At 44.4% G+C, this 72,089-nt stretch overlaps 2 protein-coding genes across 2 annotated transcripts; both read right to left on the reverse strand.

Annotated features, from left to right (window-relative positions):
- Positions 1–29,557: 29,557 nt before the first annotated feature.
- On the reverse strand, positions 29,558–33,020 carry LOC123100552 (mechanosensitive ion channel protein 6-like). Its single transcript, XM_044522463.1, has 5 exons — positions 31,201–33,020; positions 30,665–30,788; positions 30,280–30,573; positions 29,985–30,187; positions 29,558–29,840 (listed from the first exon to the last, which is right to left on the reverse strand). The coding sequence occupies exons 1-5, from the start codon at positions 33,018–33,020 to the stop codon at positions 29,558–29,560; spliced, it is 2,724 nt and encodes a 907-aa protein (XP_044378398.1).
- Positions 33,021–66,468: 33,448 nt separating this feature from the next.
- On the reverse strand, positions 66,469–70,267 carry LOC123098969 (mechanosensitive ion channel protein 6). Its single transcript, XM_044521070.1, has 5 exons — positions 68,366–70,267; positions 67,863–67,986; positions 67,479–67,772; positions 67,150–67,352; positions 66,469–67,017 (listed from the first exon to the last, which is right to left on the reverse strand). Exons 1-5 carry the CDS (start codon positions 70,195–70,197, stop codon positions 66,735–66,737), a joined length of 2,736 nt encoding a protein of 911 aa, XP_044377005.1. The 5' UTR covers positions 70,198–70,267; the 3' UTR covers positions 66,469–66,734.
- Between the last annotated feature and the right edge of the window lie 1,822 nt (positions 70,268–72,089).

A 72,089-nucleotide genomic window follows, 5' to 3' on the forward strand; every position in this document is an offset into this window, starting at 1 on the left:
GCCACAACATCACTTGGGGGCTTGGTCGAACCCAAACCATAGCAACATCTCTTGATCAAATTTGGGGCCTGGCAGCCCGTGAAAAGCCTCGACTACAACGGTTTTATTTGCCTTTTGCTAAGTTTATTTTTCTTTTTCTAATATTTGTGATGTTTTCAAATCAGTGTTTATCAACCCGGTTAGGCTGTCAACTACAAGTTGTCAGTACATGACCAAGTTATAATCCGGAGACTATCAGCCCGGTCTGGTTTTGACTCATAGTCACCAGTATGGAATAAACCGGTGTTTATCACAACCCGGAACGGTTTTGTTGTAAACCGGCATTATATAACATGAGATACTTTTACTCCGGATTAAGGTTATTACCCTCATTACAAGGTTGGTCAGCCAACACTATGCCTACAGGTCGCAGGTATCATATATTTCCATATTTGGTTATCTTAAACAACCTTGGTTATAAACCTTGGTCATATATATAGTTGGGTATCATGACCCGCTCGGTGGTAAACCGCCAGGGCACTTTAAGCTTTTTATCTGCAGGAACAACTGGAATAAATAGCTATGGATTATGAACATCATATGTCAAGCATGGCGGATTAACACGCATCAGTTGCAGATAAATATGCACGAAGGCATAACAGACCAAGTGTTTAACTAGCCTATTACAAGGCGTTTCAGTGCCCAAAGGAATAATTGTTTCTCAATAAACATTGCAGTATGGAAGATTAAACCGGCCCCCGGGTTATGATCGCTGAGCAGCTTGATCTGACGGCTGCGGATCATCTTGCACCGATTCATCTTCTTCGCCTCTACCCAGCGGCTGGAAGTCAACAGTTGTCCAGTCGATCCCAGTTAAAGCTTGGAAAACAGCTTCGTCGCTTATAAGGGTGGACGGTTCAATGTCAGGGGCATAAGTGTGCTTACGGATTGGAGGGATCAGGTTTTGAGCCTCAGGAGTTGGTGCACCAACCCGCTTGTTATTGGTATCATAGCTCGCCTGATAAAATGAAAGATCAGCCTCTTCAGCAAGTTGACAAGCCAGTGGACGTACTTCCCGGTTTATGGCGCGGAGATCTTCAGTGCCAAACTCTGATCCGTCTTCTTTTAAGCTTGGGTAGCCTTTAGCCACGTCCGTCGGATCAAGATCAGGCACCCATGCTTTTGCCCGGGTTAGTGCGGTCAGAGCGCCAGCCCTTGCAGCAGACCGCTTCAGCTCTTCTATCCGGGCAGGCAGCATAGATAGCCTGGCTAAGGTATCCTTAATCAACGTCGGGGGCGGCTTATTGTGAGAAGCGGTGCAGATAATCCGTTGTGCGCCGGTATACAGTTGCTCTATCAGCGTGTAGGCAGCTTTCAACTTCTTCTTCACATCAGAGCCCAGATGGCTAATGCGCGTTCCTGTATCATTACAAACATCAGTAAACCGGCAACGCATGGGAGGATATGTTGAAAGCATAAAGGAAGGATGCTTACCAAACACAGCAGCGGTCATAGCATGCACTTGCCGCTTTACACCAGTCACCTCGTCAACCACCGGTTTAAGAGCAGCTTCTGCGTTTTCAGCCCTTTTTATCAAAGCGGCTTTTTCAGTCTCCCAATCCGCCCGCTTTTTGTTGAAGCCCTCTTGCAGTTTCTCCATAGCGCCTAGAGCGCGGTTCAACTCTTCCTTCGCTTTGGAGGCTTCAGCTTGCTGGGTTTTGATGTTCTCTTGCAGATCAGCGGTTTGGCGTTCCCTCTTGCTCAGCTCCGCCTGTAAAGGGACATATGTATCATGAGTTGACATTACATATTTGAAGTACCAAGCCCATAACAAGTTATGCCCTTGATACTTGGGGGCTAATGCATGTTTGCTCTTGATCAGAAATTTCTACAAGTCCCAAGCACAATACAAGTATTAATCTTGGCACTTGGGGGCTAATGTGTGTTTTCTCAAAAAGCTGTTGGTATGGGAGTTCTTCTATAGTCCCGGTTCATGTTTATAAATTTAAACCGGCCCTTGGGGGCTATACCGCTGAAAGAGCAGTATGGCAAATTTTAAAGAAACCGGTTCATCTTAACGAGGTAATCCGGTCCATGGAGGCTAAATATGCAAAGATAAGTTATGACAAAAGTCCCGGTTTAGATCGGTATCATAAACCATCACTTGGGGGCTACTAGGAATTGATAAACTACAATTGGACAAAAGAGAAAAATGGTAGTTACCTCATATCGCTCCTTCATCAAGTTTACCAAACTAGCTTCATAATCACGGCTGGTGTACAGACGGTTCAAGAAGCCAGAGTGAATGTCTTGAGCATTGAGATGGGCGTAGCTTGATAAATCGGCCTTCCATTTGCCTTTTCCGATAGCAGAGAGATCATCCTTGGCACTATGCTTTGACAAAGCTACAGGATTGCTAGGAGTGGTGTGGCCAGTGCCAGTAATCATAATATCATCATCTTCTTCATCAGCAGCCCTCACCCGAGTTGGCGGTTTATCAGTGTCCTTAACTGGACTGACCGGTTTGTCATCAGTTCGGACATGGCTGGCTGGCCGGTCTGCATGGCTGGTAGTGTCAATTTTCACTTGTTCAGCAAGGAAGTCATGGTCTTGAGGTGGTGCATCGTGAAGCATGGTGTCAACATCGGTTTCTTCTGCCTCAGGAGTTGTTTCCGGTTCAGCAGCCACATTATCATCAGCCGGTTTGTTTAACCGAGCTTTCTTGCTAGGTATTGGCTTGGCACTGAGAAAAGATAGACACAAGGATCAGTATAGTATGTAAAATACATCAAGAGTAAAGACATGTGCATAGCTCACCCAGGAACTATTTTGAGGGGTGGAAGCTGTGTGGCCGATGACTCGCCAGAGGATGAGTGATAAGTACCCTGATAATTTGAATCAGACGAGTTAAGAGGCTGGCGAAAATAACCTATTTTTGGGCATGAAGTATCAATGGGATAAGAGACCTCTGATCGACGTTTTCGAACCGGACTGTTCGGTAAACCGGCGGAGGTAACTACCTGGCCACTGTGCCGGGTTGTACGGCGAGCTTCATGCTGCTGCGTCTTCAAAATAAAGTTTGGGTCCAAGTAAGCAAGAGGGTGAGGAAATTTTACTTTCCGGTTTGCTTGACGGATTTTTGGTGTTGGCAGAGGATCTGAATCGGAGGAAAGAATGGTTACCTCTACGTCCTCAGCGTGACTACCTTCAGCGTCGTCCTGATAATAATCATTATCAATGAGATGTACGAAAAATGAACCAAGAGAGTCAAGTTCTACCTCTGGTTCTGGATTACGCACATCGTCATCAGCGGGTAGATCAAAGGATGCGGTGGTCCTTCTTTTGGCAGGTTTCTTAACAACCTTGGTCTTCGGACGAACTGGCTTGACCGGTTTGTCTTGCGGCTTCGCCGGTTTATCTTGTGATGGTTTCTTATTCCAGAACGGATCATCACCCTGTCAGAAAATAATCATACTTTCAGAAAATATTTGGACAGAAGCAAATTCAGATACAAAGGATTATATGATTCTTACAGCTGGTGGTTTGTTGAAGGTGCAGAAAGGGAGTAGTCCGGTTTGGGCACATACGGCCTCTGGTTCGTTCAGTATTTTCTTTACAGCCTCAGTGACTTTTCGTTTGTAAGCTGAATGTCAATGTGCCGTTGAGCATCCTTCAAACTCCCCGTGTACTCACACATCAAACCGGGGCGTCGGCTTAAGGGTAGAATGCTCCAGCTTATCCAACAACAAGCAAGATCAACTCCTGTCAAACCGTTCGCCATGAAGAATCTAAGCTTTGATAGTTGGGGAGCCTAGTTGGCCCGTTCTCTTGCTGTCAACCTCTGAGGAAACGGGTGTGTGTTGCTCAAGCGTTCAGGGCGGTAACCCGGCAGGGGGTTTTCGTCGGATGGAGAGGTATCCATGCAGTAAAACCAAGTTTGGTTCCACTCTTTGGGGTGACTGTGGAGTTTAGGATGGGGGAAGGTGACTTCTTTCCTTTTCTGAACCGCCATTCCGCCCAGTTCCATATTGGGTCCATCTGAGAACTCGGTGCGCCGGTTTAAGTGAAAGAAATCCCTAAACAGTTCGGCTGTAGGTTCCTCTTGCTGATAAACTTCACAGAATACTTGGAAGTGGCAGATGTTGGTAATAGAGTTCAGACCGATGTCTTGAGGGCGCAGCTGAAAATTGGCTAGCACATCTCGGAATTTTTTTGAACCGGGAGGGCTAAAACCTTGTCCGAGATGATCAGCAAACATGACTACCTCTCCATCCTTGGGTGTAGGAGGATTTTTCGGGCCAGGGACCCTCCAGTGGATGACATCTTTTTGGCTAAAGCGCCTGTTTTAACAAGGTTGTTTAACTGCTCCTCGGTTACTCGAGAGGGAGCCCAATTGCACTCATAGACTTGTTTAGCCATGACAAGGAAAATCTGGAAAATGATTATTACCGGCTTAAGATTTACAGTGGACAACTATACAGCGGTATGAGGATGCAAGCATATTGGTAAACCGGATTTGGTTATTCATAAACCGGAGTCTGACAATGGAACGGTATAATGCATTGGCGGTTCAACAGGGGACTAATGGTATCTACCGGGTCATCATTTTTTTTGTGAAGTTAAACCGGCCAATCTGGTATTCAAAGTGTGTAAGTGAAGGAAGAAACAAGTTTCACATCTTGCTATGGTAATTTCAGATCTACCGCGCGTAGGAAAACAAAATATATTCTGGCCTAAATTCCAGCGTACTAAAAGTTCACCAAGTTAAGATGAGTTGGATATCAAACAGGTGCTGAAACTACTACCGCGTGAGATTTATGTGGCTTAAACTACTACCGCGCGAGATCTATGTGGTTTTTGGATCTAATCCATGGATATAAATAAGGAAAAAAAAGGCGGCGACAAACACTGATGAACGACAGAAACCCTAAGTGCAGATCTATGGTAAGAGAAAGGGGACACTTACGGATGATGTTGAGCAGCGGCGACGCGCGGAGGAGCTCTGGTACGTACAGGTCGATGCAGCGGCCAAGGTTGGTGCAGCAGTCGAAGGTTGACGGCGGCGGCCGAGGTCGAAGGGTCGGGCGTTGCGAGGATGACGATGAAGCGAAGAGGCACGAGGGGGGAAATGGAAAGACCCCCTGGCCCTATTTATAAGGGAGGTAAACGACAGATGCGAAAATCGAGGAGCCGGATTTTTGGATATGAGGTGATGCAGTCGCCTCGATTGTCGGAGGCTCGTTAATGACAGGTGATATCACAGCGGTTTACCATGATCCTAGAAAATGATGTCATGGCGGTTTACAAGATTGTGTGAAGATGTTGAAGAAGAAATTTTCTTAAGTATTGAGGATTGACATGAACCAGTTCAAATCAATCTGGGGCCTAATGTTGGGGATATTACCACTGGGCGTAAACCGGCCAGGAGGGGCCGGGTTAACTTCATAAGTAGTTCATCTGTATCTGAAGTCCATGAAGACAGACGGTGACGCTTCATGAAGGCCCAGGGCCCAAAGCCGGTTTAAGGCCTGTAGACACAAACCGGCATTGAGATGTAAACTTGTGTTGTAAGATAGAAGTAGCAGAGACCGAGCCAGACACGATTATGAGCCGGCCTTGGAGTCTGTAAACCGACGGGCGTCAACCCATGTATATAAGGGGACGACCCGGCGGCGGTTCAGGGACAACAGACAACAACTCGAGACTCAGGCAAAGCGTATTCGCTCCCTGGTCATCGAAACCCCATCAATTCCATCACAACTAGACGTAGGCTTTTACCTTCATCGTAAGGGGCCAAACTAGTATAAAACTCTCTTGCGTCCCTTGTCCGCTTTAACCCCTTTAAGCTAACCCGTAGCGATGGCTCCACGACTAAGTCCTTTCTCTAGGACATCTGTTGTGACAAAACCACGACACATAGCATTAAACTTTTGGATCCAAATCAGCCCCTTACGGAATAGCGCGTAACCAAGGGTTTAAGCTTCTGTCACTCTCGCAACCCATCATCTAATAACTACTCCACAATGCATTCCCTTAGGCCCAAGTATGGTGAAGTGTCATGTAGTCGATGCTCACATGACACCACTAAGGGAATCACAACATACATACCATCAAAATATCAAACACATATCAAGTTCACATGATTACTTGCAACAAGATTTCTCCCGTGACCTCAAGAACAAAAGTAACCACTCACAAATGATAATCATGCTCAAGACCAGAGGGGTATTAAATAGCATAATGGATATGAACATATAATCTTCCACCAAATAACCATATAGTAATCAACTACAAGATGTAATCAACACTACTAGTCACCCACAAGCACCAATCTACAGTTTTGGTACAAAGATTGAACACAAGAATGAAATAGGATTTGAGAGGAGATGGTGCTGTTGAAGATGTTGATGGAGATTGCCGTCCCCAAGATGAGAGAGTTGTTGGTGATGATGATGACGATGATTTCACCCTCTGGGAACGAAGTTCCCCCAGCGGAATCGCTCCACCGGCGGGCAAAAGTGCTCCTGCCCAAGTTCCACCTCGAGACGGCGGCACTTCACCCCGAAAAGTCCTCTCCTAATTTTTTTTCTCGGTCAAAGTGACTTATATACCAGAGGATGGGCACCGGAGGTGGGCCAAGGAGGGCACAACCTACCAGGGCACGCCGGGGCTCCTTGGCGTGCCTAGGTGGGTTGTGCCCACCTGGTGGCCCCCCTCTAGTACTTATTGGCTCCAATAATTCTTATATATTCCATAAAAATTCCCTGTGAAGTTTCAGTTCATTTGGAGATGTGCAGAATAGGTGGCTTGACGTAGCTTTCCAGGTCCAGAATTCCAGCTGCCGGTATTCTCCCTCTTTGAGTGAACCTTGCATATTATGAGAGAAAAGGCATTAGAATTACTCCAAAAGGCATTATTATGCATAAAAACAACATAAATAGCAGTAGGAGAACATGATGCAAAATGAACGTATCAACTCCCCCAAGCTTAGACCTCGCTTGTTCTCAAGTGAAAACCAAAATCGAAAAACATGTGCACATGCTTAGAGAGAGAGGTGTCGATAAAAACAAAATACGGACATAGAAGCATCATGTATATTATTATAACAACAACAAACTTTAACATAGAACTTTTATCATATAACTTCTCATGAATAAGTAACAATTCATCACAAGATCGAAGTATAAAGCATAAACTCTATTGGAAACTAACAAACTATGTTCTCAGTCAACTTTGCAACTACAATGCATCATCTTTTCAGAAAGGGTCGCGTATCGGAGCCTTTTATGCAAGTCCACATACTCAACCATCATATAGTCTTCTATGATTGCTAACACTCACCGCATACAAATGAGCAAAATGTTTCAACCGGACACATAGGAAGATAGGGGCTTATAGTTTTGCCTCCCAACGCATTCACCTCAAGGGTGATGTCAACAATAATAACTCATGCTACCCATATCCAACTGGATATATGTGCCTAGATCTTTCCTCACCACATGATGCTTGCCAAAAGAGAAAATAAAAAGGAATAGAGAGAAATATTTTGACCCTTGCATAAAAGTAAATACATAAAAGTAAAAAAGACAGGCCCTTCGCAGAGGGAAGCAGAGGTTGCCATGCACTTTTTGTTTGTATGCTCAATATCTTAGTGCAAAAGAACGTCACGTTATATTGCCCCTTATGATAGCAACCTTTATTATGCAGTCTGTCGCTTTTATTCTTTGCCATCACAAGTTCGTACAACGCTTAATTTTCTCTTACACTAAATGATCCAACACTTTTAGAAGCATCTTTTATTGCCTTATTGCACCGATGACAACTTACTTGAAGGATCTTACTCAATCCATAGGTAGGTATGGTGGACTCTCGAAATAAGATTTGGTTTAAGGGTTTTTGGATGCACAAGTAGTATCTCTACTTAGTGCGGAGTTTTTGGCTAGCAAAGATGGGGAGCAAGCACCACATGTTAAAGGATCTATGACAATATGACTTCTATGTGAATATGAACAAACATAAATCATTACGTTGTCTTCCTTGTCCAACGTCAACAATTTTGGCATATATATTTTGATGGGGGCTCACAATCACAAAAGATGTCCAAGATAGTATATTTGCATGTGAATCTTCTCTTCCCTTATTAATTCTTTCATGAATTGCATCATTGACCAATGCTATGTTTGTAAATCTCCAATAAAATTTTCTACTTATACTCTTCCTTATGTGATGTCACTACTTACCATAATATTAGCATATGATCGTTTTCATTTATTTCCTTTCTTTTTTTAGCATGGAAGGAAGGAAAACAAAACTCAAACTAAACTTTATTATATATCTCGCACACAATTACAAGGATGGAACACCAAGAAAACACTCAGAAAGAAAGGATCGAACTAAACTTTTATTCACCTAAAGCAAAAGATAACTATGGATCAAACTAAGATAAGTAAAGGCAAAAGATAATGGGGGTGATACGATACCGGGGCACCTCCCCCAAGCTTGGCACAAGCCTAGGGGAGTGCCCATACCCGATACTCAAGTCTCCTTTGGTGATGAAGAAGGAGGTGGTGGCGATGAGGTAGTAGCGATCTTATCCTCAGGTTTCCATGGCAGGGGCTCACCATCATAAGAGGAGGAGTGAGTCTCGCGGGTCCTGCAACTGGCAGCCAAACTCATACCTTTAAACCTTGACTCATATTCTAAGACTTGGTTTTGGAGATCATAGATCTGGCTTTGGAGAAAGTTGATTTGCTCATTGAAGGTGAAGATGATGTCCTTCATGGACTTGCCATCCACTTGAGGTCACGGGTGTAATCTGCGATCATGAGGTGATTCGCATTGAGTCCATGTTCCACCATCCCCTTGCACCGAAAGACTTCCTGCTCCATAGCTTCAAGCCGAGCCTCCACGGGTCCCGTCCCCTTGGGGCCTTGCACATCATGGATGTGGAGCACCCCCTCGCGCATCTCGATTGCTTGAGGGTGCTGCATCACCTCCCGCAAATATGGGTTGATGATGTTTTCGGAGAACTTGTCCTCGAAGGAGCTCGAAGCGGCCATGGTGAATTAGATCTGTCAGAAAACACCAAGGAAAAGAAATCAGAAGATTTCTCCGTGATACGGTGGTCAATGGGTTCGGGGGGTATATAAAGATTTTTTATCTTGGGAAACAAGCAAACGGAAGAAAAACGGAGTCCGGAAGGTACCCGAGGTGGGCACAACCCACCTGGGTGCGCATGGCTTGCCAGGCGCGCCCTGGTATCTTGTGCCCACCAGGGTTACCTTCCTGGCTGTTTCTTATTTTCCTAATTTTTGATATATTCTAAAACTAACAAAAAATATTTTTGCGGATTTTTTGGAGTCCGTTTACTTACCGTATCACGTACCTCCTCTTTTTCAGTTAGTGTGGAGTGTTCCGGAAGGTTTCCTTTATGTGTTCTTCCGGTGTCAAAGTTTGGATAATATTGCTTTCAACATTAATGGGCGTACCTGAGATATAATGTTTTATTCTTTGACCATTAACAACCTTCGGGTTAGCACTTCGGTATTATTTATTTTGATGGCTCTAGACTGATAAACCTCTTCGATGACATATGGTCCTTCCCATTTGGAGAGAAGTTTGCCTGCAAAGAATATGAAATGAGACTTGTACAAAAGAACATATTCTCGAACTTTAAACTCACGCTTTTGGATTCCCTTATCATGCTATCTTTTAACTTTTTCTTTAAATATTTTGGCATTTTCATAAGCTTGGGTTCTCCATTCATCTAGTGAGCTAATATCAAATAACCTCTTTTCACCGGCAAGTTTGAAATCATAGTTGAGTTCTTCAATTGCCCAATATTCTTTATGTTCTAACTCAAGAGGCAAATGACAAGCTTTTCCATACACCATTTTATAAGGAGACATACCCATAGGATTTTTATATGGTGTTCTATAAGCCCAAAGTGCATCATCTAATTTCTTAGACCAATTCTTTCGAGACCTATTGATAGTTTTTTTAATATTAACTTTATTTATCTATTGCTAAGTTCAACTTGACCACTAGACTGAGGATGATAGGGTGATGCGATTCTATGGTTGACATCATATTTAGCAAGCATTTTACGGAAAGCACCATGAATAAAATGTGAACCACCATCAGTCATTAAATATCTAGGGACTCCAAACCTTGGGAAAATGACTTCCTTAAGCATTTTAATAGAGGTGTTGTGATCAGCACTACTGGTTGGAATAGCTTCTACCCACTTAGTAACATAATCAACAGCAACCAAAATATGTGTATACCCATTAGAGGAAGGAAAAGGTCCCATGTAGTCAAATCCCCAAACATCAAATGGTTCAAAACCAAGAGAATAATTCATAGGCATTTCTTGACACTTACCAATATTTCCGATTCTTTGACATTCATCACAAGATAAAACAAACTTACGTGCATCCTTGAAGAGAGTAGGCCAATAAAAACCAGATTGCAATACCTTGTGAGCAGTTCTATCTCCCGCATGATGCCCTCCATATGCTTCAGAGTGACATTTCCGTAGGATTTGTCCATGTTCATGCTCAGGTACACAACGTCTAATAATACCATCTACTCCTTCTTTATAAAGATGTGGATCATCCCAATAGTAATGTCTTAAAGAATTTTTTCTTTTGTTGGTATGTGAAGCTAGGTGGTATATATTTAGAAACAATATAATTAGCATAAGCAGCATACCAAGGAGTATTATGAGAAACATTTATTGCAGCTAATAGTTCATCAGGAAAACTATCATTAATAGGTTGTGGGTCATCAAGAATATTTTCTAGCCTAGACAAGTTATCAGCTACGGGATTCTCAACTCCCTTCTATCAGTGATGTGTAAACCAAATTCTTGTAGCAAGAGAACCCACCTAATGAGTCTAGGTTTAGCATCTTTATTTTCCATAAGATATTTTATAGCAGCATGATCAATGTGAACAGTAACTTTAGAATCAACAATGTAAGATCTAAATTTATCACAAGCAAACACCACTTCTAAGAATTCTTTTTCAGTAGTAGCATAATTGCGTTGGGCACTGTCTAGAGTTTTACTAGCATAATGGATAACATTCAGTTTCTTATCAACTCTTTGTCCTAGAACAACACCAACAGTATAATCACTAGCATCACACATAATTTCAAAAGGCATGCAAGTTCCAATCAGGTGGTTGAACAACAGGTGCAGAAATTAAGGCTTTCTTAACTTTTTCAAAGGCTTCTACACAATCATCATCAAAAACAAATGGAACATCCTTTTGTAAAAGATTTGTAAGAGGCCTAGAGATTTTAGAGAAGTCTTTAATAAACCTCCTATAGAAACCAGCATGACCGAGGAAACTACGAATACCTTTGATATCTTTACGACATGGCATTTTCTCAATTGCATCAACTTTAGCTTTATCCACCTCAATACCCCGTTCAAAAATTTTATGCCCTAAGACAATACCTTCATTAACCATAAAGTGGCACTTCTCCCAATTCAAGACAAGATTAGTTTGCTCACATCTCTGCAAAACTCGATCAAGCTTGCTCAAGCAATCATCAAAAGAAGTTCCATAGACGGAAAAGTCATCCATGAAAACCTCAACAATCTTTTCATAAAAATCAGAGAACATAGCGGCCATACATCTTTGAAAAGTAGCAGGTGCATTGCATAAATCAAAAGGCATACGTCTATAAGCATAAGTTCCAAAAGGACAAGTAAAGGTGGTTTTCTCTTAATCAGGTTGTGAGACAGGTATTTGAGAAAAAACCAGAATATCCATCAAGGAAACAAAAATGTGTGTGATTTGATAATCTTTCTAGCACTTGATTGATAGAAGGCAGAGGGTAATGATCTTTTCTAGTAGCTTTATTTAATTTTCTAAAATCGATTACCATTCTATAACTAGTGAAAATTCTTTGTGGAATAAGTTCATTCTTATCATTAGGAACAACGGTAATACCTCCTTTTCTAGGGACACAATGAACGGGACTTACCCATCTACTATCAGCTATGGGATAGATTATACCTGCTCCCAAAAGCTTCAGTATTTTTGTCCTTACCGCTTCTTTCATTTTGGGATTTAAACGTCGTTGGTGATCAACAACAGGTTTAGCATCAGGTTCCATATTAATTTTGTGCTGACAAAGAGTGGGACTAATGCCCTTTAAATAATCAAGAGTATATCCAATGGCAGCTCGGTGCTTCTTCAGAACCTTCAATAATCTTTCTTCTTCATGTTCTGAAAGGTTAGCACTAATAATAACAAGATATATCTTTTTCTCATCAAGATAAGCATATTTCAAAGTGTCTGGCAATTGTTTTAATTCAAACACAGGATCACCTTTAGGTGGAGGAGGACCTCCTAGAGTTTCAATAGGCAAATTGTATTTAAGCAGAGGTCGTTGTTCGAAGAATTTTTTATCTATTTCATTTCTTTCATGCATATGCATATTATTTTCATGGTCTAGAAAAAATTGTTCTAGTGGATCAGTTGGAGGCACGACAATAGAAGCCAGACCGATTATTTCATCCTTACTAGGCAACTCTTTCTTATGATGCTTCCTACTAAACTTGGAAAAATTAAACTCATGAGACTCATCACCAAAACTTACACCGAACGTTTGTTTCTCACAATATATTTTAGCATTAACGGTGTTCAAGAAAGGTCTACCGAAGATAATTGGACAAAAGTCATCTTATGGGGAACCAAGAACAAGAAAATCTGTAGGATATTTTATTTTCCCACACAAGACTTCAACATCTCTAACAACCCCAAGTGGTGTGATGGTGTCTCTATCGGTAAGTTTAATAGTAACATCTATGTCTTCCATTTCGGCGGGTGCTATATCATTCAAAATTTCTTGATATAAGGTAAAAGGAATAGCACTCACGCTAGCACCTAAGTCACATAAACCATCATAACAGTGATCTCCTAGTTTGACCAAGACAACAGGCATGCCAACAACGGGTCTATGTTTATCTTTTTCATCGGGTTTGGAAATTCTAGCAGCTTTATCACAGAGGTAAATAACATGCCCATCTATATTTTCTACCAGGAGATCTTTAACCATAGCAACACTGGGTTCTATCTTGATTTGTTCAGCAGGCTTGGGTGTTTTAATATAGCTTTTATTGACCATATTTGAAACTCTAGTATGTTCCTTAATCTTAACAGGGAAAGGTGGGTTTTCAATGTAAGCAGTAGGAACAACTGGATCAACATTATAGATAATAGTTTCATCTTTAGCTATGACCGGTTCTTTAATAGGTGGGTGATATTTAAACCACTTCTCCTTAGGGAGATCAACATGAGTAGCAAATGATTCACAAAAGGAGGCTACTATCTAAGAGTCAAGTCCATATTTAGTGCTAAACTTTTGAAAAGCATCGGTATTCATAAAAGATTTAACACAATCATACTTAAGCTTAACACCTGATTCCTTACCTTCGTCGAGTTCCCAATCTTCAGAGTTGCGTTTAATTATTTCTAAAAGATCCCACCTGAATTCAATAGTCTTCTTCATAAAGGAACCAGTGCAAGAAGTATCAAGCATGGATTGATCATCACGAGAAAGCCGAGCATAAAATTATGAATAATAATTTATCTTGAGAGCTCATGATTAGGACATGAATATAGCATTGACTTAAGCCTCCCCCAATCTAGAGCGATACTTTCTCCTTGACGATGCCAAAATATATATATAATTCCGATCACGATGAACTAGGTGCATAGGATAAATTTTTTGGGTGAAATTCCAATTTCAATCGATTCCAATTCCAGGATCCAATATCATCGCATAGCCTATACCATGAAAATGATTTTACCTTCAAAGATAAAGGGAAAGCCTTCTTCTTAGCTTCATCTCTAGATAAACCTGCAAGCTTAAATAATCCACAAATTTCATCCACATATATTAAGTGCGTATCAGGATGTTCGGTTCCATCTCCTGCATAAGGATTAGCTAGTAGTTGTTGTATCATACCCGAAGGAATTTCATAACCAATATTTTCAGTAAGTGCAGTAGGTTGAGGGGTAACTAATTGTGGCTCCGGTTGAGGTGAAGATACCCTGAACAAACCCCTCAAAGTATTGTTCTCCATAGTAACAAGTGACAATAAATTTCAGCACATAGTAATAATTTTTCCTTACCGATTTCCACTTACCAAGAGCGCTTCACTCCCCGGCAATGGCACCAGAAAAGAGCCTTGATGACCCACAAGTATAAGGGATCAATCGTAGTCCTTTCGATAAGTAAGAGTGTCGAACCCAACGAGGAGCAGAAGAAAATGACAAGTAGTTTTCAGCAAGGTAATGTCTGCAAGCACTGAAATTAGAAGTAACGAGTAGTTTGATAGCAAGGTAATTTGTAATGAGAAAGTAACGGTGATGGTAACAAAAGTGCAGCAAGGTAGCCCAATCCTTTTGAGGCAAAGGACAGGCCAAAACAATCTCTTATGATAAGAAAAGTGTTCTTGAGGGTACACGGGAATTTCATCCAGTCACTTTCATCATGTTGGTTTGGTTTGTGTTCGCTACTTTGATAATTCGATATGTGGGTGCACCGGTGCTTAGGTGTTGTTCTTACTTGAAAAAAACTCCTACATATGATTAACCCCCTCGCAAGCATCCGCAACTACGAGAAAAGTATTAAGAATAAATCTAACCATAGCATTAAACTTTTGGATCCAAATCAGCCCCTTACGGAATAACGCATAAACTAGGGTTTAAGCTTCTGTCACTCTCGCAACCCATCATCTAATAACTAATCCACAATGCATTCCCTTAGGCCCAAGTATGGTGAAGTGTAATGTAGTCGGCGTTCACATGACACCACTAAGGGAATCACAACATACATACCATCAAAATATCGAACACATATCAAGTTCACATGATTACTTGCAAAAAGATTTCTCCCATGATCTCAAGAACAAAGTAACAACTCACAAATGATAATCATGCTCAAGATCAGAGGGGTATTAAATATCATAATGGATCTGAACATATAATCTTCCACCAAATAAACCATATAGTAATCAACTACAAGATGTAATCAACACTACTAGTCACCTGCAAGTACCAATCTATAGTTTTGGTACAAAGATTGAACACAAGAAATGAACTAGGGTTTGACAGGACATGGTGTTGTTGAAGATCTTGATGAAGATTACCCTCCCCAAGACGGGAGAGTTGTTGGTGATGATGATGACGATGATTTCCCCCTCCGGGAGGGAAGTTCCCCCGGCAGAATCGCTCCGCCGGAGGGCAAAAGTGCTCCTGCCCAAGTTCCGCCTCGAGACGACGACACTTCATCTGAAAAGTCCTCTCCTGATTATTTATAGGTAAAAATGACCTATATACCAGAAGACGGGCACCGGAGGTGGCCAAGGAAGGCACAACCCACCAGGGCGCACCCGGGCTCCCTAGGGCGCCTAGGTGGGTTGTGCTCACCTGGTGGGCCCCCATTAGTACTTATTGGCTCCAATAATTCTTAAATATTCCATAAAAATTCCCCGTGAAGTTTCAGCTCATTTGGAGATGTGCAGAATAGGTGGCCTGATGTAGCTTTTCCAGGTCCAGAATTCCAGCTGCCGGTATTCTCCCTCTTTGAGTGAACCTTGCATGTTATGAGAGAAAAGGCATTAGAATTGAAGGAAATATACTCTAGAGGCAATAATAAAGTTGTTATTTATATTTCCTTATATCATGATAAATGTTTATTATTCATGCTAGAATTGTATTAACTGGAAACTTGATACATGTGTGGATACATAGACAAAACACGGTGTCCCTAGTAAGCCTCTACTAGACTAGCTCGTTAATCAAAGATGGTTAAGTTTCCTAACCATAGACATGTGTTGTCATTTGATGAACGGGATCACATCATTAGGAGAATGATGTGATGGACAAGACCCATCCGTTAGCTTAGCATAATGATCGTTAAGTTTTATTGCTATTGCTTTCTTCATGACTTATACATATTCGTTTGACTATGAGATTATGCAACTCCCGAATACCGAAGGAATAACTTGTGTGCTATCAAACGTCACAACGTAACTAGGTGATTATAAATCGAGATTAGGATTTCCGAAGGTGTCTCCGAAGGTGTTTGTTGGGTTGGCATAGATGGAGATTAGGATTTATCACTCCGAGTATCGGAGAGGTATCTTTGGGCCCTCTCGGTAATGCGCATCATAATAAGCCTTGAAAGCAATGTGACTAATGAGTTACTTGTGGGATGATGCATTACGGAACGAGTAAAGAGACTTTCCGGTAACGAGATTGAACTAGGTATGGAGATACCGACGATCGAATCTCGGGCAAGTAACATACCGACGACAAAGGGAATAACGTATGTTGTCATTGCGGTTCGACCGATAAAGATCTTCGTAGAATATGTGGGAGCCAATATCAGCATCTAGGTTCCACTATTGGTTATTGACCGGAGAGGTGTCTCGGTGATGTCTACATAGTTCTCGAACCCATAGGGTCCGCATGCTTAACGTTCGATGACGATTTGTATTATATGAGTTATGTGATTTGGTGACCGAATGTTGTTCGGAGTCCCGGATGATATCACGTACATGACGAGGAGTCTCGAAATGGTCAAGAGGTAAAGATTGATATATTGGATGTTAGTATTCGGACACCGGAAGTGTTCCGGAGTGTATTGGGTACATGTCGGAGTACCGCGGGGGGGGGGGGGGGGTTACCGGAAACCCCCGGGGGAAGATATGGGCCATAGGAGGGAGGCACACCAGCCCACAAAGGGGGTGGGGGGCGAATCCAACTAGGAGCCCAAGTGGGATTCCTCCTACTTGGGCGCGCCTAGGGCTGGCCTCCTCCCCCTCCCTCCTTTATATACGTGGGGAGGGGGCGCCTAGAACACACAACAAACATTGTTAGCCGTGTGCGCCGCCCCCTCCATAGTTTACGCCTCCGGTCATAGTCACGTAGTGCTTAGGCGAAGCCCTGCATGGATCACTTCGCCATCACCGTCACCATGCCATCGTGCTGATGGAAGTCTCCCTCGACACTTTGCTGGATCAAGAGTTCGAGGGATGTCATCGAGCTAAACGTGTGCAGAACTCAGAGGTACCGTACGTTTGGTGCTTGATCGGTCGAAACAAGAAGAAGTTCGACTACATCAACCGCGTTGTTAAATGCTTCCGCTTTCGGTCTACGAGGGTACGTGGACACACTCTTCCCCTCTCGTTGCTATGCATCTCCTAGATATATCTTGCGTGAGCGTAGGAATTTTTTTGAAATTGCATGCTACGTTTCTCAACAGTGCCATCCGAGCCAGGTCTATGCGTAGATGATATGCACGAGTAGAACACAAAGAGTTGTGGGCGGTGATAGTCATACTGCTTACCTCCAACGTCTTATTTTGATTCGACAGTGTTGTTGGATGAAGCAGCCCGGACCAACCTTACATGACCACGTTCATGAGACCGGTTCCACCGACAGACATGCCACTAGTTTTGCATAAAGATGGCTGGCGGGTGTCTGTTTCTCCAACTTTAGTTGAATCGAATTTGACTATGGCTGGTCCTTGTTGAAGGTTAAAATGGCAAACTTGACAAAACGCCGTTGTGGTTTTGATGCGTAGGTAAGAATGGTTCTTACTAGAAGCCCATAGCAGCCACGTAAAACTTGCAACAACAAAGTACAGGACGTCTAACTTGTTTTACAGGGCATGTTGTGATATGATATGGTCAAGACATGATGTGATATACGTTGTTGTATGAGATGATCATGTTTTGTAAAAGTTATCGGCAACTGGCAGGACCCTTATGGTTGTCGCTTTATTGTATGAAATGCAATCGCCATGTAATTGCTTTACTTTATCACTATGCATTAGCGATAGTTGTAGAAGCAACAGTTGGCGAGACGACAACGACGCTACGATGGAGATCAAGGTGTCAAGCCGGTGATGATGGAAATCATGACGATGCTTTGGAGATGGAGATCAAAGGCACAAGATGATGATGGCCATATCATGTCACATATTTTGATTGCATGTGATGTTTGTCTTTTATGCATCTTATTTTGCTTAGTGCGACGGTAGCATTATAAGATGATCCCTCACTAAAAATTTCAAGGTATAAGTGTTCTCCTTGAGTATGCACCGTTGCAACAGTTCGTCGTGCCGAGACACCACGTGATGATCGGGTGTGATAAGCTCTACGTTCACATACAACGGGTGCAAGACAGTTTTGCACATGGGGAATACTCGAGTTAAAATTGACGAGCCAAGCATGTACGGACATGGCCTCGGAATACTGGAGACTGAAAGGTCGAGCGTAAATCATATAGTACATATGATCAACATAGAGATGTTCACCATTGAAAACTACTCCATCTCACATGATGATCGGACATGGTTTAGTTGATTTGGATCACGTGATCATTTAGATGACTTGAGGGATGTCTATCTAAGTGGGAGTTCTTAAGTAATATGATTAATTGAACTAAATTTACCATGAACTTAGTCCTAATAGTTTTTGCATATCTATGTTGTAGATCAATGGCCCGTGCTACCGCTCCATTGAATTTTAATGCGTTCCTACAGAAAGCTAAGTTGAAACATGATGGTAGAAACTACACGGACTGGGTCCGTAACTTGAGGATTATCCTCATTGCTGCACAGAAGAATTATGTCCTTGATGCACCACTAGGAGACAAGCCACCTCCCGCTAATGTAGACGCTTTGAACATCTGGCAGACGCGGTCTGATGACTACTCTATAGTTCATTGTGCCATGCTCTACAGCTTAGAATCGGGACTTCAAAGATGGTTTGAACATCATGGACCATATGAGATGTTCCAGGAGTTGAAGTTAATATTTCATGCAAATGCCCAAGTTGAGATATATGAAGTCTCCAACAAGTTCTATAGCTGCAAAATGGAGGAGAACAGTTCTGTCAGTGAACACATACTAAGAATGTCTGGGTATCATAACCACTTGACTCAGCTGGGAGTCAATCTTCCGGACGATAGTGTTATTGATAGAGTTCTTCAATCACTGCCACCAAGCTACAAAGGCTTCGTGATGAACTATAACATGCAAGGGATGGATAAGACAATTCCCGAGCTCTTCGCTATGCTCAAAGCTGCAGAGGTAGAAATCAAGAAAGAGTATCAAGTGTTGATGGTTAACAAGACCACTAGTTTCAAGAAAAAGGGCAATGGAAAGAAGGGGAACTTCAAGAAGAATGGCAAGCAAGTTGTCACTCCCGGGAAGAAGCACAAGTCTGGATCCAAGCCTGAAACTGTGTGCTTCTACTGCAAAGGGACTGGTCACGGGAAGCGGCACTACCCCATGTATTTGGCAGATAAGAAGGATGGCAAAGTGAACAAAGGTATATTTGATATACATGTTATTAATGTGTACCTTGCTAATGCTCGTAGTAGCGCCTGGGTATTTGATACTGGTTCCGTTGCTCATATTTGCAACTCGAAACAGGGGCCACAGATTAAACGAAGATTGGCTAAGGACGAGGTGTCGATGCTCGTCGGGAAAGGTTCCAAGGTCGGTGTGATCTCCGTCGGCACGCTACCTCTACATATACCTTCGGGATTAGTTTTAGACCTGAATAATTGATATTTGGTGCCAGCGTTGAGCATGAACACTATATCTGCATCTTGTTTGATGTGAGATGGTTATTCATTAAAATCAGAGAATGATGGTTGTTCTATTTATATGAGTAATATCTTTTATGGTCATGCACCCTTGAAGAGTGGTCTACTTTTGTTGAATCTCGATCGTGGTGATACACATATTCATAATATTGATGCCAAAAGATGCAAAGTTGATAATGATAGTGCAACATATTTGTGGCACCGCTGTTTAGGTCATATTGGTGTAAAGTGCATGAAGAAACTCCATGCTTATGGACTTTTGGAATCACTTGATTATGAATCATTTGATGCTTGCGAACCATGCCTCATGGGCAAGATGACTAAGACTCCGTTCTTCGGAACAATGGAACGAGCCATAGACTTATTGGAAATAATACATACCAATGTATGTGGTCCGATGACTGTTGAGGCTCGCGGCGGGTATCGTTATTTTCTAACCTTCCCAGATGATTTGAGCAGATATGGGTATATATACTTAATGAAACACAAGTCTGAAACATTTGAAAAGTTCAAAGAATTTTAGAGTGAAGTGGAGAATCATCATAACAAGAAAATAAAGTTTCTACGATCTAATCGCAGAGGCGAATATTTGAGTTACGAGTTGGCCTTCATTTAAAGCAATGTGGAATAGTTTCACAACTCATGCCACCTAGAACACCATAGCGTAATGGTGTGTCTGAACGTCGTAACCGTACTTTATTGGATATGGTGCGATCTATGATGTCTCTTACCGATTTACCATTATCATTTTGCGGGTATGCATTAGAGACAGCTCCATTCATGTTAAATAGGGCACCATCTAAATCCGTTGAGATGACACCGTATGAACTGTGGTTTGGCAAGAAACCTAAGCTGTCGTTTCTTAAAGTTTGGGGTTGCGATGCTTATGTGAAAAAGCTTCAACCTGATAAGCTCGAACCCAAATCAGAGAAGTGCGCCTTCATAGGATACCCAAAAGAAACTATTGGGTACACCTTCTATCACAGATCCGAAGGCAAGATCTTTGTTGCTAAGAATGGATCCTTTCTAGAGAAGGACTTTCTCTCGAAAGAAGTGAGTGGGAGGAAAGTAGAACTTGATGAGGCAGTTGTACCTTCTCTCGAATTGGAAAGTAGCTCATCACAGAAAACCGTTCCCGTGATGCCTACACCAACTAGTGAGGAAGCTAATGATCTACACTCCAGACACAAGTCCATTCCCTAATAGAGACCCTTTGTAAAACAAGGATAGCCATTGTTCGATGTTGTCAAGATATGCATGGTTTTGAAACTAGACTATCAGACATTTGCTATGTTGTTCAGGAGCCTAGGAGAAATGAAGGCGAAGGTTATGGTGCTCCATCGGACAGTACATCATGAAGACGTAACAGTCAGGTCAAATGAACTGAGCTTCTGAACTTCTGGTGGTGCATTTATCTGCCAGACTGCTAACTTTTATGCCAACCTTCCTTTTGTTTTATGGTTGTAATTTGTTTTGTTGCGATACAAAATTTGTTCTTAACGTGAAGCCACCGGCTGAAGAAAACATCAAGCCATTTTTGTATAGTGTAGGGTGTTCCCTATATTTGCACTGGTGGCAAACTTTGATGCCTAGTGGATGTAATCTGTGCAATCGCCTTAATAGCCTAGCGTTAATTTCGGGCTTATTTATTTCCTAGTCTTCTATTTCCCTGGTTTGCTAGTGGCCGCAACAACCATGGGCCATATACGGACCGTGGTAACCTTGAGCCTGCTACAGGCCATTGGATCCATGGGCCTCCTACGGGCCGTCGGATAAATGGGCCTCCAACGGGCCGTAGAATCGGTGGGCCTCGGGCCATCGGATAAATGGGTCCACATGGGTCGTAAATGGGCGTAACTGGTATCGGCCCAGCACGGTCATGGGCCGTTAACAGGCCGGAAGACAGCAAAGGCTTAAATCTGTCACAGGCATAACGGGTCGTTAATGGGCCAGAATATAGGACGGGCTGGAAACGGCGCAATGGGTTAACAGGCCACAAACGGGCCGATTCTAACCACAGGCTGAATTTGGCCCATTAGGGGAACAGGCCAGTAACGGGCCGGAAGTAATCGAGGTCCGGAAAGGAGCCCAAGAACGTATGGGCCGTCAGCAGGCCGAAAGCTAACACGGGCTGGAAACGGCCCATGTGAATCATGGGCCGTTAATGGGTACTATGAAATTTACTATTCATTATGGGCTAGGGTCACCGTGGGCCACTAAAGGGCCTAAAGATACGAAAGGCCTCATATGGGCCGAAAGACGTCATGGGCCATACATGGGCCGAAAGTGAAATGGGCTGGTGTAATATTCGATGGCCCACATGACGCTGTTGGGCCGATTTCAGGAAGGCCCTAACGGGTCGTGAGTTACCGGGTCGTAAAATGGGCTATATGCGAACAGACTGTTAATAGGCTTTTCATAGGCTGGCCTGCTAACTTTGACCAAGTCAAACGGGCCGGCCTTTGTAAGCTAAATGGGCCAGTGTTGGGCTGTCGCACGTGTCGACATATCATAGGCGCCTATCTGACCCAATGACGAGCTGACACGTGTTTCCTTCGGCCACTGAGAATTTTACACGTGGAAAATCCCCATTTGTCCGGGTTGTTAACGGGTTATCGGATCAAAAACTGGACCCAATAGCTTAACGGCGACCCGTTACGGTGGATGCCACGTGTCGGTTACCCTTGACGAAAGCACTTCCATGACGCGTCATTTATCGTCATGGAAGTGAACGCTTCCATGATGATAATTTTGGTATTGTCATGAAACACTTCTATGATAGCACAGGTATGACTATCTTGATTCTGTCATAAAATCGTCATGGATGTACATACATGACAGAAAACATGACCTACTATGACAAACACGTATCATCACGGAAGTGTTTTTTTGTAGTGTAGAAAAGCACAAAGTTATGACGATATCTAAGGCAATGATTATGAATATAGGCATCACGTCCGTGCAAGTAGACTGACTCCTGCCTGCATCTACTACTATTACTCCACACATCGACTGCTATCCAGCATGCATCTAGAGTATTAAGTTCATTAAGAACGGAGTAACGCCTTAAGTAAGATGACATGATGTAGAGGGATAAACTCAAATTATGATGAAAACCCCACCTTTTTATCCTCGATGGCAACAAAGCAATACGTGTCTCGCTACCCCTACTTTGTCACTGGGTGAAATCATGCAAGATTGAACCCAAAAGCTAAGCACCTCTCCCATTGCAGGAAAAACCAATCTAGTTGGCCAAACCAAACCGATAATTCGAAGAGAGATACAAAGATATTAAATCATGCATATAAGATTTCAGAGAAGATTCAAATAATATTCATAGATAAGCTGATCATAAATCCACAATTCATCAGATCTCGACAAACACACCGCAAAAGAAGATTACATCAGATAGATCTCCAAGAACATCGAGGAGAACATGGTATTGAGAATCAAAGAGAGAGAAGAAGCCATCTAGCTACTAGCTATGGACCCATAGGTTTGTGGTAAACTACCCACGCTTCATTGGAAGGGCAATAGGGTTGATGTAGATGCCCTCCGTGATCGTCCCCCTCCAGCAGGATGCCGGAAAAGGCCCCAAGATGGGATCTCACGAGAACAGAAGGTTGCGGCAGCGGAAAAGTATTTTTGTGGACGCTTCTGGAGGTTCTGGAATATATGTGGATTTATAGGATGAAGAAGTAGGTCAGGAGATCCCTGAGGGGGCCTCAAGGTAGGGGGCGCCCCCCTAGGGCGCGCCCTCCACCCTTGCCGCCGCCTCGTGGCTCTTCTGGCTTGGAATCCAAGTCCTCTGGGTGTCTTCGGGTCCAAGAAAAATCATCGTGAAGTTTCATTCCATTTGGACTCCGTTTGATATTCCTTTTCGGCGAAACTCAAAAACAAGGAAAAAACAGAAACTGGCACTGGGCTCTAGGTTAATAAGTTAGTCCCAAAAATAATATAAAATAGCATATTAATGCATATAAAACATCCAAAACAGATAATATAATAGCATGGAACAATCAAAATTATAGATACGTTGGAGACGTATCAAGCATCCCCAAGCTTAATTCCTGCTCCTCCTCGAGTAGGTAAATGATAAAAATATAAATTTTGATGTGGAATCCTACCTAACATATTTATCCATGTAATTTTCTTCATTGTGGCATGAATGTTCAGATCCATAAGATTCAAAACAAAAGTTTAATATTGACATAAAAACAATAATACTTCAAGCATACTAATAAAGCAATCATGTCTTCTCAAAATAACATGGCCAAATAAAGCTATCCCTACAAAATCATGTAGTCTGGCTATGCTCCATCTTCATCACACAAAATACTTCAATCAAGCACAACCCCGGTATCGGCAAAGCAATTGTTTCACACTTTAGTATTCTCAAACTTTTTCAACTTTCATGCAATACATGAGCGTGAGCCATGGATATAGCACTATAGGTGGAATAGAATATGGTGCTTGTGGAGAAGACAAAAAGAAGGAGATAGTCTCACATCAACTAGGTGTATCAACGGGCTATGGAGATGCCCATCAATAGATATCAATGTGAGTGAGTAGGGATTGCCATGCAACAGATGCACTAGAGCTATAAGTTTATGAAAGCTCAAAGGAAACTAAGTGGGTGTGCATCCAACTTGCTTGCTCACGAATACCTAGGCAAATTTCAGGAAGCCCATCATTGGAATATACAAGCCAAGTTATATAACGAAAAATTCCCACTAGTATATGAAAGTGACAACATAGGAGACTCTCTATAATGAAGATCAAGGTGCTACTTTGAAGCACAAGTGTCAAAAAAGGATAGTAACATTGTCACTTCTCTCTTTTCTCTCATTTTTTCTTTTCTCCTTTTTTTCTTTTTTATGTGGGCTTCTTTGGCCTCTTTTATTATGCAAAGTCCAGAGACTTATCCCAACTTGTGAGGGAATCATAGCTTCCAACATCCTTTCCTCACATGGGACAATGCTCTAATATGATGATCATCACACTTCTATTCACTTACAACTCAAGAATTACAACTCAAATCTTTTTAGAACAAATATATGATGATCATCTGGAGGTTCTGGAATATATGTGGATTTATAGGACGAAGGAGTAGGCCAGGAGATCCCCGAGGGGGCCACAAGGCAAGGGGCGCCCCCCCCCCCCTCTAGGGCGCGCCCTCTACCCTTGCCACCGCCTCGTGGCTCTTCTAGCTTGGACCCCGTTTGGACCCCAAGTCCTCTGGGTGTCTTCGGGTCCAAGAAAAATCATCGTGAAGTTTCGTTCCGTTTGGACCCCGTTTGATATTCCTTTTCTGCGAAACTCAAAAAACAAGGAAAAACAGAAACTGGCGTTGAGTTCTAGGTTAATAAGTTAGTCCCAAAAATAATATAAAATAGCATATTACGCATATTAAACATCCAAAACAGATAATATAATAGCATGAAACAATAAAAATTTATAGATATGTCGGAGACGTATCATGCATGCCCGCTTATACAAACGTGTGCGCAGTTTCCACTGGATCCTGCTAATCATTAGAGTTGACGCGGGAAAAGTTGAAATACTAGACTCACTAGGTAAAGACCCTAAAGAATACTACAACCAATATTTGATGCTCGACAAATAATTTCAATCATTATCACACTATGTCGGCCTTTTTAGTTCATTTCATCATATCAAGTAATTAATTAATAACTCCTTTATTTAATATTTTCTTTGTCGGGCAGCGTTTGAAAAAGTTCACCGAAGAGATGGTCGGTGCATGGGCACCAAACCTAAAATGGGTGCGACTAAAGGTAATTAAGTATAGTACTAGCTACGTATGCGCATCTCTTTAATTCTAGTTTGAATACCATCATGTATCTGATTGAATTCTATTCTCGTAAAGTGCATGAGGCAGGAAAAGGGGAATAATTTATGTGCATACTACGTTTACGAGAACATTCGCATTATGTCGTCCGAAAGGAGCACATATGCAAGACAACTTTGGATACGTTTGCCATAATACTATTCACAATTTTTATATCATGATCTAATATATATACGCACAACTAATATATTCATATTGATCTCCTTCTTTACAGATTATGGAGATGCAGGGTAAGCTCCTACCAAAGGACTGCATATGAGCTATTCAAGAGGAAATGGCAAGATTTTTGCTTGACCAGGTCATAACTCCCAACGAAGAATGCCATTTCACTTAATGCGTACATGTAATGATCTGAAATTTTTTCCATATATATATATATATATATATATATATATATATATATATATATATATATATATATATATATGATTGGTCGTACGAGAAATTCTATTATATATGCATGACGTGTACAATATGTAGTAGCGTAAAATATGTTTGAAATGAAAAAGAATTAAATGGAAAACACAAAATGAAAAGAAAGAATAAATCATAAACCTAAACCCCTAAACCTTTAGTCCTGGTTGGTGTTTGTTACTAACCGGGACTAAAGGTCCCCAGCCCCCGGCGCGCGCTGCCGGCCACGTGGAAGGGATTTAGTCCCGAGTCGTGGCCAACCGGGACCAAAGGGTGGGGGCCTTTAGTCCCGGTTGGTGACCCGGGACTAAAGGCATTTCCCAACCGGGACTAATGCCCATCCTCTACTAGAGCAAAAAACTTGATTTAATTTAGATGTAAAGTTTTATTGTGAGTTTTTTTGATTTTCTGAGCTTATGAGACTTTTAACCTATTTGTGTGTCTCTAGCATAACTCTCGCAGTACAATGCCAAACGCATTTAAAGCATCTGCAATATCAACGCGGGGCTGCGACTAGAGCCGACCCCACCAAAAGCTAAGGTACTCCATGGACTTCTCAGTAATATGTTCTCGAATATTGCTTTATATGCATCGGGTTCGAATTGTGTCTTTGATCAATAGTTGGGTTGCCCGGCTCCTGTGCTTACTCCTTAGGTTCCCGATTGTTCGGCTAAGGGTAAGGGGAGAACCACTTCGATTGTACTTCCGATTCAACTGGTCAAATACCTCAGTGGAGAAAGCCAAAAACTGACTGTCACAATGAGCGTAAACAGGTCAGCAATCCGATGACTGTATCAAACTATAGATCGATAGAGGTTACCTCGTGTTAAACGATGGGTCTTTCGTAAAATTGGCCGAAGTGTTAATGGCTTGACGTCGGCTGACGCCGAACACTAACCGGGGGCTAGTAACTGGCCTCCCAACTTTAAGCTCCTATGACTAAGTGAAAGTTATAAAGCCTGCATATCTGATTGTCTCGTTTCCGCTAACACAACCACCTCCGGGCACCGAGACGTCGGCTAAGGGTTTTCTTGTTAGTACGAAAACACCCTACAAAGCATCTACAATGGGGTGGAAGCCGACGATGGGCCACTTCCATATTATAAACAGTCGCAGCGGGGTGAAAATAACATATATCATAAAGTTGCAAATACAGCTTAAAAGCTGACTATCGCAACATGTGCAGAGGGCTCCTTGAGGCACCTCGGCATAGTGACATCGGGACTCCTAGAGAGCCCAACATGTCATGAGCATTTGTATTCAATATATGAGCGCTGCCTTCCGTAATCATCGTTATAAAGCCATAAATATGCATCAGTTTGACTTAAGATTTTGGCCAAGCTGGGTTGCCTGGCTCCTGTGCTTACCCCTACGTTCCCAATTGTTCAGCTAGGGGGTAAAGGGAGCATACCAGGTCATCCGGGTTCGTACCTTAGACGGGTGAAGTCGAAAGCTAACTGTCTTAAGAATATAATTGGTCGACAATGACGAAAGTGAAAATTTTGGTTCATTAAAGACCGCAGAGTTTGGGAACTTTCCCCACACTAAATCCTCAATATTTTCCTCCCACATTGATCAGAGGCGAGGTTTCACGATCACGGTCAACATGACAGCCTGGGAAAAGGAACTTATAAAGGAACTATTTTTCTAGAAGATGTTTCTTACACTAAATAGTAATATAACATATCTCTCAACGTACCTTTGTTTACGAAACCATATGGCTGGATTGCCTTGTTTGTTGTAAATCTTTGCCTTCATAAAGGTTTTATAAAGTAGGACAAACACTCCTTGGCTACTAGCCGAGGAGGTTGAAGCTGATGGTCGGTTAACAAAGTTTGTACAATGTTGATCCGAGCGCTAATGACGTAAAGTACTTGGATACATAGAATCATTACACATAAATTGTGATTAAAGTCAATTTTACTCCAGCCGATCTATTAAAGAGTCAAGGGGCACATCGATCCCTGATCTAGTGTTGCCACCCGACCAATGACTCGAGGGCTACTGCATTGATGATTCAATACAGAAATTTAAAGTGCAAAACAGTTCCAAGGAAAATACGATCCTTAGGTTGGTCGGTTGCACCCAACCTGAGTCCCTAGGGGAAGTTTCCGGCATTAAGCTCGGCTTAACTCCTTCAAGTATTTCAAGAATGACATAATTTATGACACCTCGGATGCAGATTGGCATTGGAGCCCGGCTGCAAAAAGAAACCTTAGATGCACTCCGGCATTGGAGCTCGGACGCAGGAGGACACCGTCGCACGGGAAAAACCTCGAACCCGAGGTGCGGCATAAAAAATAACAAGGCATTGATAAGGCTAGGAACTTAAAGGGGCTCCTCGGATGCCCGACGTGTGAACTCTTCCGATTCACCTAAGCAATCCTCAAGATCGAAGATGGAAATATTTGTTGAACCATCTTTCAAGCCGATGGCCGAAGATGAAGAGCAGTTTGGAAGAACCGAGGAGCATCCCCAATTTGAAGAACAGTTCAGGGGGCTGCTGACGGTGTCCTGGACAAGGAGGTACTCATCACGTCATCTCCCGACCAAGTAGATCGGGCCAAGGACCCCCATGGCGGTTCACTAACGGGCGACTTCGGGCAGCCCATGACATATACAAGGAAGATTCCACAAGACTTGGTGATCAAGACAAGGACTCCTCTCCACTGACGTAGTCAACTAGTAATCCTGTTATCCTAGGCCTCCGATGCATTATATAAGCCGAGGCTAGGCTAGTTGATATATAGAGCGTCAAATCTCATATTCACAAAATACGATCTCGAGGTAGATCAACTATGTACTTGATACTCCATCAATATAATCAAAGCAGGACGTAGGGTTTTACCTCTTCGAGAGGACCCGAACCTGGGTAAAACACCGTGTTTCTTGTCTCCTGTTACCCATCGATCCAAGACCCACAGCTCGGGACCCCCCTACCCGAGATCCGTCGGTTTTGACACCAACACTAGGATAAGTGTTAACAGGCAGGCTTGGCTAGCTAGACCTAAGGGCATAATCATAAGGAATCTAACTTATGAATGAGATCCTCAACTAACTGCCCACTAATCCCCTCTGAATTTCTCAATGGGCCTCGGTGATAACCACATCATTCTGTAATCATCAATACTATACAATTGACTGCTTTCAACATTTTGAATGGCCATTATCTGTTTGCCTATCTTTGAGGGTATTAAAGCTTTTGATACTACATAACATGCTCTTGCAATGATCATAGCAGCTACAGGCACACTAACAGCTCTACTCCCTCTGTCCTCAAATAAGTGGACGTTTAGCATTCAAAATGTGTCCACAAAAGAGTGTAGTTCTATATTCCCAATGCACTTTAAAGTAGAAAAATTTCTTCTCTCTCGTCACACATGAGTCGAGACCAATAATATTCAACACATGGTCTCCTCACTTTCTACACGCACTTAGCTTATTGGAGGTGGGTAATTAAAGAGGAGATGGACGGTGGCTTGCACCTTCCCAATGCATATTCTACTACACTTCATTATTTGTCTTAAAAGTCTATATGTCCACTTATTTGAGAATGGAGGTAGTAGTTGGCTATAGTTGCTACCAGTTGTCACCACTGGACATGGACAGTAAGTGTTATAGTAATCTCATAACGGGATGTCCCGCCCCTTCATGAATAATTCCACGTCGTCGGCATCCTTGTGGATTGCAGAAGGGTCGCGTTTCGCACGTTCACATCAAGCGGCAACATCCGGTACTCGATGTCGAGGTCCCTCAAGACTCTGATCATCTCTTGGAGCACGAGTTCCCTCCTCACAAACCTCATACCCATGTCCTGGAAGTTGAGTGTGTGTCGCAGCCATATGGATACTTTCAGCTTGTTGGTGTCATCTACATCTCGAAGGACAACCATCGCACCAGGGTACCAATGATCCTTCTTACTGTTAATGTAACTGGATCATCATAAGAACAGAAAACTAATATTAGTTCGATGTGGTAAGATCAGTAGCAAATGGCACTACAAACTACTAATGTGTTATGTTTACGCTAATTTGTGAACATATATGAACTGGGATGACATAAGCACTGGTACGCACCATAGTATTCTTTCCTTCATGAGAGTTAGTTTTTCCATCGACGTGGCGACATGAATAGAGAAGTCAACCCCTTCTCCCATATCAGGACTCCTATAGAAGTTAAAAATCGGTTTGGTGGCTAGTTCACTGTTTGGATAATAGATCTTCAGGTTATCATAACGAAGAAAGACTGTTGTCATGATATTCATTTCTTCTACAACAACCTAAAATTCAAGTGCTTAAACGTTAGTCGACGAATGCGAGGTAGTTTCCAATTAAATAAATAAGTAGTGCCGATCGAGAATATATTCATTACCTGAACCTCTTCAATTTCACAGCGGTCACCGACATCGAAAGGATGCATAACGAATAAGAAGATAATTGCCTCAAAAATCGTCTTCAAGGTATTCCCGAATACAAATACTGCCACAAGAAGCTGTGAGCTAAGGAAGACAAAGAATTGTGTCGTCGCTACGCCGAGAATAAGAAGCCAGAGAGCGGACACTATGAGTCCAACAACAACATTGGCCATCTGGTTGAGCTTGTTAACCGCTGTTTTTGTATCATTAAGTGTTAGGGCAAGAGCTTTGCGCTCTCTAAATGCATTGACCTACAGAACGAAGTTCCATGTGATAATGTTAGAGAAGGCATCTTGAAGGTCGATGCAACTTAGATAGTAGGGTATATAATAAGATCATCACCACCCAGTTCTTGAGAGACTTCTTGCCGACCCTACAGTGCTCCTGTGCTCCTTCGAAAAGATGCATAGCCTTGATGGCTTCCTCCTGCTTCATGAAGCGCATCAAGTCTGCCAAGTATATGTGCCTGCATTATTTTTTATACATTCAAGATCAAGAGCTAGAATCAGTAAGCTTTCACTATTCTTAGAACTACAACATTTGAAAATACAAGGGCTGAGGGCATTTTGGTTAAGTATTCCTATAAAGTCCACTTTTGTAATTGATGGAGAACACCGCAGTGCGCTATAAGTCTAACAATTAGCATGCTACTTGTGAAATTAAAGAAGAAATAATTATACTACTTCCTCCTATCCATATTAATTATCGCCGACTTAGTTTAGTACAACTGTAGGTGTACCTCTTGACCTCAAAAATCACTACGCTACAGGCAACAGATCATCTGATCTAGAGTCTAGACAATAGGAATGAATATAAAATGATGTAACTTGCACAGAGCTTGTAAAAGACACGGATGCCAACAAAGTAGAAATGCTTACTTGGATCCCGGCTTGGCTACGTTATGGAAGATCTTCTTTGCAGCCAGCTGCGCTTCATACTCACTGCGAATCTGTGTCCCTGACTCAGCCCCTTCCCCTGCCGTTGCCTGCTGGATCTGCTCGTCCATTGTGGCGAGCGTCTTGAAACGAACAATCTTCACCAGCCTCTTCATGTTCCACGCCGAGACGTTTCTCTGGTTGAGCCTATGGAGCTTGTCAATGGTGATCCCTTCATCAGCCTCACGCCGCTTCTTCTCGTTCGATAGCGGATTGATTCCAGCTTCCCTGGAAATCAAACCCGAGACCCGGGTGCCCCTTTGCTCCGCTAGGTTCTCGGTTGGCAAGGCGGGATGGAGCTCTTTCGGGATGTCTGCGCCGGCACGCTGGAGCTCACGCACCTCGGCGATCACGTAGTCTTCGTCGACCAGCTGCGGCCCGGAGAGCGTGTCGATGACGTACTGGTTGAAGAGCGCCTCCTGGATCCGGTCAAAGTATGTGGAGACATGGAAGGACGAGGCGAGCACCTTGAGGAGAAGCGTCTTGACGAGGCGGACGAGCGTGGCGACGAGGAGGCAGAGCAGCACCTTGGTCACGTAGGGCAGCACCGCCGTGTTGGTGCCTTCGTCTAATATGAAGTGCCAGGAGGCGAGCACCATGCCGAGCCAGAGCGCGTTCTGCGTGGCGCCGCGCACGCCGTACACGAAGTAGAGCACGCGCTTCCGCAGCACGAAGTTGCGCTCCACGCACAGCACCGCGATCCGGATGGCCCAGCCGGAGACGAGGCGGCCGCAGATGAGCACCAACACGAGGAGCTCCCACTTCCAGAGGTGCAGCTCCCAGAGCCGCTTCCGTGACAGCGGCCTTATCGCCAGGCTGCACGCCAGTGCCCCGATGATGATCACCAGGCTCACCCACTGCAGTATGGTGAGAGCGTCCAGCTTCCCGCGGTTGAAGTCGTCGGGGATGTCGTCGTCGATGAACGGGTCCTCCTCCTCCTCCTCGATGGGACCCGACTTGCGCCGCTGGCCCGATTTGCCAGTCCGCCCAGAAAACTGCCCGGACTTAGGAGGACGCAAGGCGGCCGACTTCTTGCGCTCCTCGTCTGCGGCCGCGGGTGACTGCGGCGGCGGGTCCATGAGCCGGGACCGCGTCTTGGCTCGCAGTAATGGTCTCGGTCCTGCTGGAGTGGAAGTGGAGGTGTTGCGTATTCCGTCATCGCCGGCGGGGCTACGGACGCCGCCGGTATCGGAATCGGAGCCGGATGAAGAGGACGAGGACCTCTGGCGGTCCTTGAAGGAGACACGCGGCGCCTCCCGTTCTCGGGAGTTGGATGAGAACGGGTGTGAGCGTGACGACGTCCCGATGTCGCCCATCTCCATGTCGAGGTCGAGCAACAGCTCGGCCCCGGCCGCCTTCTGCTTCCCGATGAGGCACGTGGGCGGGTCCTCGCCGACCTCGACCGCCTTCTTCTTCGGCGCGAGCGAAGGGGACGATGCCTGCGGCTGCGGTGATGCCGGCCGATTCTTGAAGCTGAAGTCGTCGACGCGGCGCGCGGGGCCGCCCTCGTTCTTCCTGGAGTCGAAGCTCGCGTCGGCCCACCCCTGGGCCGGCGAGCTGGCGGCGGTCGACAACGTCCTGCCGGCCGTCGGCTTCCCCGCCGCTCCGACGACGTCCGCGCCGGGATCGTTGCCGTCCCCATCGATGTTCAGAACCACCTCCGGCCGCTCACCGAGGTCGGACAACATGAGCTGCTCTTCCGACCGCGTCCGCGACAGCGGCTTGGCTGGCCCCAGAATGCTCTTCCGTTGCACCTGGTCCATCGCCGCCGACCAACGGAAGCACGCACACGCGCGAGTTTTCGCGCCAAATTTCTGGGGTGATTCAAGTGTGGAGGAGTTGCGTTGCAAGGTTTAGGGCCCCGGTGGTGTGGTTTTAACGAGGCGACGGAGAACGACGTGGAGCAGCACAAAGCTGACAGCACCGCACGCATGCTGAACACCTGTACGTGGCATTCTGTGGTTGGGATATGGACACGATCGCAGGGCAAAGCTAAGATTCGGTTTTGCTATTTGGCAATTGCATTTAGACTAAACTTAGGCTTTATGCAATTTGTGTGCAAATCGTACCTACGATATGCTTGTTTGTGTATTGTATGTACAGTTTTAAAACATTACAGATGCAGACGCTCATACATACGCATATATACTCATCTTTATTGACGCACGCACGCATGCCCTACCCTCATGCATGAGCATCTTTCGCAGACTGAGCTGACACATCATCTTAGAATTAACAAAGTCACCACACGCGCCTCCGTAGTCGACGAGAACATCTCCTCTCCCTGAACGAACATCGCTGAAAAGGCTGAAATAAATACCTGAAAAATATGAGCATCAGTGTCAAGTTTAGCATCATGGATTTGTTTATTAGTTTTTTTGGTCAAATAGACTTTATTTCTCATATGATGGTCATGTCGTTTACAAGTAAATGAGATACAAAGTCAGGAATTACATCATCTCAAGAACCTGAAGATCTAGCACTAAAAGAATGCTTCACTAGCTCATCTGCTGCCTGATTAGCTTCCCAGAAATAGTGTTTCAATGATATTTTGGCAAAGTCCATTGCCAACTCCTTGCATTCAGAGACCAACGCAACATCGGGTCCTAGATTAGAGTCCATTTATTGAATTGCCTCCACCGCAAAGGAGCAATCAAATTTAATCACCACATTGTTGCACCCCAAATTTGCCAACAAGTATATTCCATTTCAAATTGCCATGAGCTCCGTTGAATTAACATCTCGGATATGCGGAAGAAACAAAGTCGCTACTGCTAAAAAATCACCTCATTCATCACGCACCACAACACCACAAGCTCCAGATAAAGTATACATTAACCTTGACCAGTCCATGAGACGTTTTTGCCACATGAAATGATATTGATCTGTTTATTAGTTAGTATTGTATTTGTTCTTGTTTCCCGATCATGGATCTGTTTTTTTTTTCTATGTTGGTAACGTTATTACACGAATTCTACCTATTATAGCACACCATTTTTTATTTGATTTATCTTTTCACTCTTGTCTTTCACTACCATATTGTACCTACAATAGTGATTAAGTAGAAAATGCTAGCCACAGTGGTCTCATCGGTTGGAGCGTGCCATTAGAGCATCTCCAACAGCAGACCAAAAAGTTGGATACCTAAAAACAGTTTTAGGTAGCCAAAATTTGTCTGCTTTTACAACATACTTAAACTAGATGTCCATATTTTCAGACCCACATGCGGCATGATGATCCGATGGCGGGGAGGCCGGGAGGCAGATACGATGGTGGGGACGATGCAAAATGGCGGCGGGGAATTTCGAGCACGGCAGTGGGAGCTTGGGGATGACGATGTGGTGCTTGGGTACGACGGCGAGAGCTCGGCAACAATGGCGTGATGCTTGGGGACAGTGGCGGGGGCGGATCCGACAGTGTGGAGCGTGATGGGACGATCAAAATTGGGTGGGATCGGGTGGTGGTGAGAGTTTGGGGACGACGACGCTATGCTCAAGGACGGCATTGGGGCAGCTCCAGCCGGGCGGTGGGGGCGGATTCGAGAGTGTGCAGCACAGTGGGACGACCAGAATTGGGGTGATCGGGTGGCGGCTACGCGAGCTCGACAATGGTCATGGGGTCGCGGCGGAGGCCCCCAACAGCAGGTTGCCAGCGGTCAGAACAAGCTGACACAGAGGCGGTGCGATGACCGTGAAAGTTCGTCAAGCGGCGGTTAGACTTGGCGTCACCGTTTCACCCGCGCGCGGGGGAGGTGGGGGGGGCGGGGTTGGTCTCCGACTAGTGGAGACCATATAACCCAATCCTATAGAAAATTTTAAGCTATAGTGTAAAAGAATGATTACCGCATATGGTAGTTAGAGCCGTTTTTGCCCAAGACCCCCAAAAAATTATGTTTTCACCTATTGACATTGTTTTTTGGTCAGAGCACATTTTGCATCGATCTTTTCGACAAAGGGTGAATTTTATTTACTCAAAATAAAGCATCAAGAAGATACATAACACAATGAGCACACACCCGATCACTGCATAGTTAGGACACACACAACAAACATCAACTCACACACACACACACGAGAAAACACACCGGCAACTAGTAAAATCATATAAGACGAAAGCTATGCTTAGGGAAGGAAAAAAGAAAAGAAAAACCAAAGCGACCATATCGGCAACTGGCGAACTATAACAATGATCATATCCGCATCAATCATTTCATGGCACCACATGGATGATGAGGTTTTTCAACAACAACGCTTTCAAGAAGGGAGTGGCACTCAAGCACCGTCGTCCCTGGATCCAGTGGCGGCGCTAGCCTCAAGAATCTGTGGGGTCAATGGATTTCTTTTTTATTTTTCTTCATGATGAACAGTACTTCTAGGCTGTTTTCCAAAAAGTTGTGGGGCCGGCTGACCCCACAGCTTACACATAGATTCGCCTATGCCTGGATCCAACCACAAGGCCATAATCTAGGTTTTCACCTTGAAGAATCAGTCCGAGCATATCCGAACAATGCCTTCGACAAGGTAACGACATATGACAAATATCGTCATTGCTAGGTATAACCACTCAGGTATGACATAGGCTTTTGCCCTAGACCTCGAGACTGTGTGCTCGAGTAGCACCACCATCGAAGTCACACATGTGTTGTCACCATCACTTTCATTCCATCAGGTACATGCGATGTGACCGTCACCATCGCACAATCATCCCTCTGCGTCAATTCGTCGTCTATAATTTGTATCTCACCCCAAACTCAATCACCGGATCAAGAGAGATGACCCTCCCAAAGACCTATCAATGACCACCGTTGTCGTAGTGTCATAGAAAGTCGATGCAGTACAGTTTGCAATCACCACCATCCGGCGGATCAAATTTGAATCACCGCCACCAAGCGGTGGACAATAGCGCCGTCGGCTGCCACCACTTGTGCGGAAGGCCATCACCTCGTCGTCGTGGCCCACATCCAACAGAGAGCGTGATGCACATTGGGCCCCTGACACCACATCCAATCGGATCTGACCGGAGAATGGCCCGCACACGGAGTCGTTGCTACCACAATCAGGGACGCGCCCCTAGACATGGTGACGATTGCCCCACATAGTCAGTCTCACTCCGACGTGAAGAACTGGGTGCGCTCCCAGTTGTCGTAGATCGGGATGTAAAGGTCCCATGGCGAGGGTGTGGCAGAGGGACAAGAGGATGGGGGTGTGAGCCATAATCTTGCTTGGATAAGTCTACTAGTTAGATTAGCGTGTGTGTGCGTCATGCACGTAGTTTGGTCAGTTGTAGCGCTGCATGCATCGAGCTGGATGGCCTGGTAGTGAGTTAGTCCGTATGGCCAGGTCGTGTTGCCGTTGAGGATAAGCTGCATGCGTGGTGTACGTAGGGCATCATGCATGAAGTTAGTTGGGTTAGAGCATCTTCAACCGTGCCCCCAACAGGTCCTCTCAAGGGTTATTTTTTGACGCCAGCGCCTAAAAACCGGCTCAGTCACGTTTCAGGAGCCCATTTTTCACCGGTTAGGTCCGAAACGGGGGCCCGCGGACCCAGGCCGAACCCGGCGCGCTGGGGGGCGCCCGGGGGCGCCGAGGCAATCGTTTTTGGCGTGGTCGAACAGCGGGCCCGCCGAGTCAGCGACCCCCGCCTCGTCGTCCTCACAACGCCCCGGTTTCCCGCGGGGAATCAATGTCAAGGCTGTCGCCGGTCAGCCTTCCATTGATTCCTCAGGGGCGACGCGCCCCCTCCCGCCACGCGTACACACGACGCCGCCCCCCGACCGCTATATAAAGCAGCACCTCCCTCGCCGGTGGACGCGCCCGCCTGCAGCCCCCCTCTCTCCTCGTGCACAACCGCCGCCGCCGAACTCTTTTCTCTCTCCTCTTCCCGTTCACAGCCGCCGCAGACGATGGGCGAGAGGTTCCCCGACGATGAGGCGGCGGCTAATGGCTTCGGCCGCCGCTCGCTGCACGAGTGGGAAGCCTACCTCCTGCATGAAGCCAACATCCCGGCGCCTCCCGACATGCGCGCGCCGGGGCGGTGGAGGCTCAGCGCCGGGGGCGTCCCCGTCCCCCCGTTTCCCGACGTCACGCGCCCCGACTACTTCAACAGCGAGGTCGAGCGCGTGCGGGCATCGCTGACGGAGGAGCAGCAGGCCCTCCCGGAGTACGCCGCCGACAACCACGAGGCGTGGGTGGCATACTTCGAACGCCGGCAGGCGGAGCAGCTGGCCTCCACCAACAACGCGCCGGTGGTGCGGGGGACAAAGAATAGTGACGGCCGTCGCCTGTGGTGAGGCGCCCCGGCCGCACGCTCCACGCCATCCTCGAGCACCTCGAGGGCGGCAATGAGCCCTGTTGACGTACCCTGCCGCCCCGGTCCCCCGCCGGAGCAGCAGCCAATGGATGCCGAGGAGGACCGGCTCCTCTTCCTCCTCCTCCCACTCCTCCGGGTCGCCGGCGCTCTTCAGCGTCAAGGCCGAGCCCGTGGAGACGCCGCTCGGCCGGCACACCAGCAGTGCCGGCATCGTCATCAACGAGGGCGGGCGCGCCTCCTTCTCGGCTCCTCCCCGCCTCGTCAAGCCGAAGATGGAGTTAGGGCTCGCCGGCGTGAAGACGGAGCCGGGGCTCGACGATGCGGCGGGCATGAAGTGGGCGCAGGAGGATTGGGCGTGGCTGGAGTTGGAGCGCCAGCGCCGCGCCCTAGAGGATATCGCCGCTCGGCGTCGTGGCTGCGATGAGGGAGGAGGTGTCGTTCTCGACGACAGCGACGACGACGCGCCGCCATCGGTCCGCCAGGACGACCCCGGGCAGGGGTCCACCAGGGACGGCCTCGTGAAGGAGGAGAAGGACGACGACGACGGCGGCGACTTCGCCGCGTTCAATGCGTTCTTTGGCATGTAGTCGCGGCCTTTGTTTTTTTAATTAAATTTTAAGTTTGCTATGTAAAAAAATGTTTAAGTTGCCGAAGTTTATGTCCTGTTTTACCGAATCTTTGTCCCGTTTGCCGAATTTTAGCCGATTTTCTTTTCAAAAAAGTTTTAAAAAGGCGTCTGGGGGCGGCGGCTGGGGACCGATCGCCCCCAAGCCGATTTTAGCGTCGGTTCGCCCCCAGGCGGTGATTTTTCGAGCCCTGGGGGGCCAACAGCTGGAGATGCTCTTAGTGATTAGAGTGCGTCGTGTGTGCAGCCGGGGAAAGTGGATTGCGCGCCAAGCGGGGCGCAGCTTCGTGCGTGTGTGCGCCCAAGTATAAACGCTAATTTTTTTTAAATAATACATTTTTTTTATTAATTTTCATAAATATCACGCTGGGTAAATTTTTTTCAAAAATAATACACCGCCTGCCGCCTAGTCGACCCACAGCAGGCCGATTGGACTCCAGTCGGCCTACAGCTGGCCGACTGGAGCTAATTAGCTCGTTGTGGGCTAATTGTTTTTGCAAAAAAAGTAGGCATAAAAAAATATGTTAAAAAAATGTTAATTATGTAATTAAAAAATGTTAAACGTGTATAAAAAATGTTCCTGATGTATACAAAAAATGTACAATATATATGCAAAAAAGTTGACATCAAAAATATGTTTTAAAAAGTGTTAATCATGTATTTAAAAATTGTTAAATGTTTGTATAAAAAATGTTCCTTATTTATACAAAAAATATAGAATTTGTATGAAAAAAGTTGACACCAAAAAATATGTTTGAAAAATATGTTTGAAAATTTGACATTTTTTCAAATACATGATTAAAAATTGTTAAATGTGTGTATAAAAAATGTTTCTTATCTATTCAAAAAATATAGAATGTGTATGAAAAAAAGTTGACACCAAAAAAATATGTTTGAAAAAAATGTTCCAGTTCCATACAAAAAGAGCAACCAATCATACTTAGGTCCGTGATGCTCCCATACCGGATCCGGAGCTGGAACATTTTTTTATACACGTTTAACCTTTCATTCCAATACATGAAACATTTTTGTGTACTCGTTGAACATTTTTTCAAATACATGATTAACATTTTTTTCAAACATATTTTTTTGGTGTCAACTTTTTTTCATACACATTCTATATTTTTTGTATAGATAAGGAACATTTTTTCAAATGCATGATTAACATTTTTTCAAACATATTTTTTTGGTGTCAACTTTTTTTGATACACATTCTATATTTTTTGTATAGATAAGGAACATTTTTTCAAATACATGATTAACATTTTTTTCAAACATATTTTTTTGGTGTCAACTTTTTTTCATACACATTCTATATTTTTTGTATAAATAAGGAACATTTTTTATACACACATTTAACAATTTTTAAATACATGCTTAACACTTTTTAAAACGTATTTTTTATGTCAACTTTTTGCATATATATTGTATATTTTTTGTATACATCAGGAACATTTTTTTTATACACGTTTAACTTTTTTAATTACATAATTAACATTTTTTTAAACATATATTTTTATGCCTACTTTTTTTGCAAAAACAATTAGCCCACAGCGAGCCAATTAGCTCTAGTCGGCCTACAGCTGGCCGACAGGACCCAATCAGCCCACAGTGGGCCGATAGGGGCCAGTCGGCCAGCTGTAGGCCGACTGGAGTCCAATCGGCCTGCTGTGGGCCGACTAGGCAGACGGTGTGTTATTTTTGAAATTTTTTTATCCAGTGTAATATTTATGAAAATTAATTAAAAAAATGTATTATTTAAAAAAAATTAGCTGTATAAACTCCCCCGTGTGCTGCTTGTTGTATTACAGTGTGTGTTGTCGGACAGTTAGAGCTGAAGAAGAAAAAGAATAGGCCGTACATGTGACCAAGGCGCCCTTCGTGCGGCCTATGGTGTTCGTCGCCTGAAAAATCCAGTGTGTTGTGATCCTTCTTTCATCTCCGTTCGAGCGAGTGAAAGAGAGAGAGAGGTTCGTCCGATGTTCGTGTCGCTAGAGGGTACGTGGTGTTCGTCGCCGGACCGGGTTTGTCCCAACAGGGGGATGCAAAATGAAAAAAAATGGTGGGATGAGGGAGAGCCCCGCCGACACCGTCCACCAACGCAGGGCTGGTCCTGGTAGGGCAGGGGCCTTAGTGCGAAATAACAAAGAGGGCCCTTTGCGTATCCGACACAATTATATGACCACTTTATTATTTTTGCGAGAAAAATTCCGATCTATTCATCTTCAAACATGCCACTACAACGAATACCAGGAATAATAGAAATTACAAGCAGATCCGTAGACCACCTAGCGACGACTACAAGCACCGAAGCGAGCCAAAAGCGTGCTGCCGTCATCGCCCCTCCATCGTCGGAGTCGGGCACAACTTGTTGTAGTAGACAGTCGGGAAGTCATCGTACTAAGGCCCCGTAGGACCAGCACACCAGAACAGCAACCACCGCAGATGAAGAATAACGTAGATCGGAAGGATCCAATCCGAAGACACACGAACGTAGACGAAGAACGACGAGATCCGAGCAAATCCACCAAATATAGATCCGCCGGAGACACACCTCCACACGCCCACCAACGGTGCTGGACGCACCGCCGGAACGGGGGCTAGGCGGGGAGACCTTTATTCCATCTTTAGGGAGCCGCCACCGTCTCGTCTTCCTCAGTAGGACACAAACCCTAGCAAAACTGAAAGAAACGACTAAAAACGGAACCCTCCCGCCGGCCCTTGCCGAGATCCACCGCGCCCCCATGGCCCTAGGGCCACCGGAGAGGAGGGACCTGCGGCTGCGCCGGCGGGAGGCAGAAACCCTAGCTTTTTTCCTTAGATTTATTTATGAGTACTCAAAATCAAATGCATCGCAAAAGTAAGTGCTCAACTTCTTAGATTTCAATTTCTATTCTGTCCGTACGTGTCATTGTTTCTTACTAGTAAATGTTTAGAAGTACATCACAAAACAAAGGCTAATCTTTTCTTCTTCTTTTTTGCTGGGAAAAGAAAAAAAGCACAAATTAATTTTAGACGATGCTCATTTCAAGAAACAATATGGCATGCCTCATTGGTCGCTACCTCACTGGATAGTGCAACACAACGGCATGTCCCCTCGCGGTCGAGTCAAGGGCCTCGTTTGACGGTTTCTAGCACTTCGTGGCTGTTGTTTACTTGCATTCTGGGCTCGATCGATCCCATTGCTAGGTTGGGCCTCTTACCGTAGGCTTGCAGGGTTACTCTCCCCGGTGGCAATGAAGGTTTAGGAGTTAGAAATCTGTTCGCTCATAATCAGGCCATGTTTTACAAGTTTGTGGCTAAAGTTCTTTAGACCTTTGGTATTCCTTGTTTTCAGTGGTTTGCCTCGCAGTACTGCAAGGATTTTCTGCCCCACGGTGCTAGCAGGAGAGACACGGTCTTGTGAAAGGGTTTCAAAGACTGCACCCCCTGGTTATTCTTTTTTCTCGTTGCTCGATTGGTGCTGGTGCTCTCGTCTCTTTTTGGCATGATCAGTGGCTGAATGTTGAAAGGCTAATGCATGTGTTCCCAGTTTTATACTTATTCCCTAAAAATCAGTACTTCTCCGTTCAATCTCAGTTCTCCCAAGGCCTTTGGGATGTGCATCTGCACCCAAACCTCTCCCAGACGGCAGTTCATGAACTTCTGGTCCTGAATCAGCTCATTGCAGACGTGGCCTCCGTCAGTTCACATAAGTATGCGCGCACTCCCTCTGTTTACAACAATAAGGTCAGCACAAGCTATTTCTACCAACTGCTCACTTTCCTTGGTGTGAAGTGTGCTTTTGACCTTTGGATATGGGATGCTTTAATACCTCAGAAGCGCAGGGTTTTCCTTTGGTTGGTCTTCTGGGGGCATCTCAATACAAAAGATAATATGGCCAGCAAAAACTGGTCAGTGGTTGCCCCAAATGCTGATCTATTGATCATTTGGTACTCCGTTGCCGTCCATCCAATGCTCTTTGGAACAAGCTGCTTCTAACTCCTTTGCATATCTACTGACCTCATGTATTTCGTGGAGCATGATGTTCATCAGCTTGTTTTCAAGCGCAGATGGAATGTTGCTTTTGCTGCTTGTGCTATCACGCTTTGGTATGCACGAAGCGATAGAGTTTTCAATTTTAAATGTTGGATGGAGTCTTCATCAGGTTTTATGCCGCGGATATGATCATTCTATGGAGCAACAAGGCTAGAAAGCAGCAGGATAAGGATGACCTGCAGATTTGGATTCACCTGATTGATGGCTAATTGTGATGTTTTGTAAGGGTCTGCTGTCCGTTCTCCCTTTCTTCTATTCCTGTACTTTCCTCCTTAGACTGCTTGTGGCCTTGCATCTGGGTGCATCTTGCAAGTTTCATGTAATTGGCCTATGGTCTCCAGTCTTTCGCCTGTTTTGAAATATATAAGGTAGACGTACTACCTTCTTATTTTTTAAAAATAAAAAAATCTATATCTATTTATATCTATATCTATATCTATATCTATCTATACTACTTAAAAAGAACGTAAGGTTCACATTTCATCTCTCTTTCCACCACCCCTTCGTCCAACCTCCCATGTATATGATAATCAATGAGCTTAATTTACTTACCTTCTGAACCAGTTCCACTTTAATTTACTTACCAAACTTCTAATCAAAATACAAGGTAATTCACGATCAGAATTTGATGAACATTTATTTACACAATCGCATTATTATTGACAGGTAAATCACAAGCTAATATACTAGAATATTTATACCCCGTTGCAACGCACGTACATTGTTCTAGTAAAAATAAAAATTGCCAATCTATACATACGTTACTACCTGGTGTGGGGCCCCTCGCCCTTGGGGGCCCTGTGCGGCTTCACTAGCTGCACATGCAGCAACGAGGGATTTGATGACTGGTGGGGGAGGTTTGGGTGTGGCGGCGTGGACGCCTCGGGGCATAGTTTAAAAAACCGAACCGGAAATCGAACCGGAAAGGTTGTCGGTTCAGGTTTTTACCGGTCGGACCGCCGGTTCACCGGTTCGATTGTCGGTTTTTTAAGCAATAAAATAATATATGTGCTAATATAGTGTGAAACAATGATCAAATAAAATTATTTATATGTAGCGGACCATAGAGTAGCACAACCGAGTTGGTTATTGGGCCATGGGCAGGCCCCGCTTACTGCTCAAACATCCTGGGATCGAATTCCACTTCTCCCAATTTCTATTAAAAAATTCTTCGTTTTATCCGGTTCAATGGCCTGGTTTTTTCACCGGTTTTCCAAAAAACCGGCCGGTTCGATCGGTTTTCTCCGGTCTGATTGCAGAACGGTCTTATTAGCTTAAAAAATCGCTGAAGTCGCCGGTTCCGGTTTTTCCCGGTTCGACCGCCGGTCCGGTCCGGTTTTTGAAACTATGCTCCGGGGTCGCTCGCTGCCACCCGGGATGCCTTTAGGTCGTGCTGCGTGTGGCCAGTTTTGTCAATGAAAGGAATTTGTAATTTTCCAAAAGTAAATTCGAAGACCGATTAAAAAGTGACACATACCTCCCGAAAATTCCAGACAACTCTGCGTAGATAGTTCCGTTAAGATTTGGGTGCGCGGCGTCACGTCGTAGATTAGCGGCGCGAAAGCGAGGGCATCTTTCTTTTGGCGAAACTGGGGGCTCTTTGTCTAAAGGAAGGGCAAAGTCAACAGGCCAATCCCAATTTCAGAATTGGAAGAAGCAGTAGGAGGTTCACCATCAGAAAGGCATGGGACAACAAACTCTCTTAAAGCTTTGTTGCCGACGAAATAGAAGAGAAGATCGTCCACTATACGATATCCTGTTCAAATATATTCCTACGGTGGTACGTAAGGCGTGACGCGTCACCGTATGGTACCACACTGTACACGCCTAGTGAGATTATGAGTGGCTGCCTCGCTGCAATCGGTCTCCATCACGGTGGTGCTAATCGCGGGCCCATGTGGTCGGAAGGAAAAAAGATCGGCGCCATCGTCGATCGGTAGAAAGCATTGGGTGGGGTGCATGCATGCACATTGCACACGCTGGCTTTAGCATCTGATCTGTGCTTCCGGCTCCGTCACTGGCCGGCCGTCGTATTTCCCCGACCCCGACCCCAAGCGCATACAGAATAAGAAAAAAGGACTACATTACGCACGTTTCTCGGTTACAGTCATAATGTCGACGGTGATTCGGATGGATGATCGTGGAGATGGAATATAACAACAGTTAATGGACACTACGTACAGAAGCAGGAGGTCGGCTTAGCGTCGCCCATCCGTCTCACAGGTCGATCGGAGAGAACTAAAACGTGGATTCTTCACATATGTGGGTGCCGTTGCACAACGACGTGCCATGGGTCACCAATAATCGGAAGCCCCCTCTTCCACTTATGTAAAAGATCCGGAAATTCGCAGAGGCACGCAGATGCGGGGGCACGCACCTGCGCAAACTCCTGCCGTCGTTGATCTGCGTCGTGATCCATGCACTTGGTTGGACACAAAATGCCTGGAAAACCGATGGAAGTTCTTTAACTGTCTGAATACGAGACAATACATACATATACGTTTGCGGACCCTGTTACACGTCTGTCTACCTGTTACATGTCGTACATCCCCCGTTATGTTACATACTCTGTTCCACGTCTTCCTTCCACTGTTCATCTTCTTCTTCCTTCGTCTTCGTCATGTTCTTCTGTTATGTTCGACTTCTCTTTCCACCTTTTTTTTGCTTTCTTATGTCATCTCAGCTCATGCGTTACCGCGGTCATGTCCGCTCGGTGATTCATCCATTGTTCTTCGCGTAAAAAATGTCGTTAATCAAATGCATCATGTTCAGTGATCTACAAGAAAGTTCTCGGATTGAGCTGAAAGTTTACTGAGAATATTTTCAGAATATAAAAAAAATATCAGGTAAGAGAACTACTGGAGAGAGCCACCCAGGAGCCACGAGCTCAGGGGTGCGCCCAACCCCACAGGACGTGCCCTGTGAGCTCATGGGTCCCACAGGCCTCTGTTAGCCCTAATTCCAACTCCATAAGTATCGTCTCGGGGAGAAAAAATTAAAGAGAAAGAATCATCATGTTTTATGATAAAGAAGCCTTAATATCCCTTAGTTTACTTCTCGGGGAGGGTAGGACAAAAGATGTCATGCAAGTTCTTATTATAAGCACGTATGATTTATATACAGAATACATGACTACATTACATTGGTTAATTGTACCTATTGTGTATCGCTCTAGGTTGTGACTGTTACATGATGAATATCATCCAACACAAATACCCATCGCCGATCCAATGCCTACGTTTTTCTCATATTGGTATTTGCTAAGTTACTTTCATTGCTGTTGATGTTACAATCATCACAAACTGCTACTGTTGTTGTTCATGTTACTACTGCTACTCTTACTGTTACTATCAAAACTATCAAACTACTATGCTACTAAACACATTGTTGTAGAAATATTATTTCTCAGTTGTGGTTAAATTGACAACTCAAGTGCTAAGGCTCATAAATATTCTTTGACTCCTGTTGTGTCGAATCGATAAATTTGGGAGAAATACTACCCTTAAAATTGTTGCGATCCCCTATACTTCTGGATTATCACACTGTTTGGGTAATAGATCTTTAGGTTATCATAACGAAGAAAGACTGTTGTCATGATATTCATTTCTTCTACAACAACAAAAAAATTCAAGTGCTTACAATGGCAGTTAATGAACGCAAGGTGATATCTGATGAAATAAATAAGGAGCACCAAAAATTACACGAACTTCTTCAATTTCACAACAACGGTCACCTACATCGAAAGGATGCATCACGAATAAGAAAATAATTGCCTCCAAAATTGTCTTCATGGTGTTCCCGAGCATAAAGACTGCCACAGGAAGTTGTGAATGAAGGGAATATGCTCTAGAGGCAATAATAAAATTGTTCTTTATATTTCCTTATATCATGATAAATGTTTATTATTCATGCTAGAATTGTATTAACCGGAAACTTAGTACATGTGTGAATACATAGACAAACAGAGTGTCACTAGTATGCCTCTATTTGACTAGCTCGTTGAATCAAAGATGGTTAAGTTTCCTAGCCATAGACATGAGTTGTCATTTGATTAACGGGATCACATCATTAGAGAATGATGTGATTGACTTGACCCATTCCGTTAGCCTAGCACTTGATCGTTTAGTTTATTTGCTATTGCTTTCTTCATGACTTATACATGTTCCTATGACTATGAGATTATGCAACTCCCGACTACCGGAGGAACACTTAGTGTGCTACGAACGTCACAACATAACTAGGTGATTATAAAGGTGCTCTACAGGTGTCCCCAATGGTGTTTGTTCAGTTGGCATAGATCGATATTAGGATTTGTCACTCCGATTGTCGGAGAGGTATCTTTGGGCCCTCTCGGTAATGCACATCACTATAAGCCTTGCAAGCAACCTGACTAATGAGTTAGTTGCGGGATGATGCATTACGGAACGAGTAAAGAGACTTGCCGGTAACGAGATTGAACTAGGTATGATGATACAGACGATGGAATCTCGGGCAAGTAACATACCGATGACAAAGGGAACAACGTATGTTGTTATGCGGTTCGACCGATCAAGATCTTCGTAGAATATGTAGGAGCCAATATGAGCATCCAGGTTCCGCTATTGGTTATTGACCAGTGATGTGTCTCGGTCATGTCTACATAGTTCTCGAACCCGTAGGGTCCGCACGCTTAACGTTCGATGACGATTTGTATTATGAGTTATGTGATTTGATGTACCGAAGGTTGTTCGGAGTTCCGGATGAGATCACGGACATGACGAGGAGTCTCGAAATGGTCGAGAAGTAAAGATCGATATATTGGAAGGCTATATTCGGACATCGGAAAGGTTCCAAGTGATTCGGGTATTTTTCGGAGTACCGGAGAGTTACGGGAATTCGCCGGGGAAGTAATGGGCCTTAATGGGCTTTAGTGGAAAGGAGAGGAGGGCCTCAAGGGGTGCCTGCGCGCCCTCCATGGGTTGGTCCGAATTGGACTAGGAGGGGGCGGCGCCCCCCTCTTTCCTTCTACCCCTTTCTCCCTTCCCTTCCTTCTACTAGGAATAGGAAAGAGGAGGGGAATCCTACTTGGACTGGGGAGTCCTAGTAGGATTCCGCACACCTGGCGCCCCCCAGGGCCGGCCACCTCTTCCCTCCCCTCCTTTATATACGTGGCCAGGGGGCACCCCATAGACACACAAGTTGATCTTTTAGCCGTGTGTGGTGCCCCCCTCCACAGTTTCACACCTCAGTCATATCGTCGTAGTGCTTAGGCGAAGCCCTACGCCGGTAACTTCATCATCACCGTCACCACGCCGTCGTGCTGACGAAACTCTCCCCAGCCTCAACTGGATCAAGAGTTCGAGGGACGTCACCGAGCTGAACGTGTGCAGATCGCAGAGGTGCCGTGCGTTCGGTACTTGGATCGGTTGGATTGCGAAGACGTTCGACTACATCAACCGCGTTACTAAACGCTTCCGCTTTTGGTCTACGAGGGTACGTGGACAACACTCTCCCCGCTCGTTGCTATGCTTCTCCTACATGGATCTAGCATGATCGTAGGCAATTTTTTTGAAATACTACGTTCCCCAACAGTGGCATCAGAGCCAGGTCTATGCGTAGATGTTATATGCACGAGTAGAACACAAAGAGTTGTGGGCGATAATAGTCATACTGCTTACCAGCATGTCATATTTTGATTCGGCGATATTGTTGGATGAAGCGGCTCAGACCGACATTACGCGTACGCTTACGCGAGACTGGTTCTACCGATGTGCTTCGCACACAGGTGGCTAGTGGGTGTCAGTTTCTCCAACTTTAGTTGAATCAAGTGTGACAACGCCTGGTCCTTGTTGAAGGTTAAAACAGCACACTTGACGAAAAATCGTTGTGGTTTTGATGCGTAGGTAAGAACGGTTCTTGTTAAGCCCGTAGCAGCCACGTAAAACTTGCAACAACAAAGTAGAGGACGTCTAACTTGTTTTTGCAGGGCATGTTGTGATGTGATATGGTCAAGACATGATGAGATATAAATTGTTGTTTGAGATGATCATGTTTTGTTGAAGTTATTGGCAACTGGCAGGAGCCTTATAGTTGTCTCTTTATTATATAAGATGCAAGCGCCATATAATTGCTTTACTTTATCGCTATGCGATAGCAATAGTTGCAAAAGCCACAGTTGGCGAGACGACCATGTGACGACACGTTGATAAAGATCAAGAAGATGGAGATCATGGTGTCATGCCGGTAACGATGGAGATCATGATGGTACTTTGGAGTTGGAGATCAAAGGCACAAGATGATGATGACCATATCATGTCACATATTTTGATTGCATGTGATGTTTATCTTTTATACATCTTATTTTGCTCAGTACGACGGTAGCTTTATAAGATGATCCCTTACTAAAATTTCAAGATATAAGTGTTCTCCCTGAGTATGCACCGTTGCGACAGTTCTTCGTCATGAGACACCACGTGATGATCGGGTGTGATAAGCTCTACGTTCACATACAACGGGTGCAAGCCAGTTTTGCACACGCAGAATACCCGGGTTAAACTTGACGAGCCTAGCATATGCAGATATGGCCTCAGAACACTGAGATCGAAAGATCGAACGTGAATCATATAGTAGATATGATCAACATAGTGATGTTCACCATTGAAAACTACTCCATCTCACGTGATGATCGCACATGGTTTAGTTGATTTGGATCACGTGATCATTTAGATGACTAGAGGGATGTCTATCTAAGTGGGAGTTCTTAAGTAATATGATTAACTGAACTTTAATTTATCATGAACTTAGTCCTGATAGTATTTGCATATCTATGTTGTAGATCAATAGCTTGCGATGTAGCTCCCCGTTTATTTTTTATATGATCCTAGAGAAAAATAAGTTGAAAGATGATAGTAGCAATGATGCGGACTTGGTCCGTGATCTGAGGATTATACTCACTGCTGCATAGAAGAATTATGTCCTTGATGCACCGCTAGGTGACAGATCTATTGCAGGAGCAGATGCAGACGTTATGAACGTTTGACAAAGCTCGGTATGATGACTACTTGATAGTTTAGTGCACCATGCTTTACGGCTTAGAACCGGGACTTCAAAAACGTTTTGAACTCCACGGAGCATATGAGATGTTCCAAGGGTTGAAATTGGTATTTTAGACTCATGCCTGTGTTAAGAGGTATGAGACCTCTGACAAAGTACTTTGCCTACAAGATGGAGGAGAATAGCTCAGCTAGTGAGCATGTGCTCAGAATGTCTGAGTACTACAATCACTTGAATCAAGTGGGAGTTAATCTTCCAGATAAGATAGTGATTGACAGAGTTCTCTAGTCACTATCACCAAGTTACTAGAACTTCGTGATGAACTATAATATGCAATGGATAACGGAAACGTTTCCCAAGCTCTTCGTGATGCTGAAATCGGCGAAGGTAGAAATCAAGAAAAGCATCAAGTGTTGATGGTTGACAAGACCACTAGTTTCAAGTAAAAGGGCAAGGGATAGAAAGGGAACTTCAAGAAGAATGACAAGCACGTTGTCACTCCCATGAAGAAACCCAAAGCTAGACTTAAGCCTGAAACTGAGTGCTTCTACTGCAAGGGATTAATCACTAGAAGCGGAACTACCCCAAATAATTGGCGGATAAGAAGGATGGCAAAGTGAACAGAAGTATATTTGGTATACATGTTATTGATGTGTACTTTACTTGTGTTTATAGCAACCCCTCAGTATTTGATACTGGTTTTGTTGCTAAGAGTAGTAACTTGAAACAGGAGTTGCAAAATGAACAGAGACTAGTTAAGGGCGAGGTGACGATGTGTGTTGGAAGTAATTCCAAGGTTGATAAGATCACCATCGCACACTCCCTTTACCTTCGGGATTAGTGTTGAACCTGAAATAAATGTAATTTTGTGTTTGCGTTGAGCATAAATATGATTGGATCATGTTTATTGCAATACGGTTATTCATTTAAGTCAAAGAATAATCGTTGTTCTATTTACATGAATAAAGCCTTCTATGGTCATACACTCAATATAAATGGTTTATTGAATCTCGATCGTAGTGATACACATATTCATAATATTGAAGCCAAAAGATGCAAAGTTAATAATGATAGTGCAACTTATTTGTGGCACTGCATTTAGGTCATATTGGTGTAAAGCGCAAGAAGAAACTCCATGCTGATGGGCTTTTGGAATCACTTGATTATGAATCACTTGATGCTTGCGAACCATGCCTCATGGGCAAGATGACTAAGACTCCGTTCTCCGGAATAATGGAGCGAACAACTGACTTATTGGAAATAATACATACTGATGTATGATGTCCGATGAGTGTTGAGGCTCGCGGCGGGTATCGTTATTTTCTGACCTCCGCAGATGATTTGAGCAGATATGGGTATATCTACTTGATGAAACATAAGTCTGAAACATTTGAAAAGTTCAAAGAATTTCAGAGTGAAGTGGAAAATCATCGTAACAAGAAAATAAAGTTTCTACTATCAGATCGCAGAGACGAATATTTGAGTTACGAGTTTGGTCTTCATTTGAAAAAAATGTGAAATAGTTTCGCAACTCACGCCACCTGAAACACCACAGCGTAATGGTGTGTCTGAACGTCATAACCGTACTTCATTAGATATGGTGCGATTTATGATGTCTCTTACCGATTTACCACTATCGTTTTGGGGTTATGCATTAGAGACAGCTGCATTCACGTTAAATAGGGCCCATCTAAATCTGTTGAGACGACACCATATAAACTTTGGTTTGGCAAGAAACCTAAGCTGTCGTTTCTTAAAGTTTGGGGCGGCGATGCTTATGTGAAAAAGTTTCAACCTGATAAGCTCGAACCCAAATCGGAGAAGTGCATCTTCATAGGATACCCAAACGAAATGGTTGGGTACACCTTCCATGACATATCCGAAGGCAAAATATTCGTTGCTAAGAATGGATCCTTTCTGGAGAAGGAGTTTCTCTCGAAAGAAGTGAGTGGAAGGAAAGTAGAACTTGATGAGGTAATTGTACCTGCTCCCGAATTGGACATTTGTTCATCACAGAAATCAGTTCCAGTGATTCCTACACCAATTAGTGAGGAAGCTAATGATGATGATCATGAAACTTCAGATCAAGTTACTGCTGAACCTTGTAGGTCAATCGGAGCACGTTCCGCACCAGAGTGGTACGGTAATCCTGTTCTGGAAGTCATGTTACTAGACCATGACGAACCTACGAACTATGAGGAAGCGATGATGAGCCCAGATTCTGCAAAATGGCTTGAGGCCATGAAATCTAAGATGGGATCCATGTATGAGAACAAGGTGTGGACTTTGATTGACTTGCCCGATGATCGGCGAGCCATTGAGATTAAATGGATCTTCAAGAGGAAGACGGACAATGATAGTAGTGTTACTATCTACAAAGCTAGAATTGTCGTAAAAAGGTTTTCAACAAGTTCAAGGTGTTGACTACGATGAGAGTTTCTCACCCATATCTATGCTTAAAGTCTGTCCGAATCATGTTAGCAATTGCCGCATTTTATGAAATTTGGCAAATGGATGTCAAAACTGCATTCCTTAATGGATTTCTTAAAGAAGAGTTGTATATGATGCAACCAGAAGGTTTTGTCAATGCGAAAGATGCTAACAAAGTGTGTAAGCACCAGTGATCCATTTATGATCAAGTTTATCTATGAACAATATTTGAATCTTCTGAATTCTTTTATGTATGATTGGTTATCTTTGCAAGTCTCTTCGAATTATCAGTTTGGTTTGGCCTACTAGATTGATCTTTCTTGCAATGGGAGAAGTGCTTAGCTTTGGGTTCAATCTTGCGGTGTCCTTTCCCAGTGACAGTAGGGGAAGCAAGGCACGTATTGTATTGTTGCCATCGAGGATAACAAGATGGGGTTTATATCATATTGCATGAGTTTATCCCTCTACATCATCTCATCTTGCTTAAAGCGTTACTCTGTTCTTATGAACTTAATACTCTAGATGCATGCTGGATAGCGGTTGATGTGTGGAGTAATAGTAGTAGATGCAGACAGGAGTCGGTCTACTTGTCTCGGACGTGATGCCTATATACATGATCATACCTAGATATTCTCATAACTATGCTCAGTTCTGTCAATTGCTCAACAGTAATTTGTTCACCCACCGTAAATACTTATGCTCTTGAGAGAAGCCACTAGTGAAACCTATGGCCCCCGGGTCTATTTTCCATCATATTAATCTTCCAACACTTAGCTATTTTCATTGCCTTTTATTTTTGCTTTTATTTTACTTTGCATCTTTATCATAAAAATGCCAAAAATATTATCCTATCATATCTATCAAATCTCACTCTCGTAAGTGACAGTGTAGGGATTGACAACCCCTTATCGCGTTGGTTGCGAGGATTTATTTGTTTTTGTAGGTGCGAGGTACTTGTGCGTGGCCTCCTACTGGATTGACACCTTGGTTCTCAAAAACTGAGGGAAATACTTACGCTACTTTGCTGCATCACCCTTTCCTCTTCAAGGGAAAACCAACGCAGTGCTCAAGAGGTAGCAGTTGCAGGTACAAGAATCCAACCACGACAGACCAAGGCTGCCGGGGGCTGCAGATTCAGATAATTCTTTTATCCTCTATTGTGCATTTTTGTATGAAGGTGGGACATATGAAACCTCGTTTTGCTCCTAGACCACCGTGCTCCCCCTTTTTTCCTGTACCCAAGTCCCTGGGTCGAAACCGGGTCGTAGTCGCGGTGGCAAGGAAATAAACGAAGGGCCTAACTCTACTTCGCCCTGCCTCCGCCAAGAGCGTGAAAATGGTCGACTGAAGTAAGGGGACGGCAAGGCCTGTTGCCGAGCAACAATGTTTATCTTAAAAATAACGAGGATTCATTCCTTGGCATGGGCCTCGCTCACGCACAAAGAACCCGGCAAGCACCCTTTTTCATTAAAAACATCCCATACAGGTACAGTTCATACGGAATAAAAAACATGAGCAGGGGGATTACAAGTCTTAAAATTAACAAGTGCCCGCGGGCTTACAAACTAAAAAGAGATAAGGTGCCCGTAATCCTTTTCTTGTCCCTCTCCTCAGAAGGTGGAACAAGATAGCAGGAGGGAAAAAAGAGCGCCTAGGCGAGGTACGAGGAGTAGAAGGCACCAAGAGAACATCCCGGTGCCGGGAGGGGAGCTGGGAGATGAGGCAGCGGGCCGAGAATACGCGATGAAGGCGTCGGTGCCCGCGTACTCTGACTTGACGGCCGCCACCCGCTTTCTTCGCCTTCTCCAACCCTCCTATGCCAGCCACCCAAGGAGGCGACGGGGAACGCGCTGATGGAGAGCTTGACGAGGAAAGCCCTCGGTAGGGCGCGTGGCCGAGGGAGGGGCGACGCGGTCAGTCGGAGTCGAGGTCGGCGTCCCGCCGCTCGACGCCCTCATCGTCGCTGTCGCTGTCCTCCTCGTCACTCCCGCTTGAGGAGGAATCTTCATCGTCGGAGGAGCTCTCCACGCAGCACTTTAGGCGAGTTCCAAGATCTCCAAAGACCTTGACGGAGAGCAGGCCGTTCTCCATTAACTTGAAATAGAGAACGAGCCCCGCCGTCAGGCTGTGGACACGAGCGGACGTCTTCCATCCGCGACGGAGGTACATGACGTGAGGAGCGGGGAAGTCAACGTCGACCCGCGTGCCGCCGTTCCCACAGCCCCTCATGTGCAACCTGAGGGTCTGGGGTGGATCGAGCTCCATCTCCCGAGCAAATGGGGCAGGGAGACGAAGACGACGACGCGGTGGCCAGCGCAGCCTGATGAAGAACTCACGAGGCTGGTCCCCAACGTGACCCTCCATTGGGAGAGGCATCGCCGGCGGAGGCAAGGCCGGTGCGCCGCCCCGTCCCCCCTCTCCCCCGAGCGCCACGACGGCCTCGGGCTCGCCCCCTCCCCCTTCGTCTCGTGGTCGGCTCCGCCGCTGTGAGCTCTTGGGGAGGAGGGACGCGTTGTCGAGCAGCAACCCTCGTCGCCACCGTTGAAGGGCCTACGCCCCCTCTCGCCATGGCAGGTGGAAGAAAGGAACAGAAGTGGAAGGAGATGGATGCTGGAAGAATGTGGGATGACATCCCCCTCTCCCTTCTTATAAAGGGGCGGGGTCAGGGCTCGGCCGCCCCACTCAACCAATCCGACCATCGGGGGCGCAGGGAATCGGGACCGACCCGCTGCTCCAATCAGCGACGGCCGGGTTTCCCGCCTCCATCGCCTGCCACCTGCATGGGGGACACGTGGCGAGCAAGCAAAATCGAGGGGACGGGTGAGGCGACCGTTCCCTACCCCGTGATCGTGGGCCGCGGACGCCTTGAAGACCATGACCCGAGTCCACTCAGTAAATGAGCTGCGCCTCTGCGCCTCCCTCTTTTTATGGGGAAGGCGTGAGCCGCCTCTTTACCATGATGTGACGCATGCATGCAGGAACCGCCCCACGCATGACCCCCACGTCATGCACGACCCTCCACTTCGCGCGTTCAACGCAGGTCGCGGGGAAGCGCAGCAGACGAAAAAGTTACTACGGTAAAAATCCGCCCCACCTGCCCGCGCACCGTTCTGGGCCTAGCCCAACAACGCGTCACGCTTATGTTTGGCCCAGGCCCGGGGGCTCCTGTCGGTGTACAAAAGTAGGGGCTCTCCTTTTGACCCCTTTACTTGTGCGCGGGCAGTCGGAGCCGCACCCGCGGCCACACTTAGCAGGGCAGAGGAGGGAAGCCGGAGTACAAGACAACCAAGGTAACGCCAAGACCAGAGACACAAAGAGCAAGAGGGCGAGGTGGACTCCCCCGGCAAGACACTTGCTGGGACGGCCTCCGCAGCCCCGGCAAGAGCCTTGCCGGGGCAGCTTGCCTCACGCCAACGGAGCGCGCCTCCCTTGAGCCCAAGGGTACCAACGCCATCAACCACATTGGGACCAAGGCTCGGGAGGCACCTCCGTGGTGGCATGCAGATCTTTGTCAAGATCATAAACACACGAGATCAAATGAGGACCAGAAGACGACGCCCCCGGCGGGATCCTAGCCAAGGAAATCCACAAGACCTCCGGCAAGATCCTTGCCGGGGACGACCACGACACCACGGCAAGACCCTTGCGGGGGCCCCGACAAGACCCTTGCCGAGGGCATCAGCGGGGCAACAGCCAGGCCCGCGCCTGCCAAGATTCCACCGCCGTCCCCGTGCTGCTGCTAGCTCAACCAGCTGGGTAGGCACCTGCGTGGCGACGAGCGGCCTCTACACCGACCCAGCAGGCACCTGCGTGGTGGCATGCAGGCCTTCGTGAAGGCTCCACAACCGCGCCAGCCCAGCAGCCAGCCAACGTGGCGCCGCGATGCCTCGTTAGTTCGGACGCGTGTCGAAGCCAGGCGAGGCGGCAACAGCTGGGACGTGCTTCCTTACCGTCCCTGATAAAGCGAGAGGGGCACGTCGGCAGCGCATTAAATGCGTTTGTCCGATAGTGCCAGAGGATAGACTCATCCACTGTACACCTTTCCACCTCCTGTGTGCCACTGTGGCAACCCCTTTTGCCTATAAAAGGAGGCCCGAGGCGTCCAGGAGAGGGATTCGGATCTTTTGGGCAAGTTGCACCCCGTAGCTAGCTCAAGAACACAAGAACACTCGAATACATCAACCAAAGCAGGACTAGGGTATTACGCATCTCCGTGGCTCGAACCTGGGTAAACGATCCGTGTGCTTCCTGTCAGACCCGCTCTTTGCACAACCTCGCGCCCGCCAACCGTAGAAGGGATCCCAGTGATTCCATAGGTGTCGATTTCCCCCGACACCTTGATCGAGTTTTGCAGAGATGTGAAGAAACTAATCTTGTCTTGAATTGGGATAAGTGCCACTTTATGGTTAATGAAGTATTGTCTTGGGGCATAAAATTTCTGAAAAAGGTATTGAAGTTGATAAAGCTAAAGTTGATGCTATTGAGAAGATGTCGTGTCCTAAGGACATTAAAGGTATAAGAAGTTTCCTTGGTCATGCCGGTTTTTATAGGAGTTTCATTAAAGACTTCTCAAAAATTTCTAGGCCTCTGACTAATCTCTTACAAAAAGATGTTCCTTTGGTCTTTGATGATGATTGTGTGGAAGCATTTCAAATACTTAAGAAAGCCTTGATTTCTGCACCTATTGTTCAGCCACCTGATTGGAATTTACCCTTTGAAATTATGTGTGATGCTAGTGATTATGCTGTAGGTGCTGTTCTAGGACAATGAGTTGATAAGAAATTAAATGTTATCCAATATGCTAGTAAAAATCTAGACAGTGCCCAGAGAAATTATGCTACTACTGAAAAAGAATTTTTAGCAGTTGTATTTGCTTGTGATAAGTTCAGACCTTATATTGTTGATTCTAAAGTTACTGTTCACACTGATCATGCTGCTATTAAATATCTTATGGAAAAGAAAGATGCTAAACCTAGACTTATTAGATGGGTTCTCTCGCTACAAGAATTTGATTTGCATATTATTGATAGAAAGGGAGCTGAGAACCCCGTTGCAGACAACTTGGTTTTTCTAGGTTAGAAAATGTTCTTGATAACCCACTCCCTATTGATGATAGCTTTCCCGATGAACAATTAGTTGTCATAAATTCTTCTCGTACTGCTCCATGGTATGCTGATTATGCCAATTACATTGTTGCTAAATTTATACACATACCAGCAAAAGAAAGCGTTTTTCTATGATTTAAGACATTACTTCTGGGATGACCCACATCTTTATAAAGAAGGAGTAGATGGTGTTATTAGACGTTGTGTACCTGAGCATGAACAGGAACAGATCCTGCGCAAGTGTCACTCCGAGGCTTATGGAGGACACCACGCTAGAGATATAACTACACATAAGGTATTGCAATCCGGCTTTTATTGGCCCACTCTCTTAAAAAATGCCCATAAGTTTGTCTTGTCTTGTGATGAATGTCAAAGAATTGGTAATATTAGTAGACGTCAAGAAATGCCTATGAATTATTCACTTGTTATTGAACCATTTGATGTTTGGGGCTTTGATTATATGGGATCGTTTCCTTCCTCTAATGGGTATACGCATATTTTAGTTGCTATTGATTACGTTACTAAGTGGGTAGAAGCTATTCCAACTAGTAGTGCTGATCATAACACCTCTATTAAGATGCTTAAAGAAGTTATTTTTCCGAGGTTTGGAGTCCCTAGATACTTAATGAGTGATGGTGGTTCACATTTTATTCATGGTGCTTTTCGTAAAATGCTTGCTAAGTATGATGTTAGTCATAGAATTGCATCTCCATACCACCCACAATCTAGTGGCCAAGTAGAGCTGAGTAATAGAGAGATCAAATTAATTTTGCAAAAGACTGTTAATAGATCTAGAAAGAATTGGTCCAAGAAACATGATGATGCATTATGGGCCTATAGAACTGCATATAAAAACCCTATGGGTATGTCTCCATATAAAATGGTTTATGGAAAAGCATGTCATTTACCCCTCGAACTAGAACATAAGGCATATTGGGCCATTAAAGAGCTCAATTATGATTTCAAACTTGCCGGTGAGAAGAGACTATTTTACATTAGCTCACTTGATGAATGGAGAATTCAGGCCTATGAGAATGCCAAACTGTTTAAAGAAAAAGTTAAAAGATGGCATGACAAAAGGATACAAAAGCGTGAGTTTAATGTAGGTGACTATGTGTTGTTATTCAACTCTCGTTTAAGATTTTTTGCTGGAAAACTTCTCTCTAAATGGGAAGGTCCTTACGTTATCGAGGAGGTCTATCGTTCCGGTGCCATAAAAATCAACAACTTCGAAGGCACAAATCCGAAGGTGGTGAACGGTCAAAGAATCAAACATTATATCTCAGGTAATCCCATAAATGTTGAAACTAATGTTATTGATACCTTAACCCCGGAGGAATACATAAGGGACACTTTCCATAATGTTTCAGACTCCAAAAAAGAATAGGTATGTGGTACGTAAGTAAACCGACTCCAAAACAGTTCTAATAGCAATTTTTGTCCGTTTTGGAATATTTAAGAAAATAGGAAAATAAGAAGTAGTCTAAAAGGGACACGAGGCATCCACGAGGGTGGAGGGCGCGCCCCTGCCTCGTGGGCACCTCGTGTGCTCTCCGGACTCCATTTTCTTGCACGATACTTCTTTTGGTCGGTAAAAATTCATTATATAATCTCCCGAAGGTTTTGACCCTCGTATCACGCAAATATCCTCTATTTTTGTTTCGAGCTATTTTTCTGAGAGATCTAGATCACCATGACGTCTTCAAGTGCCCCCAAGGACAAGTTCTTCGAGAAGGTCATCAACCCCTACCTCGCGGAGGTGCTGCAACACCCTCAAACCATTGAGATGCGTGAGGGGTTGCTGCACATCCGCGATGTTGAGGGACCAAGGAGGACCGGGAGCATGGAGACAAGACTCGAAGCAATGGAGCAGCAAGTTTTCAAGTGACAGGAGATGGTGGAACGTGGACTCGACGCCAACCACATAATGATCACGGAGTTCACCAACAACCACAAGCTAGATGCCAGGAACATTGGCGAGACCATCTTCAAGCTTCACGAGAAAATCGAGCGCCACCAAGCCCAGATCTATGACCTGCAAAACCAAAACTATGAGTATGAATATAGATTCAAGAGGATGAGTTTGGCTGCAGATTTTAGGATCCCAGAGACTCGATCATCCTTCTATGATGGTGAGCCTATGCCTTGGAAGATGGACGACAAGCCTACATCATCAACACCTCCATCATCACCACCTCCGAGGAAAGAGACATAATCACATGGGTATGGGCACTCCCCTTGGAAACTGCCAAGCTTGGGGGAGGTGCCCCGGTATTGTATCACCATCACACTCCTATCTTTACCGTTTTTCTTAGTTCGATCCTTTTGGTAATATCTTGATCTAGTAGAATAAAGTTTTAGTATGATCTAGTTTTGAGTTTTGCTTTATGATCCTTCTATGTAATTGAGTCCGTGAGCTATATATATATAATAAAGATTAGTTTTGAGTCAAGGGCTTCATTATCTTGCCATGATCTTAAGGGAATAATAGAAAAGGAAAGAATAAAAAAAATTAAAGAGTACATATTGATCTTATGAAGAGTAATGACTTCACATACAAAGAGTATGATGAATAAAAGTTGTTGAGAGTTGACAAACATAGTTTTGGTCATCGTTGCAATTAATAGGAAGTAATAAATAAAGAGAGGTTTTCACATATAAATATACTATATTGGACATCTTTTATGATTGTGAGCACTCATTAAAATATGACATGCTAAAAAGTTGATGTTGGACAAGGAAGACAACGTAATGGGTTATGTTTTCTTATATCCAAAATAAAGTATATTGTCATGGATCATCCAACGTGTTGAGCTTGCCTTTCCCTTTCATGCTAGCCAAATTCCTTGCACCAAGTAGAGATACTACTTGTGCTTCCGAATACCCTTAAACCCAGTTTTGCCATGAGAGTCCACCATATCTACCTATGGATTGAGTAAGATCCTTCAAGTAAGTTGTCATTGTTGCATGCAATAAAAATTGCTCTCTAAATATGTATAATTTATTAGTGTGGAGAAAATAAGATTTATATGATCTTGTGATGTGGAAGAAATAAAAGCGACGGACTGCATAATAAAGGTCCATATCACAAGTGGCAATATAAAGTGACGTTCTTTCGCATTAAGATTTTGTGCATCCAACCATAAAAGCACATGACAACCTCTGCTTCCCTTTGCGAAGGCCTATCTTTTATTCTTGTCTTATACCTTATATAAGAGTCATGGTGATCTTCACCTTTCCTTTTTATATTTTATCCTTTGGCAAGCACATTGTGTTATATATATACATATATATATATATATATATATATATATATATATATATATATATATATATATATATGCAATTGGATGTAAGTTATCATGAACTATTATTGTTGACATTACCCTTGAGGTAAAAGGTTGGGAGGCAACACTATAAGCCCCTACCTTTCTCTGTGTCTGATTAAAACTCCATACCCATAAGTATTGCGTGACTGTTAGCAATTGTGAAAGACTAAATGATAGTTGAGTATGTGGACTTGCTGAAAAGCTCTTATATTGACTCTTTCCTATGTTATGATAAATTGCAATTGCTTCAATGACTGAGATTATAGTTTGTTAGCTTTCAATGAAGTTTCTGATTCATACTTGACATTGTGAATAGATTGTTACTTTAGCATAAGAAATCATATGACAATATTTATATATGTAGCTGTTATAAGAATGATCATGATGCCCTCATGTTCATATTTTATTTTATCGACACCTCTATCTCTAAACATGTGGACATATTTTTCGTTATCGGCTTCCGCTTGAGGACAAGCGAGGTCTAAGCTTGGGGGAGTTGATACGTCCATTTTGCATCATGCTTTTATATCGATATTTATCGCATTATGGGCTGTTATTACACATTATGTCACAATACTTATGCCTATTCTATCTTATTTTACAAGGTTTACACGAAGAAGGAGAATGCCGACAGCTGGAATTCTGGGCTGGAAAAGGAGCAAATATTAGAGACCTATTCTGCACAACTCCAAAAGTCCTGAAACTTTACGGAGGCACTTTTTGGAATTAATAAAAAATACTAGTGAAAGAATCAACCGAAGGGGGTCCACACCCTGGCCACGAGGGTGGAGGGCGTGCCCTACCCCCCTGGGCGCGCCCCCTGCCTCGTGGGCCACCTGGCAGGCCCCCGATGCCCATCTTTTGCTATATGAAGTCTTTCGCCCTGAAAAAAATCAGAGAGAAGCTTTCGGGACGAAGCGCCGGCGTCTCGAGGCGGAACCTGACGAAACCAATCTAGAGCTCCGACGGAGCTGTTCTGCCGGGGTAACATCCCTCTGGGAGGGGGAAATCATCACCATCGTCATCACCATCGATCCTCTCAGCGGGGAGGGGGTCAATCTCCATCAACATCTTCACCAACACCATCTCATCTCAAACCCTAGTTCATCTCTTGTATCCAATCTTTGTCTCAAAACCTCAGATTGGTACCTGTGGGTTGCTAGTAGTGTTGATTACTCCTTGTAGTTGATGCTAGTTGGTTTATTTGGTGGAAGATCATATGTTCAGATCCTTTATGCATATTAATACCCCTCTGATTATGAACATGAATATGATTTGTGAGTAGTTACGTTTGTTCCTGGGGACATGGGAGAAGTCTTGCTATAAGTAGTCATGTGAATTTGGTATCCGTTCGATATTTTGATGAGATGTATGTTGTCTTTCCTCTAGTGGTGTTATGTGAACGTCGACTACATGACACTTCACCATTATTTGGGCCTAGGGGAAGGCATTGGGAAGTAATAAGTAGATGATGGGTTGCTAGAGTGACAGAAGCTTAAACCATAGTTTATGCGTTGCTTCGTAAGGGGCTGATTTGGATCCATATGTTTCATGCTATGGTTAGGTTTACCTTAATACTTCTTTTGTAGTTGCGGATGCTTGCAATAGGGGTTAATCATAAGTGGGATGCTTGTCCAAGGAAGGGCAGTACCCAAGCACCGGTCCACCCACATATCAAGTTATCAAAGTAACGAACGTGAATCATATGAGTGTGATGAAAACTAGCTTGACGATAATTCCCATGTGTCCTTGGGAGCGTTTTCCTTTATATAAGAGTTTGTCTAGGCTTGTCCTTTGCTACAAAAAGGATTGGGCCACCTTGCTGCACCTTGTTTACTTTTGTTACTTCTTACCCGTTACAAATTACCTTATCACAAAACTATCTGTTACCGATAATTTCAGTGCTTGCAGAGAATACCTTACTGAAAACCGCTTGTCATTTCCTTTTGCTCCTCGTTAGGTTCGACACTCTTACTTATTGAAAGGACTACGATAGATCCCCTATACTTGTGGGTCATCAAAGATCTTCATAGAATATGTAGGAGCCAATATGGGCATCTAGGTTCCGCTATTGGTTATTGACCAGAGATGTGTCTCGGTCATGTCTACATAGTTCTCAAACCCGTAGGGTCCGCACGCTTAACGTTCGATGACGATTTGTATTATGAGTTATGTGATTTGATGTACCGAAGGTTCTTCGGAGTCCCGGATGAGATCACGGACATGACGAGGAGTCTCGAAATATTCGAGACATAAAGATCGATATATTGGAAGGCTATATTCGGACATCGGAAAGGTTCCGAGTGATTCAGGTATTTTTCGGAGTACCGGAGAGTTACGGGAATTCGCCGAGGAAGTAATGGGCCTTAATGGGCTTTAGTGGAAAGGAGAGGAGGGCCTCAAGGGGTGGCTGCGCCCTCCATGGGCTGGTCCGAATTGGACTAGGAGGGGGCGGCGCCCCCCTCTTTCCTTCTCCCCCTTTCTCCCTTCCCTTCCTTCTCCTACTAGGAATAGGAAAGAGGAGGGGAATGCTACTTGGACTGGGGAGTCCTAGTAGGATTTCGCACACCTGGCGCGCCCCCTAGGGCCGGCCACCTCTTCCCTCCCCTCCTTTATATACGTGGCCAGGGGGCACCCCATAGACACACAAGTTGATCTTTTAGCCGTGTGCGGTGCCCTCCTCCACAATTTCACACCTCGGTCATATCGTCGTAGTGCTTAGGCGAAGCCCTGCGCCAGTAACTTCATCATCACCGTCACCACGCCGTCGTCCTGACAAAACTCTCCCTCGGCCTCAACTGGATCAAGAGTTCGAGGGACGTCACCGAGCTGAACGTGTGCAGATCGCGGAGGTGCCGTGCGTTCGGTACTTGGATCAGTTGGATTGCGAAGACGTTCGACTACATCAACCGCGTTACTAAACGCTTCCGCTTTCGGTCTACGAGGGTACGTGGACAACACTCTCCCCGCTCGTTGCTATGCTTCTCCTAGATGGATCTTGCGTGATCGTAGGCAAATTTTGTAAATACTACGTTCCCCAACAGTGAACTGAGGAAGACGAAGAAATGTGACGTCGCTACACTGAGAGTTAGAAGCCAGAGAGCAGAAACTATGAGGCCAACAACAACATTGGCCATCTGGTTGAGCTTCTTAACTGCTGATTTTGTATCGTTTAGTGTTAGGGCTTTTGGCCATCTGGTTGAGCTTTTGCGCTCTCTAAATGCATTCACTTACAGAACGAACCATATATGCTATAACGTTAGAAATGACATCTTGATGGTCGATGCAACTTAGATAGCAGGGTCAATAATAAGATAATTACCACCTAGTTCTTCATAGATTTCTTGCCGACCCTACAGTGCTCTTGTGCTCCTTCAAAAAGATGCATAGCTTTGATTGCTTCCTCCTGCTTCATGAAGCGCATCAAGTTTGCCAAGTATATGTGCCTGCATAAAAATTGATGCATTTACGATCAAGATTCGGAATCATGAATTGCCACTATTCGAGAACTACAACATTTGAAATATTGAAGCGAGTGCTGAGGGTTGAGGGCCTTTTCTGGTTAAGTATTATTGTAAATTTTTTGTGATATGGCCTTCCACTTTTGTAGTTGACAGTTTGACATTGAACACGATAGTGCACTATAAGTTGTCTAACAATTAAAATAAAATATTCCTAGAGGCTTGACAATTGGAATACAAAATGATATAACCAGGCTTGGCCAAAAGATAAAGATGCCCAAGAAATACTTACTTGGATCCCGGCTTGGCTACGTTGTGAATGATCTTCTTGGCGGCCAACTGCGCTTCATATTCACTGCGAATCTGTGTCCCTGGCTCAGCCGCTTCCCCTGTCATTGCCTGCTGGATCTGCTCGTCCATTGTGGCGAGCGTCTCAAAATGAACAATCTTCACCAGCCTCTTCATGTTCCATGCCGAGACGTTTCTCTGGTTGAGCCTATGGAGCTCAACATTTTGGACCATGAACTTTTATCCACATTTGCCATGATCCACATAGGTAGTTTTACCTTAATTTTAATTGTTGGCAATGCAGACAACATTTGCTATATGGGCACTAAAATGTTGTCATGGTATAATATCTTTGATGCAAGCATTTTATTATACACATTTGCCATGACCTACATAACTTTTTGACCATGGAAAATTTATTGTTTGGACCATGACAAATATATATTTTTTCACCATGGCAAATTTACATTTTTGGACAATGGCAGATTTATTGTTTCCAGCATGGCAAAATTATTTTGTTCAACCATGGCAAATTTATCATTTTAACCATGGTAAACTTATTGTTCGGACCACGGCACATTAGTTTTGTACACACCAAGGAAACTTTTATCGCACACACCATGATAAATTATGTTTTTTAATTTATTTTTGAAACATGGCAAATTTTGTTGAAAAAATCATTGCAAATTGTTTTTTATACAATGGAAAATTACGTGAACATGTCATGCCAAATTTCTTTCATTTGACATTTTATAAATTTATTTTTAATATTTTTGCCATCTTTTTTTATGCAACAATGGCAATTATGTTCAAACATAATTTGTTAAGTTTTCTTCTATGTGTTTTGAAGTTTTGGTATTTTTTTTAGCTTCATAACGGCGTGGTCTACTCGTACCGACCTAGCTTAAAACAGAATTCTTAAGTTTTAAGTTCTGATCCATTTGAACATGATGGCAGTTTATTATACACATTATAGAAAAAAATACATTTCATTTTGCTATTCAAAATCAGGTCCAAATTTCAGGTTTAAGGCTTGGTAGTAGTCAGCAGGAAACTTGGGCCTTTTATGTCTTTTTTGTTTTTGGCATAACGGTGACGTTGGGTTAAGGGGAGGCCCATTAAAAGTCCTAGGGTTGCACCATGGTTGAACAAAATCGCTCGAAGGAACCGACAAATCTAATGTTACGCTCATCTTGGCATCCTTTTTTTACCGCAAAATAAGGATGGAAAATCAGCTCTGGAGAAACGAGCGAACATTTCATTCCCCTTGAGATGGATCGAACAAGTGAACGTGCAACGTTCCCACGAACGTTTTTTTCCGCATGACCCCCAAACTAGCCCAATTAGCTATTTTTTTTCATTTTTTGCCATAAACAAAAGTAGAATAATTTTTGATAGAGAAAAATGCAAATAAGGATAAATTTACAATTGTCATGATTTATAAAATTGTCATGTTATACTTTACAAAATTGGCATCATCTAATTTATAATTTTACCATGGTATATTCAAGAAATGTGTCATGGTTTCTACATTTTTTTGCCATGCACTAATTTTTATAAACAATCAGAGAATGGTCTGATTGCAAATGTAACAGAAAAGAATCTAGATCATGGCAAAAATTATAAAAGTAGGGGGTTTCACAACGAAAGTACTCTTCTACTTCTAGTTCCGAGCTCAAATGAGCTCGGGTGAACAGTAAAATCAAAAAATATTGAACACAAATTCAAAAAATTCTGAATATTTTTAGTGACAAACATTGACAAAAGTTTTCAACGCTTGCAAAATTTCATTGCGTAATAACATTTGTAGAAGCCGTGGCAAAAAAGAAAATCATCACTCCAAAATGTTGTTCGTAATGACATTTTTGGAGAATCGATTTTGTTTTTTTAGCCACGACTTCTACAAATGTCATTTCACGATGAAAATTTGCAAGTATTGAAAACTTTGTCAATGCTTGTCACTTAAAAATTCCAAATTTTTTTGAATTGTTTATAATCTTTTTCTTCTGATTGTACTGTTCACCCGACCTCATATGGACTCAGGCTAAGAAACTACATGTCTGTTTCACAATGCATACTAAGAAAAAAATGATTCCTCTATTAATCATGGCTAATGTATAAAAAATGTAGTGTTTACATGGAAAGTTCTATGTTGGAAAAGATATCATATGCCAAAAATTTGCCATGGAAATAAATCTGGTATTTTACAAAAAAATAATTTACCATGATGTGATCAATAAATTTGTCATGGTCTCTATGATAATTTTCTCACCATAGCTTCACGTTTCAGCTCTGCCAACTGCGTTGTATCATGACCATCTTCGTCTGCAACCCCAGTCGTAACAAGGCTCCTAACACGTAGAACTCCGCGACAAGCTAACTGGTCACCTAAAATACATGTGAAACTCAAACAAAACTTGCAGAAACGAAATGCCAGGATAAGTGCTAACACGGCAGGCTTGTGTATACTAAAAAATTGCTAGACCTAAGAGCATAATCATAAGGGGTCTAACTACGGATGAGATCCTCAACTAACCACCCACTAATCCCCTCTGAATTTCTCGGTGGGCCTCGGTGATAACCACATTAATCTGTAATCGTCAAACCGTAAGTGTAGCATTGCTTTGTCTATACTATACAGTTGACTGCTTTCAATATTTTGACGGCCACTATCTGTATGCCAATCTTCGAGTGTATTAAAGCTTTTGATACCACACAACACACTCTTACAATGGTCGCCGCAGCTGCATGCACACTGACAGCTCAATTAGCTACTGGCTATAGTTGTAACCAGTTCTCACCACAGCATAGAGACGGTAATTGTTGTATATGTGGTATCATAACGGGATTCCCCGCCACTTCATGAATAATTCCATGTCGTCGGCATCCTTGTGGATTGCAGAGGGGGCGCGTTTCGCACGTTCACGTCAAGGGGCAACATCCGGTACTCAATATTGAGGTCCTTCAAGACTCTGATCATCTCTTGGAGCACGAGCTCCCTCCTCACGAACCTCATCCCCATGTCCTGAAAGTTGAGTGTGTGTCGGAGCCATATGGACACTTTTAGCTTGTTGGTGTCATCTACATCCCGGAGGACAACCATCGCACCGGGGTACCAATGTTCCTTCTTACTGTCAATGTAACTGGATCATAGGAAGAAAAGAAAACTACTATTAGTCCAATCTGATGTGGCAAAAGATCAGTAGCAAATGGCACTATGTTTCCCAATTTGTGAACATATCTGAAACTGAGATGACAGAAGAACTGGTACACACCGTAGTATTCTTTCCTTCATGAGCGCAAGTTTTTCCAGCGGGGTGGCAACATGGACAGAGAAGTCAACTCCTTCTCCCATATCAGGACTCCTATAGAAATTAAAAATTGGTTTGGTGGCCAACACACTGTTTGGATAATAGATCTTCAAGTTATCATAACGAAGAAAGATCGTTGTCATGATATTCATTTCCTCCACAACGACCTGAAATTCAAATGCTTACAACGTCAATCGACAAATGCAAGGTAATATGCATTTACATAAATAAGTAGCGCCGATTTCACAGCGGTCACCGACGTCGAAAGGATGCATCGTGAATATATTCATTACCTGAACCTCTTCAATTTCACAGCGGTCACCGACGTCGAAAGGATGCATCACGAATAAGAAGATAATTGCCTCAAAAATCGTCTTCAAGGTATTTCCGAATACAAACACTGCCACAAGAAGCTGTGAACTGAGGAACACAAAGAAATGTGTCGTCGCTACGCCGAGAATTAGAAGCCACAGAGCAAACACTATGAGGCCAACAACAACATTAGCCATCTGGCTGAGCTTGTTAACTGCTGTTTTTGTATCGTTAAGTGTTAGGGCAAGAGCTTTGCGCTCTCTAAATGCATTGACCTACAGAACGAACCATATGATATAATGTTAGAAATGACATCTTGATGGTCGATGCAACTAAGATAGCAGGGTCAATAATAAGATCAGTACCACCCAGTTCTTCATAGACTTCTTGCCGACCCTACAGTGCTCTTGTGCTCCTTCAAAAAGATGCATAGCTTTGATGGCTTCCTCCTGCTTCATGAAGCGCATCATGTCTGCCAAGTATATGTGCCTGCATTATTATTTATACATTTACGATTAAGAATCAGAATTAATAAATTATTTGTCATAATCCTGAGAACTAAGTAGTGATCTAAACGATATTATATTACTTTACAAAGGGAGTATTATTGTAAAGTTTTATAATTTTTCATTCCACTTTTGTAGTTGACGGTTTGCCACTGGACACGGAAGTTCACTATAAAGTTGTCTAACAATTATGTAGCATGCTTTTCATGAAATTAAAATAAAAAATAATTCTGTACAGTCTGTACTATATAGGTCTACTTCTTGAGCTCAAAATTCCTAGAGCCTAGACAATAGGAATATAAAATGATGTAATAACTTGTAAATTACTACTATAAGATATAATTTAAAACAGAAAACCTTACTTGGAACCAGGTTTGGCTACGTTATGAAAGATCTTCTTGGCGGCGAGCTGCGCCTCATATTCAGTGTGAATCTGTGTCCCTGACTCGGCCCCATCCCCTGTAGTTGCCTGCTGGATCTGCTCGTCCATTGTGGCGAGCGTCTCAAAACGAACAATCTTCACCAGCCTCTTCATGTTCCACGCCGAGACGTTTCTCTGGTTGAGCCTATGGAGCTTGTCAATGGTGATCCCTTCATCGGCCTCAGGCCGCTTCTTCTCCTTGGACAGCGGATTGATTCCCCTGGAGATCAAACCCGAGACCCGGGTGCCCCTTTGCCCCGACAGGTTCTTGGTTGGCAAGGTGGGATGCAGCTCTTTGGGGATGTCTGCGCCGGCGCGCTGGAGCTCGCGCACCTCGGCGATCACGTAGTCCTCGTCGACCAGCTGTGGCCCGGAGAGCGTGTCGATGACGTACTGGTTGAAGAGCGCCTCCTGAATCCGATCAAAGTAGGTGGAAACATGGAAGGACGAGGCGAGCACCTTGAGGAGAAGCGTCTTGACGAGGCGGACGAGCGTGGCGACGAGGAGGCAGAGCAGCACCTTGGTCACGTAGGGCAGCACCGCCGTGTTGATGCCCTCGTCGAACAGGAAGTGCCAGGAGGCGAGCACCATGCCGAGCCAGAGCGCGTTCTGCACGGCGCCGCGCACGCCGTACACGAAGTAGAGCACGCGCTTGCGCAGCACGAAGTTGCGCTCCACGCAGAAGACCGCGATCCGGATAGCCCAGCCGGAGACGAGGCGGCCGCAGATGAGCACCAACACGAGGAGCTCCCACTTCCAGAGGTGCAGCTCCCAGAGCCGCTTCCGTGACAGCGGCCTTATCGCCAGGCTGCACGCCAGTGCCCCGATGATGATCACCAGGCTCACCCACTGCAGTATGGTGAGAGCGTCCAGCTTCCCGCGGTTGAAGTCGTCGGGGATGTCGTCGTCGATGAACGGGTCCTCCTCCTCCTCCTCGATGGGACCCGACTTGCGCCACTGGCCGGATTTGCCGGTCATACGCCCAGAAAACTGGCCGGACTTGGGAGGGCGCATGGCAGACGACTTCTTGCGCTCCTCGTCGACGGCCGCGGGTGACTGCGGCGGCGGGTCTGTGAGCCGGGAGCACGTCTTGGCTCGCAGTAATGGTCTCGCTCCCGCTGGAGTGGAAGCAGAGGTGTTGCGTATTCCGTCATCGCCGGCGGGCCTACGGCGGCCGCTGGTATCGGAATCGGAGCCGGATGAAGAGGACGAGGACCTCTGCCGGTCCTTGAAGGAGACACGCGGTGCCTCCTGCTCTCGCGAGTTGGGTGAGAACGGGTGTGAGTGTGACGACCTCCCGATGTCGTCCATCTCCATGTCGAGGTCGAGCAACAGCTCGGCCCCGGCCGCCTTCTGCTTCCGGAGGAAGTTCCCGATGAGGCGCGTGGGCGGGTCCACGCCGACCTCCTCCGCCTTCTTCTTCGGCGAGATCGAAGGGGACGATGCCTGCGGCTGCGGTGACGCCGGCCGATTCTTGAAGCTGAAGTCGTCGACGCTGCGCGCGGGGCCACCCTCGTTCCTCCAGAAGTCGAAGCTCGCGTCGGCCCACCCCTGGGCCGGCGAGCTGGCGGCGGTCGACAACGTCCTGCTGGCCGTCGGCTTCCCCGCCGCTCCGACGACTTCCGCGCCGGGACCGTCGCCGTTCCCATCGATGTTCAGAACCACCTCCCGCCGCTGACCGAGGTCCGACAGCATGGGCTGCTGCTCTTCCGACCGCGTCCGCGACAGAGTCTTGGCTGACCTCAGGATGCTCTTCCGTTGCACCTGGTCCATCGCCGCCGGCCAGCACACACACGAATTTTCGCGGCAAAATTGCTTGGGTTGTGTTGCAAGGTTAAGGCCCCGGGGTGTGGTATTAACGAGGCGATGGAGAACAACGTGGAGCAGCACAAAAGCTGACAACACCGCACGCATGCTGCGCACCGGTACGTGGCAGGCTGTGGTTGGGATTTGGACACGATCGAAGGGTAAGCTAATAAGAAGATTCGGTTTTGCTATTTGTCAATCAATCATGTTAAATCTCGATTGATTTAGGTTTGGTTATGTCTTAGTCGATGTTATTTGTGAGATATTGCATTGAGATATGTGCAATTTTTTCTTTCTTTCTTATTAACATGTCATTTCACTTAACTAAGACTTGGTTAAGTCTAAGTCCACACATCCTTTGGCGATTGCTTTGCTTTTTCATTTCAGTCACTTTCTTCTTCCCAAATGCTAATGAACGTTAGGAATTAAACATTTCCGCACGAACTCGTTCGTTGTCATCGGATGAGACGCATATAATGAAGCCGGGGAGGGAGATAAGTCAACAGCGGAGAATCGTTCGCTGGAACTACACATCGACGCGAACAGAATCCTTTCTTTTTGGGCGCCGATAAGTGTCTGGCGTTCGGTTTGGGAGCTCCCTAGACCGAACGAAAGGTTCGGTGTGCAACTTCCCACAAACAAATGATGTCGCCGGTAGGAACACCCTGCAGCCCGAACACCTACGCCAGCCAGGACCTTTCTGGGCCTCCTGGCCCGAAATAATTCCCTTTTTCCAAAAAAATAAAAAGAATGAGAAAATGCCCAAAACCTACTATGTGTACAAAAACAGAAAATTAACAAAAATGACCATATGCAGTAAGTATTTTGCCATTTAGTGTATAAAAGATTGCCCTTCTTATACCGAAAACAATTTGTGAACGCCTAATACAATACCAAAAAATCATACAGGATTTTTTTTACAATAAGTAAAGAATTTTTTCATGGAATAGCAATTACCATGGTCTATGAAAAATTATAGCAAATTCATATCAAGAAATTGCCATGGCAACTATTTACTGAAATGAAAGAATGGTAGCTAAGGAAGATTGTAAATTTGTCATGTCAATTGATAGTAATTTTCCATGGCCAAACGATGTCTAGCCAGAGTGATTTGCCATGGAATATGAAATTAAACAATGTCTAAATTCATGAGAAATGTAGAAAAAAAATGGGTATGAATTATAGATGATTTGTCATGGCAATTTTTTGAGATCTCTAATTAAAAAGATCTCTACTATATGGCAAAATTATACAACATAGTGGATTGACATGGCAAAAATGATATGTAAGGAATGAAAAGCAAATTTGCCATGGCAACTATTTACTAAATAAGGTTGTAAATTTTCCATGGCAACTGTTTACTAAACAAGGTAAATTTGCCTGGGCTATAAAAAAGATTTGCCATGACTATAAAACTAAAATTACCATGCTACAAAGTAAATTTTCTATGTTCTCAAAATTGTAAAAATGCTAGCAACATTCAAATTTTTGAGAATAACAAAAAATGCCATGGTATCGGCAAAATAGCTATTTTTCTATGATTGTTGCCATGTTCTCATAAATGTTGCCATGGCAAAAACAAAGATACAAGAAAAAAAGCCATGTTCTCAAATAAATATGCAATTGCCATGACAACATTTTCGGTTAGATAGGGCAGAAGTCATAATGAAATGGTACCATCAAGGCAACATAAGCTTCTAGTTGCCATGGCAAACACCTCTACAAAACTAACGAATTTACATGGCAACATAATCTTCTAGTTGCCATGGCTATGATTTAATTTTGCCATAGGTTGTATAGTTAATTTATCATTGCTATATAGTAAAATTTTCAATGTACTTGAAAGTAAATTTGTCATG

This window comes from Triticum aestivum, chromosome 4D (assembly GCF_018294505.1).
Source record: "Triticum aestivum cultivar Chinese Spring chromosome 4D, IWGSC CS RefSeq v2.1, whole genome shotgun sequence".
Lineage (NCBI taxonomy): Eukaryota > Viridiplantae > Streptophyta > Magnoliopsida > Poales > Poaceae > Triticum > Triticum aestivum.

Coding starts and splice junctions, on each gene's coding strand:
- LOC123100552 (XM_044522463.1), bottom strand. CDS start 33,020: ATGGACCAGGTGCAACGGAAGAGCATTCTGGGGCCAGCCAAGCCGCTG. Junction 30,789..31,200: donor GTAGCCAAGCCGGGATCCAA/GTAAGCATTTCT, acceptor AAAATAATGCAG/GCACATATACTTGGCAGACT. Junction 29,841..29,984: donor ATGAAGGAAAGAATACTATG/GTGCGTACCAGT, acceptor ATGATGATCCAG/TTACATTAACAGTAAGAAGG.
- LOC123098969 (XM_044521070.1), bottom strand. CDS start 70,197: ATGGACCAGGTGCAACGGAAGAGCATCCTGAGGTCAGCCAAGACTCTG. Junction 67,773..67,862: donor AGTCTATGAAGAACTGGGTG/GTACTGATCTTA, acceptor TTCGTTCTGTAG/GTCAATGCATTTAGAGAGCG. Junction 67,353..67,478: donor GTGAAATTGAAGAGGTTCAG/GTAATGAATATA, acceptor TTTGAATTTCAG/GTCGTTGTGGAGGAAATGAA.